Source organism: Pecten maximus, chromosome 16 (assembly GCF_902652985.1).
Source record: "Pecten maximus chromosome 16, xPecMax1.1, whole genome shotgun sequence".
In the NCBI taxonomy this organism is placed as follows: Eukaryota; Metazoa; Mollusca; class Bivalvia; order Pectinida; family Pectinidae; genus Pecten; species Pecten maximus.
The window spans coordinates 22,790,745-22,850,396 of NC_047030.1; the positions used below are offsets into that span (position 1 = coordinate 22,790,745).

The 59,652-nt window shown below is 34.9% G+C and overlaps 4 protein-coding genes across 4 annotated transcripts; 3 read left to right on the top strand and 1 right to left on the bottom strand.

Annotated features, from left to right (window-relative positions):
- Positions 1 to 7,824: 7,824 nt before the first annotated feature.
- Positions 7,825 to 25,446, top strand: LOC117345198 (large subunit GTPase 1 homolog). The gene is made up of 15 exons (XM_033908207.1): positions 7,825 to 8,014; positions 10,879 to 11,005; positions 11,916 to 12,036; positions 12,840 to 12,926; positions 13,527 to 13,613; positions 14,955 to 15,098; positions 15,660 to 15,744; positions 16,825 to 17,316; positions 18,154 to 18,255; positions 19,173 to 19,316; positions 20,125 to 20,248; positions 20,924 to 21,003; positions 21,646 to 21,744; positions 22,986 to 23,033; positions 24,317 to 25,446. Exons 1-15 carry the CDS (start codon positions 7,922 to 7,924, stop codon positions 24,548 to 24,550), a joined length of 2,067 nt encoding a protein of 688 aa, XP_033764098.1. The 5' UTR covers positions 7,825 to 7,921; the 3' UTR covers positions 24,551 to 25,446.
- Positions 25,447 to 25,452: 6 nt separating this feature from the next.
- Positions 25,453 to 42,713, bottom strand: LOC117345199 (cell wall protein SED1-like). The gene is made up of 5 exons (XM_033908208.1): positions 42,553 to 42,713; positions 39,340 to 39,551; positions 37,960 to 38,583; positions 32,860 to 33,144; positions 25,453 to 27,130 (listed from the first exon to the last, which is right to left on the bottom strand). The coding sequence occupies exons 2-5, from the start codon at positions 39,350 to 39,352 to the stop codon at positions 26,790 to 26,792; spliced, it is 1,263 nt and encodes a 420-aa protein (XP_033764099.1). The 5' UTR covers positions 39,353 to 39,551; positions 42,553 to 42,713; the 3' UTR covers positions 25,453 to 26,789.
- A 4,942-nt stretch (positions 42,714 to 47,655) lies between these two features.
- LOC117314848 (sodium-dependent glucose transporter 1A-like) lies at positions 47,656 to 53,207 on the top strand. Its single transcript, XM_033868967.1, has 3 exons — positions 47,656 to 47,858; positions 49,584 to 49,875; positions 51,584 to 53,207. Exons 1-3 carry the CDS (start codon positions 47,763 to 47,765, stop codon positions 52,708 to 52,710), a joined length of 1,515 nt encoding a protein of 504 aa, XP_033724858.1. The 5' UTR covers positions 47,656 to 47,762; the 3' UTR covers positions 52,711 to 53,207.
- Positions 53,208 to 56,843: 3,636 nt separating this feature from the next.
- LOC117314860 lies at positions 56,844 to 58,162 on the top strand. Its single transcript, XM_033868982.1, has one exon. The coding sequence runs from the start codon at positions 57,146 to 57,148 to the stop codon at positions 58,058 to 58,060; it is 915 nt and encodes a 304-aa protein (XP_033724873.1). The 5' UTR covers positions 56,844 to 57,145; the 3' UTR covers positions 58,061 to 58,162.
- The last annotated feature ends 1,490 nt before the right edge of the window (positions 58,163 to 59,652 follow it).

The following is a 59,652-nucleotide window of genomic DNA, read 5'->3' on the forward strand; positions in this document are numbered from 1 at the left end:
GTTCTGTTTGAGTAGAAAGTGATGAAAAAAGGAGGCGTGTATGATTGATATTTTTATATAAAATGTTTTGATATGACATCAAACTGGTACATATGAACTAAAAATGATGCTGTAATTTACCACAATGTAATACAGGACGTCTGGTTTCCATTGCCAGAACGATTATCATCATCATACAGACAAGGCGATGTGTCAATAAGAAGTGTCGCTAAACACTTATATTTTTGACTGTTTCATCATTATTGATATTTTCCAACACTGTTTTAAATAAATATTCAACGGTTTTGGCGTGTCATCATTTTTCAGCTCTATACCTTCGGAGACGGAATGCCCCTCTAACTATACTCAGCCAATATTTTACATTTAGCATGAAAACATATTTCTTCTTATGATATTCGCAAAATATAACAATCTTATCATAGTATGCCTTTCCAATGTTTCTATTTCATCAAACCCTGCTGGCTTTCCGTGTACCGTTAACATAACAATGCTGTGGACAGCGGTTTGTTATAAGATTCTCCTATAGTCTGCGGGATGTCATTTGTTTCCCTGCTTCTAAGGCCGGAACCTCTATATATATATTCACAACATCGACGGTAATGCAATAGTAATAAAAACTTGTTGACGGATTTATTTTATGTTTGTCCTTTCCGCAAATAGAACTAGCAAATGACAATCCAATCGATATATGTATAACATTTTTGTTGGTGTGCTGTAGATTGTGATCTCGAACCCGGAAATTGTTAAAAAGGAAATCACAATAGTTTCACAATATACATGTAAATATATATAAATATACAAAAAAAAAAAAAAACAACCAACAACAACAAAAAAAACAACAAAAAACAAAAAACAAAAAACAAACAAACAACAAAAACAAAACAAAAAACAACAACAACCATGGTAAGAGGCACGGTAGCTTTAAAGGATCAGAATATATCCTTTTTTCATCTTACTTTGTGTTAGTGCTTTTTGGTTTATTTTTAGATACATTTCTTTAACTGATACGCTGGGTCTTACCATAAGTGATTTATCATGCAACATCTCCCAGTTGCCATAGGTATGGTTATATTACACACGGCGTGCAAAACTATATATAAGTCTAAGGAACAGAAACTAAATAAATAAAAAAAATATGATATACGAGATGATTTCTCAGATCCTGTCGCGGCTTCACAGATTTTAAGGGTAAAAGAATATCTTACTTTGAAAGTTTACAACATATTTGCAGTTGGCTTTCAGCAGAGAAAAATCAATGCTAATCTGCTATATCCTTTAAGGTTTCCGTGACAAACAGTGTTAAAATGGTCCGTTTTTTATTCATCAGCCTTTACTAATTCTGAGAAACCTGAGTTTTAGCAATGTATTGGTGGTGTGTAATTTTAAAATACGTCACAAAATTAGAACAGACAGAGACTTAAATATAAGTGTCTAGTATACAGAGAAACAATTAACTGCTGTTGGAACACTCTCGGCATGTATCTTATTGTTTAATTCCGCGAATCTCTGTTTTAAATTAGATACGTCACAGTGTATCTTCACAATATGATGTCCTTGACCTTCCAAATGAGCAGGAGCGAAGTAAACAATTAGATCTAGCTGTTGTAAAGATGCTGTGAAGATGACTAGCGGAAGGTACCAAGCTCTTACATATTTAAAATTAACTTTCCTTTGACATACGCTGGTATACAAATCAAAGTACTTACGTGTCGTTGAACAGTTTTCGAACGAAAAATACTTCAATATTGAGACCCATTTCCCTATGGGATGTTAGGGTTGATATTAACATGTTTGGTTCCGTTGCTATTTCCCGATATTATAGACAATATGGGTATCTGTTTGCCTTCAACTTGCTTAATGGCGTGTATACACTAAACATACCGATATTTTTAAATGCCAATCAACTACTTTTACAAAAGTACTCGCTGACCTACTAACGAGCATTATTGCGGTGAATAAACGTGTTCTTTCTCCTCGGTATGTCGAATGTAATCTCGAGCTAATTCCACAGTGCCTTAATGCGTTCCTTTAGTATTTAATGGAAGAGTTAAATTGCAAGCGTTAATTTAATGAAAGCGTTGTGCAAAATTAATCGGATAGATAAACCAGCTCCCTAAAAATACACAGTATGGCCACCCTAGATTTCAACCATACGGTCTTTTTCAACGAATTAAGATATCTAAATAGAGTTTGGTGATCTTGTTTTTGAACATTATGACCCCCGAGCTTGAATTTGAAATTAATACTGTAAAAGTGAATATTTTCGCGCGTTGAAATTTTCGCTTAGTCAGCCTCCAAACTGTTGGCGGTGTGGAAATTTTCGCACTGTCAGTCATACTACAAATATATTCTCGCGTTGCGATGTCATAGAGAATGTATATTTGAGTCCGAGTTATCTCGGACGACATAACGTTTGAATGCCGACCTGGTTTACCACCAGGAACTTGCGTCTTGGATTTTGTTGCATCTAATTTATTTGGTGGAATTATTTGCTTTTCAATATCTTCACGTGTTAATATGTTCGCATGTGGATATTTCTGGGGAGATTTATATATATATATGATCGTGAAATAAGCGAAAATGTCCACGCCACGAACACTTTTACAGTATTGTTGATGGTTATTTCGAAAGCTTCAAAGTGTCAATTCGTTTGATGTTTCATCTATTCCAGGCGATTTGTGTTTCGTTCAGAGATTGTTCACGTGTGTTGTAACCAGCTAGATTTTCTTTTTCATTAGCGACTTTTCATATTGTTCATGAATCGTTGGTGAAAGCATTCGAGACAAGTTAGGAAGTTTAGTTGCGAGATTGGATTAGGCGGATATATTTTTGTAAGTGAGAGACTCCGTCGGCTGTTGGTTTTCTCTTGATTGTATTCTTTTTTGTTGTTTTTGTTGTTGTTTTTTTTGTTTTTATGGATCACATAGTCAAATTAACAATAATTTCTTTTTCGTCCGTGTTTTATGTGACAATACGTCACTTATATAATATGGCGGCGGAACGACAAGGTTAGTGTATCATAAGACAATGAAGATATAAATCTTTTAAATTCCCGTATGTGAATTCAAATCCCCACGAATGAGTCGCTGGAATATCAATTTATTATGTGAACTAAGCGAGTGCAATGGGCGTCCAAAGACTGAGTATTTCCTTTAAGTCGTGTAGGGGCAGGAAAACCCTAGTACATGGGCAAAATCCAACAAAAGAAATCTCGCAAGCATAAAAATGTGAAAAATTAACACCTTCAAAACATCTGTGGCAAAATGAAACTTGAAAAGGTACTACACATTCGGCAGTATGTGGTTTCCTTTTCACACTCGCCATTTTATTCAGTCTACATATCATGTAGGAGAAGTACATATAGCCACAGGCACAAGCCTTGTCAATCCGACTTTTGATATAAGACACGTTGGCAAAGGAAACTCGTGTCTGTATCATTGTTTTGTAAAGAAAAAGTAGTGTCGTCAATGACACCTGGTTATATATATGTAAGATATTGGCGACTTCAGTGACTGAAGGCGTTATTAGTGTAAGTTCGACTGTGATTGATATTTTTTCTGGGTTTCACGGGAAACAACACAGCAGGGGACAGCTATAGGATAAATTTACATCCCCTACAAGTATAGGAGGAGATAAATGGCATCAACAAAAAAAATCGATTCATAAAAATGTCATTATATTTTACAAATATAGAAATGTCTGGTGTTCTTCCAGTCTAAATCTGTATCACTACATTGTCCTACTTTACTTGTCCCTGTGGAAGCTGAAAAAAAATATAATGATAATAAAAAACCCCAACAAAAAGCAAACAAATAAACCTTAATTGCATAATGATTTTTTGTATCAACCTTCTATCTTAAGGATGAATTTTATTGAATGTATTTGTTTAGTTGCATAAAGTTATATTAACGTTATGTCCAGTATAGAGGTCAAGTCTAAAACTGTGACGTCAGTATATATATGAGATCTGACTGGCTAGTTGGGTTGGCGCGCGAGACCTTTGTGTGGCAATAGGTAGACAGGCACTAGTGTTAAGAGTAGAGTGGCGATGAGTTACTCTTCATATGATCGATTACGTCTAAAGCTATGCTGGATGTCAGTAACAATATGTTGTAATTATCTAAATACATCATCCTGCTGCTATGGATATGTTGCGTAGTGAGGAAACGTTCGAACTGTCTGTTATTTTGAGTCTAATACAACACCACAATCGTTCTGGAGTATTAATAAGATCCGGGCTAATCATATTTGCTGTTTTTGCTTTGTCTTTTGAATGACTTTGTACTTTTTCCGGCACAGCCGTATAATTTTCTTTTGTTCCCGGATATGACGCGACAGGTGACGTTACTGGTCAAGATGAAGTATGTGATTGGTCAATGTAGCGGTAAATGCAAAATGCAGAAATGCAGTTAAAGACGAAACAAAATTAAGATTGAATGCAAGCTGAATAAGTGGATGTATCTATTCAAATGACACATTAATCAAATCATATTCCTGATTCAAATGCTTAATTATTATCACCAAAAATGATTCAAACTGATATAATTTTGTTATCCGTGCTGAAACTCTGCATTTATTAATTAGCTCGTTAATTTATTTCACCAGCAGTTTTACATTATAACCACCAGCATTAAAACTATACGGTTTATCTTTTTTAACGATATTTCTTGTTTAAATTTCGTATTGAAGATCTTTTTATAAATTTTTGGAATGCTATTACTATATATATTAGTTCTCTTGTAGAATCACTAGTTCTGTATATTCCATTTCTGATTTTTATCAACTAGCACTTCCAGAGGCTATATAGAGTTGTAGAACCTCCTGACTGAGGCCATATTGTTCATCACGGAGTAGATTGTTTTATAATGGAATTGAAATCCCCAACATCTCTTTGAAATTCGAGTTAGTCAAATCTTATATATAATATTTATATCATATATAAATATGTTTTGATGTAAGTTTTAAATCAAGTTAATAATTTCTTAAATTTAACGAGAGTTAGTTAGTTAGTAAGTGTTTGTCACTTGGAAAGTCGTTTCATACGGCTTTTTGCTGTATCTTTTTAGATTCGGACTGTTGTATGAGTGGACACATGGCAGGACACAAAACAAAGAGTTTGAATCAGTTTGTAATGATTTCTTATATTATTTGTTTCAAATCACAATATCAACCGTTTCACAAATTATAACAGGATAATTAAGTCCACATGTATTGGTATTCCAATTGATACAATGTATATAGCTGGCGATCCAACTTTGTAAATTAAGCAAGTCCAATATAAGTTCTGATCACACTTGGTAATCCGTAGTGTACGTGTTGTCCATTTGCTGGTTGGGAATCCAACTAGCCGCCCGGGTCTCCGGTGTAACCATATAAAATAGAATTGACCATTGTCTAAATTGACACGTATACGAGTATATAATTAAGATGACTGACACGAAGAGGCGTTATCACAGGTAAATAAAACTGGACATGCAAGTGAACTTTTACTGAGATAACAATAGATGGTGTAATATAGCCTCGGGAAGGTATTTAGATAACAAAACATTGATCAGTGGAGAGTTCGAGTGTCAATCCTAATTGTTGGTCATCACAAAGAATTAAACATAAGCTTGGGGACAAGATTAATTATGTTCCATACAATGCATTGAAACAGATATAGGTACAGGTAAACACAGATTGAATAGAATAAAGGAACAAAGACAAAATATCGGAAAATTCTCTATGATAGTCGTCTGGGTTGTTCTGATAAAAAAATGTTTTAATCAATTTAATTAATCATTCTCTTTTGATTTTAAAAGTTGTATTTATTTATCTATTTCGTTTTCAATTATAGTGTACATATAGTTATTGATTTTCATTTTTTGTTTTGTTTTTCCTGTTGACAATAAAATGAAAATAATCAGATACTGCATGATTTGAAAACTGTCGATTAAGTATATTCATGAAACACTACAAACACGAGTGTTATCTCAATTGAATCATTTATTTATGTCATTGCCAAATCCAGACAATCACTTTTTGAATAATCTTAACCAGATACTTTTTAATTTTTTGTGGAATAGTAAAACAGACAAAATAAAAAGGGATGTATTAATACAGGATTACTGTGATGGAGGACTCAAAATGGTAGATATTAGACTTTTTATTGATTCTTTGAAGCTAGGATGGGTAAGAAGGCTATTTCAGAAGTCAGGTAAATGGCAAGTCATTTTAAAAACTATTATTGATCTACATATGCTATCCACCTGTGGTAATGAATATATTCGGGAGTGTCTAAAGAAATGTAAAAATAGTTTTTGGAAGGATGTCTTTCGAGCTTGGATAAGATTTGATGAATGTGATAGGGTAAAACAAATTAAGAAGAAAAATATCTGGAAAACCCCATTATGGTATAATAAAGACTTAACCATTGGAAAAAGAAGTATTTTTTTCAAGACCTGGTATAATAAAGGGGTAACAATAGTAGATGATCTTGTTAAAGATAATAATACCTATACTTTCTACACACTCCAAGAATTTATTCAAATTTATCGAATAAATACACACTTTCTCCAATATCAAGGTATAATATCTGCTATTAAAACATACTTAGCAAGGGTTGATTTTGAAAATTATAAATTGCTTTATCCGATAATTCCAAGTAATATTGATTGTTTCATAAAGAAGACAAAAGGAACAAAAGATATATATAATCTTATGGTGAAAAATAATATTGCTTTAACTGGTAGGAACAAATGGGAAGCCATAATGGAATTAAATGATTTAAACTGGGGAGTGATTTATAAAAATATTTTCAGGGCGACAAAGAATACAAAACTGCAATGGTTTCAGTACAGATTAGTCCACCATATTTTAACTACAAATTCCTTAATGTTTAAAGTAGGGCTAGTGAACAACCCATTTTGTACACTCTGCAATCAAGAACGAGAAACAATACTACATATCATGTGGGAATGTCGAGAGGTGCAGAGTTTTTTTTACAAAGTATCGAAACTCTGTTAGATGCATTTCTTATTCCGTTCTCATTTAATAAAAAAACTTTCATTTTTGGCTTATTTATAAATAATGAGTCCGCCATAGGTAACGCACTTGATAATGAAGTATTAATTATCATTAATTTTTTTATATATATAGGACAAGATGTTTACATAAAACTTTAAGTCCAGATGCTCTGATTAATTATTTGAAAGATTATTACATATTACAGAAATATATAGCTAATAGTAAAGCAGAGCAGGCAAAAGCAATATTGGACAATGAATGGAGAAAATGGAAACCACTTTTAGAAATTGCAGCCAGTTAATTATTTCACTTGTAAAGCGACATACAATTGTACTTTTTTTTTTTTAAAGTTACAGTACTGGCTTATATGCAATACAAACAATACTTTTGCACACGCCATTTACTTTGGATTTAGCCAAAAATACCCACGTGGAGGTATAACTACACTCTGGCTCTATATACTAGTTATGCTCAATATAAACAGTTTCCTTAAGCCGCTGCAGATTTATTTTTTTATCCAAAATTAGATAAAGTTATACATTAAGAAAGCTTGATTTCTCCTCTTCTCAATGATGTTTTATCGATATAAATACATTTTTCTAATAAAGACGTTATAATAGTTTACTTTCACTCTATTTTTCACTATATATTTAAATTGGGTTATCATATTACAGCACTGACTATGCTCCAAAATACCAGATTTCTGCAGTGTCAGAAATTGATCCGTCCGGAAAATAATCCGATTCGACGTTTGTTATAAGCAAGAAAATTCATGGTCGGTTGAGCGTTTTAATTTTACGTGTCAGGGAGTCAAGCGTGTGCTTAACGTTTACTACACAAAATATTGTGAAATTCACGTGTTGACTTTTTTGTTGAAGATGTAAATCGTGATACAGACACACAGAACATCAACGAAATGGGGAAGAAGAAACAAGCAGGGAATCTGGGAAAGAAACTGATCAGTGATAGATTTGGAAAACGAAAAGCTGCACCAAGGGGAGAAAACTTTGTAAGATTACGTGTGTCCCTATACATGAATAAGTGCATGCTACTTCGTACTTACTTTTCACTGATATATACATGTAGCACTAATATGTAAACCATGTTATAAATAACATCTTGATTAATTGCAAACTATACCAGTTATCACTACGTGTGCCAAAGTGAAACACAGCGGCTCGATTTCGTGATTTTGAGTAACATATGACATCAGTTAAGTAGTTAACTATATTAACAGCTTGACTTTTTACTCAAATACACAAAAATATACTCAGTTACAAATCTGAAACCTTATAAAAATTGGTGTTATCGATGTATAAAAAACTTTTTTTTTTTTTAAATGTCGATAACCCCAAAATAACACATTTAAACATATTTGGAATAGGTCTATAGGGATACTGTCCTATTGCTGTCTTGATCAAATGACAGAGAGGCCCATATTTATCTGTTTGTATATCTATGAGTCGGAGCATTTATATTTGTATATATATACATGCTCATGATTAATTAAAGCATGCTGTGAAACTAGACTTGGCTGATCATGACTGGTGACCAGGTAGAACAAATTAATCTATATCTACACTGCTTCAGTTTCTGGGACAGTAGTTGGTGGCCAAATATATCGCAAGTCGTTAGAGCATCCATTTGGAGTTCAGAAGTCAAGGGACCAAGTCCCGTCGAGTCATTGTATTTTTCCTTTCCTATTACAGTCATAAACAGGCATATTGATGTCCTTTCAAGTACCTAGAGACTTCTATACTGGGGTCTGTAGACTTTATTAAGTAGAGTAAAAATTAGGTCATGAAATTCTATTTTTAGAACAATTAACTGAGACACAAAGGTTATAATCAATTAACAAATTAAAGAACTGTGTTGCAATCTGGTACCTGATCATGACCAGTATATACTAAGTATATATTCACATTATATTGTGACAAAAATGTAGCTATTGCTGTTTGATCACACTGTGACCAGAGACATATACAGAGAGATAAGTAACATCGCTATTTCCCCGTACACGTAGTGGCTCCCTTTATTCATGACCACTCAAGCATATCCCTTATCGAGAGCGTCCTGTCTCCTATCAAACCAAGCAAGCGCAGGTAAATTGGGCTTTCCGCATGTGTGTATCGATGTATTGGAACTTGTTCGACATGTTCTGGTTAATCCGCCATTACGTCAGGTCAAAACATCGTCATTTTAAATACACACAGAAAACACATCGTTTTATTTTGGCCACTACAAAAGTTACCACATTAACCAAAAACTATCAAACTTATGGGATATAGTCTTATTGATCATGCACATTGTTGTCATTTATCCGTATTTTCGAAAATCCATTGGGTCCTGTTCGACATGTCCAAGTTTGTAATAAGCCGCCATTACGTCAGACCAAAACATCGTCAATTTTAAACGCACACAAAAAGCACATCGTTTTATTTTGGCCACTACAAAAGTTACCACATTAACCAAAAACTATCATACTTATGGGATATAGTCTTATTGATCATGCACATTGTTGTCATTTATCCGTATTTTCGAAAATCCATTGGGTCCTATTCGACATGTCCAAGTTTGTAATAAGCCGCCATTACGTCAGACCAAAACATCGTCAATTTCAAACGCACACAAAAAGCACATCGTTTTATTTTGGCCACTACAAAAGTTACCACATTAACCAAAAACTATCATACTTATGGGATATAGTCTTATTGATCATGCACATTGTTGTCATTTATCCGTATTTTCGAAAATCCATTGGGTCCTATTCGACATGTCCAAGTTTGTAATTAGCCGCCATTACGTCAGACCAAAATATCGTCAATTTTAAACGCACACAAAAAGCACATTGTTTTATTTTGGCCACTACAAAAGTTACCACATTAACCAAAAACTATCATACTTATGGGATATAGTCTTATTGATCATGCACATTGTTGCCATTTATCCGTATTTTCTAAAATCCATTGGGTCTTATCAACATGTCCAAGTTTTGTAATTAAGCAGCCATTACGTCCGACCAAAACATCGTCAATTTCAAACGCACACAAAAAGCACATTGTTTTATCTAGGCCACTACAAAAGTTACCACATTAACCAAAAACAATCATACTTATGGAATGTGGTCTTGATTATCATGCACATTGTTGTCATTTATCCGTATTCTCGAAAACCCCATATAGGGACTTTTCGAAAATTGGAGATTCCCGCCGATCTTTCCTGCGTTGTGCTTGACTTTCATACTCAAAATACAAACACTTGGACAGCAAATTGTGATATATTTCATATTGATGACACTTCTGCACTTATTAATAAAATTAACGCACATAATTGGATCTTGGTGATGATTTCAAATAGAAATTATCGATAATTATGTGTCTGGTTTTCAAGTTTTCTCCAATATGGCGCCTAGTGAGGACTGAACCGAGCGACCGCAAAGGATTGTGGGAAGGTCAGGGGCCACTATGTAAACACAAGGGCAAATAGAGAGCTTCCAATCTCTCTGTATATATGTCTCTGCTGTGACGTATCAAAAAAATTATTAAAGAAAACAAAAGAGGAATACAAACACTGGGTGGGATCGGTTTCCAAATGCAAAGTTCCATATATACAGCCTTCAGATTTGCCATCAATATAGGTGGATGTAAGAATCAAAGGAAACTGTGACAAACCAAACTCGTTTAGAGTTCATAGTCTGAGGTTCAGACTACAGATGTGTTGGTATTTTATGTTAACATTCCTAGCTGTTAAAAAGTGACAGTGTCTGTAGGCAGAGTTCAGTATACAAAAAATGTAAATAAACATTCTGAATCACATTACAATTTATTACTTGTTGCATTTCCTAACATTTGCATAATCGTTTTACTTTTCTAGCTCCATACCAGTGAACTGCAAGATGGTTATGACTGGGGACGTCTTAACCTCCAGTCTGTCACAGAACAGAGTAACCTTGATGATTTCCTTAGTACAGCAGAACTAGCAGGAACAGAGTTCACTGCAGGTCATTATTTATTTTTCAATTTATAAATCTTAACAAAACCATTTTCTATGTATAATATGTGCTACAGCTGATATTACCCTTATTTAGCCTCCATAGCTTCAGTGAGTTTACACTTTAAAGTTGGTATCAGTTCCACAAGGAGACAAGCACAAACAGATATCACAGTTTCCAAAAACACACACACATACATGTACACTACACACATGTATCTTGCATAGGCCTAGGGGAGGCCATCCTTAAATGACCACAGGTGTTGGTAGGATGTTAAAGAATACAATACCAAAGATTTATATATATATAGAGTCAGTAAACCAGAGTATTTTTCCTATTGGTACTCCTCATAATTGATTTCATTCTGTGTGGCTTAAATTGCATGGCGGACATGGATATATCTACGATATAATGTTTTTAATTGTGTTTTAGAAGTCTCCTTACTACACATATATGTGAAATGACTAGTCATTGAAATGTTTTGCATACATTTCAGACAGCTTTGTATGTAACAATATGGTTAATTTCCAATGTTGGTCTAATTTTTTTTTCAAAAATATTTTCTTTTTTTGTAATAATTCTAAAATTATCTTTAATTATACCTAAAAATGTCATGTGTTAAATAATGCACTTATTTGCATATGTTTTTTTTTTCTTTTATGTGAAAATATGCAAGTAGGTAGTATTAAACATGGCTGACTTCTGGTCTTCCTAGACATGCATGCAGTGTCCAGTAGACATGGAAATGTGTATTGATACATGTGTTGGTCAACTTGATACAAAAAAATAAAATAAAAATAAATTAAAAGCATTGTTCGTGAAGCCAAATAGATGATGCTATGTACTGTTATTCAAACCTTAGCATGTCGTGTAGATATACACAGTATTCATGTGACATTGATTATTTTTTTTATTTCAGAGAAGCTGAACATAACATTTGTAGATAAAAACAAACATTCAGGACTGTTGACGACTGAGCAGAAAATAGAGGTTGAAGAATTGCAGAATAAGCATAGAAATGTACTCAAAATTCCAAGAAGGTAAACAGTTAATATATGACATTGTCAGGAAATGAAAATTCAATTAGAATTTTCATATAGTTTGCACTGTGATAACATCTATCTCATTTCAACCAAAACATGTCTGGCTTGTGGTGAAAATCATATTAAGATTTTAAGTAGATTTGAATTTTTCTTGAAAATTTATATTTCATGTATAATAAACTTGAAATTGATGATTGTAATGATTTTGATTTTACTAAAATTTAACATTAAAACAAATTTTGAGATGAAAATGTCTAACTAACTTCTGTCCATCAATCAGCTGATTTATCTTGATCTTTTTTTTTGGCATCAGAAAATGTACTTTTTGTCAAAGGAATGATCTTATTTAAATTTATTAATGTGAGGTATTTAATAGTCAGCTGTTGATTTGCCTTGTAAAGTGTGTTGAAATAGAGTATAAAATGTGGCAGGTCAAGGAAAAGATACTTTTCCCCGCAAATTAATGATAATAATAATTACTTGAGAGTAATTTGAAGTTGCTAATATACTGGTATTCCACTATATTCTATATTACAGCAATATAGCTGATTTAAAGTGGTTCACAAATTATTTATTTATTATGCATGGTTATTTAGCATTAAGCAAACCATGATTGTTTTTAACAATTCCCAGGGAAGCATTTACACAGCTAGAGGTGCCATTGTGGTTCCAACAAGCTTACATTCAACATTTCTTGCACTGCCCTACTGCATACTCATTGAAATTTGAGTCAACTGAATTATCGATAAAAAAACTTCATTTAACATTATTTGTTCAGCATTTTGATTTTCTGTTTTCAGACCTGCCTGGACCAGTACCACAACACCAGAGGAATTAGATCGCCAAGAGAAAGACTCATTCTTGGAATGGAGGAGGACGTTAGCAAAGTAAGTAATCATTTTAGTTTGGTATTCTGACTTAACAGTTCTTACTAAATGTATACAAATTAAAAATATCAACCGAAAAAAATGCTTTTCAATTGTGTTAAGCTCATTGCCGTAAGTGATAAGTTTACATCATATTATGTATATAGTGAGTATCTGTGTCAGAATCTTTAGATATGACTTAATTGTGCATCTTGTGTGGCTTATTGTTGTGATGTTATTAAAAATACGTTGCAATTTTTCCATTTACCAAAAGTTATAAATAAATTTTTTCATTCCCTTTAAAAACTGATAGTGAAGTTCTTTGAGGTAGTTTTTAAATTCATTCCAATTCTCATATGCCAGCCATTTTGTATTTGTGTATAAAGTTTGGATATATCCAAAGACCCGATATATCACCGACACCAAATTTGATTTCAGAAAAGAAACAATTTTCTTCTTTAATTTTGAACTTGAATTGAATTATTCAATTGAAATATAAGATAGGTAAACTTATAAGTGATTTAGATTATATCTTCATCATCTTAAAATGTTGAAAAAACCCCTTTCAAATGAAAGTATACCCATACCAGTAGTTGATTGATGTTTATTTGTGATTTTCAGACTACAAGAAGTAGAGGGTATTGAATTGACACCGTATGAAAAAAATCTTGACTTCTGGCGTCAGCTTTGGCGAGTTATCGAAAGAAGGTAATAAGTGATATTTTGATACATGCCTGGTATCGCATAGAAGGAAACCTCATGCAAGTTTTCATTTGACTTTTTAACAAGTTTTTTAGTCTGTTTGAAAATAACTCCTTCAAAATTCATACAGAGAAAAGGTATTAAATAGGTATTAAGGCATTAAAAAGGTATTAAAAAGGTGTGAAATAGGTAAAAATAAGTCTATACTAGTTAATGATTTTTTTATATAAATGAATAAGTCTTTTAATTGAAAGTCTTTAATATACATTGAATATTATATATACAAGCTGTACATGTACATTAACATGTTGTGTCTGAAATGGTATAAAACTGAATTGTCTCATACAAATCACAATATCTGAGATACAGCACAGGGACTTGTTGTAAACTCAGAGTCCCTAGTATATGTGTCTATACTAATGTAAATATATATATTTTGGGTTTGGGAATTTGTGCCAAGTCCCTATGAGGTGTAGTAAGGTAAGTTGACTAAAAATCATCCATGTAGGACACAACTGTGACTGTATTTATTTAACATTGTGAATTACAGTATGGGTATTTTATTTAAGCAACAATTCCTTTATGTATTCACACTATTGGTTGGATGGCACAGTGGTAACACACTTGCCTTTCACCAAGACGGCCGGGGTTCGATTCCCTGATCGGACGTGAAAAGGTATGGGGTCACCTGCCCCGACCATGTGGGTTTTCCCCGGGTACTCCGGTTTCCTCTCACAGTAAGACCCCTCGCACGCTTCCATCCGTGCCAACAAGGATGATTAATATAAGTTTATATAACTTGTTTTGCAATTGTTGTAAAGTAAATAAAGATTACATTTTTTTTTAACATAGGATACAATATAATGTACTAACATCAAATTTTGTACTTAACAATTAGTAGTTAATTGACTGTTGCCTACAGAGGTAGCATTATGAACTGATATTTATCACGTAACCTGTAAGTTATCCAGTGAATTCGCCCGTGTAATTTTTTTGCATGTGTCACTCGCTATATATAGTGTAATATACCTTGGACAGAGTATTTTTCATAGGCTTAACCAGTCTGAAATACATGGGGATTGTGACGTCATAGTATAGACAATGACGCGGTGTCATGAATTGTGAGTCACACAACAAAAAGGGTATCTCTGCATGATTAAGTCCTCCAATTTTTTTCCGGCTCTTTAAAACCTGTCAAAATGTAAGTTTTCTGAGTAATACAATAAAAAGTATGTTAAATTTGTTTTGGCAACTTCAAGACTTGTTTCATAAAATCTCATATGAAATGGAATCTACACTTGAGATCATATATATATATATATTACATATGTTTTCTGTCCATTTCAGTGATGTAGTGGTTCAGATCGTCGATGCCAGAAACCCGTTGTTGTTTCGCTGTGAGGATCTGGACGCTTATGTCAAGGAGGTAGATCCAACAAAGATTAGTTTGATTCTGATCAACAAGGCAGACTACCTAACACCAATACAAAGGTCAGCTAAGTTACTTAAATAATTAAAATCTATATATACCTATAATAAAAACACGAACCTTCTTAAACATCCAAGTCACATGAATATATTTTTTCAGCAATATTAGGATGACTGTAATTTCATTAGGAAATTCACTTGCAGTTGTTGTCAATTTTTAAAGTTTTTCACAAAATTGTTTTTGAAACAATAAGTGGGTCTTTTGTGTATTGTTAAAATGTTTCTTGTCGTCTTTTAATTTACAAAAAATGACAACTACCAAGTCCCATTGACTGTGCAACAGTACTTAATGATGACACAGGTTTGAGATTTCAGAACCAACTAAAAATAAAATATTTTCATTTGAGTGAGACATAATGATTGTTTTTATCATTAACACTAGTACTAAACCCATGATTGTGCAATCATTTTCACCGATTTGGCTGATCATATAAATATTTTTTTTTTACTCCAGTTAATATATCTAGACATGCATGCAAATCTTGGTATCAGTACTTAAAATTTCTTGAAATGTTGATGCATTCCTAATATTATAAATCAATAAGTCAATTATTTAATTTTCAGAAATGTATGGTACACATATTTTAAAGACAGAGGAGTGCAAGTGGCATTTTGGTCGGCACTGGAGGAGACTGCACGGCAAAACGAGGTTAGTACGCATCGTATCAAACTTTGTATTCATGACTTTTTCTCTTGTTTCGTATTTATTGATCACTAGAATTAAAAACTTTATCTTGACAGGAACTGTTTAAAGATTTACGGAATTTAATGGAAATAAAAACATATTCAGTGATTGCAAGTAAATTTTCTCTTTAAAGAGGCAAAATCAAGAAAAAAATTTAAATACCTTTTAAGTACATGTACTTGAAAATAGTTTTATTATTTAGCTCCTTGCTTTTTAGGCTTTGTTTGTGCACCTTGCACATATTAGGTTGAATACATTTTATAGGATACAATATAATGTACTGACATCAAATTTTGTTCTTTACAATTAGTAGTTAATTGACTGTTGCCTACTGAGGTAGCATTATGAACTGATATTTATCACGTAACCTGTAAGTTATCCAGTGAATTCGCTCGTGTAATATTTTTGCATATGTCACTAGTGTAATATACTTTGGACAGAGCATTTTTCATAGGCTGAACCAGTCTGAAATACATGGGGATTGTGACGTCATAGTCAAGAAAATTCAAATTGTAACCTGTACATTAAAAATACATTTAGTAATCAATTAAAAATAATATAATCACTGTCAAAGTTTTACAGACTTTGCTTGTTGCTGTTGTAATTGTGTGCAGGATATTGGACATTGTTTGACAATGCACCAAGGGGAAGTAATTCAGGATATGTTTTTGGAAATTCTGTGTCAATTAACTTTTCTGGTTTGGCAATTAGAATTATGTTAAAAAAAGTGAAAAATATCATTTTGTAATAATGTTTATAATTTCAGGACAAATTCTTTGTACAGCTGCAACTTGATAATTAATTTGATTATTTTTCTGCTGGTCAACACTTGAAGAAACTTATACAAAAATGTGTGTACATTTTTGAATCACTTTTCAGTATACATACCTGTGACAGTTATAGAAAAAAACTCAAAGTTAAAATTGGAAATGAAAAACTAGAAATGTTAATACTATCCAAGAAATCCTAATGTTTTGCTGTCATTTCAGTTGTAGAAAACACATTGTTAAAGTTTATTATAACCAGACGTGTTTGTATTTTTAGGAGAAAGAAAATGAAGAACAGAAGGACATGGATCAGTTGGAAGAGGAGGAGGAGGAGGAGGAGGATAGTGAAGATGATGATGAGATGGACGATAACAGCGAAAGTTTTCAAAGTGAAACGAACCAAGTGTCAAACGAAGTTACAGAAAGACTGCAGACTGATCATGTTGTTAGTGGTACAGAAAAGGAAGGTACATTTATTGAGACAGAAAAGGACATGGATACAGTTACTACGGACAGTGAGATCACCCAATCACAAGGAAATTCCGAGGACAGTACGACAGTTCTCATGGACAGTGATGCCAGTTTAACTGACGGTACACAAGCGGGTGCCGTAGGTGGTGAATGTGATGACTGTGGTGGGGAAAATGATGAATCCTCAGATTTCTCAGAAGGTGGAGGGAAAATTCTGAACGGATTAGAGCTACTTGAAGTTTTTAGATCTCTCCATACAGGAAAAAAGTGCCAGGAAGGTCAGACAACTATTGGAATGGTAAATATTTTCACAATTAATTTTGTTCTCTCTGTTTCTTTAAGTGGTAACATTTATACAGAATTACATTAACTTGAGTTATTGTTCATAGAATATCATCCGTATGATCTGAACAAAAACTTTGATATATCTTCTAAAATTGACCCAGTCTTGTAAATATAATGTTAAAATTGAAAACATGATTTACTAAATTTGAAAACTTGTATTAAAACAATATGGTTTTTTTCAACATAGTCATTTTTTATTACTTTTTTTTCTGAACATTATCTTCAGGTTGAAAATATGGTTTGTCTCATGAAGTTGACAGTATACATACCGTACTAGTTATCAAAACGTCACTCATAAACATTCTTTGGTTGTGTAACGAAAATCCTTTCATAAAATAATAGTCATTCTTGTTGTCCTAAAAGGAACCATGACAGGTCTCCTAAGCTAGTTTCAGAGAAAACTAGAATACCTGCAGAAAACCCAGTCTGTCTAACACATGCTCTATATCCCAAGACTGTCAATCATCTCGATCTGACACCTAACCTATATGTTTCCCATCCAATCAGGGAATCTAATTCAAACTGTCTTGGTGAAAGTAGAGATCGAAGCTCTCTGTATCTTAATACAACTCGAAAATATTGTTCAGAAAGTTATTACAAATTTGTCTTATTTCATATCTTTAATATTAAAGAGATCAGTGTGTTGAATCAGAACAATACTAGTAAGTGATCATTGTAACAAATCTATATTAAATTTTGTCACACTTGATAATACATATTTGATTGGGGTTTTAATGTCCAGGAATATTTTGATTTGAAATTCATTTTTAATAATTATCTCCATTTCTAGGTTGGTTATCCAAATGTTGGCAAAAGTTCTAGTATCAATGCTATCCTGAGGACGAAGAAGGTTCCTGTGTCAGCTACTCCAGGACGGACTAAACATTTTCAGGTGAGGGTTTGAGAGTATATTCCTACTTCATTATATATACACCAGTATCAAGTCAGGGTTTGAGAGTATATTCCTACGTCATTATATACACCAGTATCAGGTCAGGGTTTGAGAGTATATCCCTACGTCATTATATATACACCAGTATCAGGTCAGGGTTTGAGAGTATATCCCTACGTCATTATATATACACCAGTATCAAGTCAGGGTTTGAGAGTATATTCCTACGTCATTATATATACACCAGTATCAGGTCAGGGTTTGTGAGTATATTCCTACTTCATTATATAAACACCATTATCAGGTCAGGGTTTGAGAGTATATTCCTACTTCATTATATAAACACCAGTATCAGGTCAGGGTTTGAGAGTATATTCCTGCTTCATTATATATACACCAGTATCAGGTCAGGGTTTGAGAGTATATTCCTACTTCATTATATATACACCAGTATCAGGTCAGGGTTTGAGAGTATATTCCTACTTCATTATATACACCAGTATCAGGTCAGGGTTTGAGAGTATTCCTTCTTATACATATACACCAGTGGGACATTTACTTGTCTCCCAACAAAGTCTTCTGTTTAAGATATAATTCATCAGATGTAAAACAGGTGTGAACAATACAGGTCGAATGTGCCTCTTGTGTATGATTTATATAGTTGGTGAAAGGCATGTGTTATTATATATATATATATATATATATAATAAAAAACTTAATTCCGTAACCTATATATCAGCATAATGATATCTGTATACAGAAATATCTAATTCAGTTTTATAAAAAATAGTTTCTTCCTTGACTCTATAAGATCTGATATTTCACCGCACCTTAAGGAACTTATTAGATTGTTTATGTCAGTAATCTTGGGATGATGTGGATATTTTATCGTGTTAGTACGGTTGCCATGATTACAGACCCTGTATGTGGAATCAGACCTAATGCTGTGTGACTGCCCAGGACTTGTCTTCCCCTCCTTTGTCTCCACTAAGGCTGAGCTGGTGATCAACGGGATCCTTCCGATTGATCAGATGCGGGACCATGTGCCTCCAACATCTCTTGTATCCTTTTATATGTGGGCTTGTGTGTCATTATTGGTTTTAAAATTTCATAACGCCAAGATTATCAATGTTTAGCTATAATTATTTGAATTGTTAATTAGTGATTTTTATAGTTAAAAAGATTCTATTGTTGGTTATGTTAAACTTTTGAAAAAAAAAGTTTCTTTTCAATGAAATATCACTGGTAACCCCAAAAGATTGAATTTCCTCGTGCCAGTTTGACTTTTTCAATGTAAGTTAGCGTTTTAAATGTCGCAGGAGTATATTCACTGTAATTGAGGAAATTCAATGTGAAGTGAGGTATTCAATGAAACATGAGGAAAGTCAAGGTGCCATGAAGCGTTACGCATCAGCGCACACGACAAATGGTAGAATTTACCTGTACTACTGGAACATCTAACACCGCGCATGGCCTCGGATAATGTTTTATATTGAATTATTTTTCTGCAAATCAATGCACTTTCATTCAAACATTCAGTGATTATTTATGTCATATTAACAGCTTATCCCCTGTTTGACCTCTATTGATTTATAACTCCTGCCGCAAGAAAAACAAAGAAATTATTATTTTCGTTAATTCAGCTAATAATTATGTAAGTTATTATAATTAAATGTGATTTGAGAAAGATGTCCTTAATCTCTGATGCTTCTGCTAGTCTTAAGAGCCCTTTGGACCTAGGCCTCTAGCTTACAGTTAGTTAGACACCCTGTCACATAGAGAACCAGAACAAGTAGAATCAGTAGGATGTTGGAACAGTTTGACCAAGGGTACGTCATGTACATATAAAACAACCTTAACTAAAATTAGATTTGTCAACTGATCCCAAAATCCATCCTTGAGGAGACCTACTCCATCAACCTGCCTGAACCAGCTGAAGGAGAGGATCCAAATCGTTGTCCGACGGCTGGTGAACTCCTCAATGTGTACGGATGTAAGTGACCCTGCTGGTAAAATACTGAAGACATACTTAATTTAATGCACTCAATTTTTTGTGCAAAACCAAGTCAGATTAGATTTTCGGAGTTCCAACAATGATTGCCATAGATACCAATGTAGATGAACTACAATTAGCACAGTCATAATGTAGCAGAGTGTGTCCAGTGCAAAAAAATGCTAAAATAAGATTACCGCTAAAATATATAGGTTTACAGTATATCTGAACTACAAATAATTCAATTGTCCAGTTACTTCGAATTGTGATCTTATGAAAATTTTCCACTGATTTCAGCAAACTTATTTGGATAGCCATAAAGTTCTTCATATATGATAACTTGCCATACCTAGCTGTCATTATCTACAATTGTTCAAATCAGTCATTAATGCAATAAAATACTACTGCCATAGGGACTCACCACCCATGCAAATTATATGATACTAAATATATGGGCAGTGGAAGTGCCAAGTTCCTGTGTGATATCTAGTACATGTATAAGGATCAGCTGTGCAGGTTTCTAATTTCATTGAAGAATAGAATGAATAAGAATTCTATCTTCAAATTAAAATATTTTTACATCGTTCATATATAGTACGGAATAAAATATTTTAAACCAATATTTATTAAGAGATTTCTGAATTTCTAATTCTTATATGATTGTGTCTCACTTAGACATGCGAGGCTACATGACAGCGAATGGACTTCCAGATTGCCCAAGAACATCACGATATATCCTCAAGGATTTCGTCCATGTAAGCATTTAGTTTAGTACATCTTAATTATTGTAATCTGCTCCGATTATCCAGGTGACAGGGAAATCTTGTACAGGTTAAAATGGGAGACAAATCTGTGAATGAAGGGAGGGAGAAAGAGATGCTTCCATTTTATCCAAAAATGTTTAGACACCGAATTTAGTTTGATTATTAAATCATAATAAGAAAACTGTTCAACATCAGGACCAAACAAATAATTCTTTACTGAATCATCTGATTAATCAGCAGAAAGTGTTGTTTTTTTCCACAGTGTAATAAATATTTTATTTTCACTGTAAGACTTTGTAGATTGACTGGGAGAATGTAGGGATACTGTATGCATTTTCTGTCCAATCTGATGTATTACACAGGCAAAATGTCTTCATGTCAATTCAGGTCAATTTAAAGTCAATATTTTCAGGTCAAATTGACTTGAAAAGAGCAGATTAGTCAATTCATGTCAAGAAATTGACCTGAATTTGACATGATATTGACCTGAATGTGACATGAAAAAACTTTCAGGTCAGTATTTTTTCAGGTAAGATTTACCTCCAGACATTTTGCCTATGTACTCTCCTATTTCTGTTCATATACTGTAATGTTTGTCTTGATATTTAATAAAATCTGTTTTGATGTAAACAGGGAAAGCTGCTATACTGTTATCCACCACCAGACGTAGATGTGGAGACTTTCCACCCGACACGTACCACGGTTACCTCGAAGAAAAGAGCCCCTGATAATGTAAGTCATTCCTGTCAATTCCGTTATATCAGACTTATTTTGTCATCTGTCCTATGCCTGGTGTCACAGCTCAACACGCCTCCTGGCTACATTTAATATGTATCACCGCTCACAGGGGGGATAACTCTTACAAGCTGTACTCATACAAGGGTTTTGAAATTTGAAATCTTTTTCTCTGGAGATAGCAACTTATGAGTGTTACATATACCATTAACTATTGTAATTTATTGAGGGTAAAATTACAAAGCCAGTATAGACAGGGATCTTAAATGGACAGGTTCCAGTTTAGCCAGGTTATTCTTTCATCATTTTACTGATGAGGGAGAGGGGCCATAATCAAATGTTAGGCCAGAGGCAAACTGGTTGAAGAGCTGTCAAATTTATTTTTAAACAATATATACATATGAATAACCTTTATCTGTTACTGTACCTACTTTAAAGTCACAGCAATTGAGATTGTGAGCATTGGAAATGATATTGTATATGTCTTGTAAATAAATGCATTGTTGAAAAAAAAGGAAATCTCGAAAAAGTTACAAAAAAATAGTACCTGTTGAGTATCTTTGATATAAATTTTGATATAGATAATTAATCGGTAAAGTGAAATTATAGGTGAAAGTTGGGTGAGAGATATAGGCTTAAATTAGGGGATCTGATGTTCAAAACACAAATTCCTACTGAATGATTGTAAATGCTTTCATTTTATTTAAAGCATAAATTCTCGCTGAAAAAAATACAAATGGATGGATTCACAAAAACTTAATTGAGCACTTCTAATCAATATATCTATTATAATACATATTGTCATCAGTATTTTAATGAAGATATTTGACGGAAACGTAATGGATAATCACCAAGTTCAGAAAAAAATCTGCAATGATTACAGCTTTTGTTATTTTGTATCATAACCTGATGATTTTCTAAAATGTGCTCATAGTTTTAAAAGTACAAACAACATTCTGATAATATTTCTTAATTAAGATATAAGTTAATAAAATAATTTCTATCCTATGTGCTTAATTAGTTGACCGGAGAAGTACAATTTCAGCTATCACAGGACAATTAAAAATTCTTATTGTACGGTTGGTTGGTTTTTAAAACCGTGCTTCTACTTCATAACTTTCTCCAATGCTCTTATCAATGATATATTATGAATAGGACATTCAAGAACTTTTTGATCATCAGTGATGAAATTCTCTCTAACTCGGATTTTAATACCTTGTTTCTATTTTGTCTTTCAGACCCCAATGTCAGTTCCAAATAGACTTGACAGGGAGTTTTTTGCCAAGGTAAGTAAAATGTCATTTACAAGCATCAGCAATCCTATATCAGATAACTTATAAATGGACTTGTTATAATTCTAAAGATACAAAATTTGTCATCCTTATTATTTTTTTTTTCTATAGATAAAAAAAATTGTCATCCTCATCTGTATAACCAGAGGCGTCTGCTTCCGGTTAATATTAATAGAAAAAAAATCATCCCCTACTCCTACTATATCAACAAGTTTTAACACTTGATGATCTACGGTGCATCACGGTGCATCGACTGTGGAACGGAAGTAGACCTGATTGGTCGCCAGCTCTATAAACAATACTAACTATATTTGTAGATCTTCAAGTGTTACACCTTGTTGATATAGTAGGAGTAGTGGCTAATATTTTTTTCTCTTAATACCAACCACAAGCCTGTAGTATTACCTTGGTCGTTCGACATGCAGTATTCACAGTCAGCTAGAGACTAGAGGTTGTCAGCATTCACACCATTGAAGTTTGATTTAGAAAGCTGCTTTTCACTTCACAATTATAATTTAATTTGGCATCTTACTTCTGTTTTATTGTTTAACTGTAATTGAAAAATTTTTCATTTTAGACGTAACTTTAACAATTAATGGAAGTGTCCACCGAGATAAGATTCTGAATATCAATGCGGGATGACTTCTGAGGGGCCAGATTAAAGAATGTCCCATGACTAATGTGATATGATTCGAGTACCAAACCATCAATCATTTCTGTATTATTTCTTGTATGATTTCGAAGACAAAACCCTAACAGTTTCTGTTTTATCTTCTGGCTATCTTTGTTCTGTTAAAAGTGAATCTAATTAAAATATAGATGGTCAATCTCACTAGGCTACATGAACATCTAACGACATCGCACAAGGGGTCAAGTCAGGATGACCTTTGTTATCTCAATATTTCACTTTGAGGTTGAATTGTCAATTTTTCGATGTCATCGATCTCACCCATTCGTCACATCATTCATCTCAAGCTAACCATTTCGGTACAGCATGTATATAGCTATATGCTTCGTTGGACGAAATGACAGTTTGACAGAATATGCAAGCTATCCACTCTAGTCATGCTATTTCACACATACAAAATTCACTTCCAAGATTTTGTAAGTAGTAATTTGATTGGTTAATCCAAAAGGTCATCCTGACGTGACCCCTTATATGATGTCGTTAGATGTTCATGTAACATAGTGGGAATGACCGCTATATTTTAATTAGATTGGTTAAAAGTATGATTATGATACTTTCAAAAGTTTAATTGCCTTTTATAAAATTTCAGGCCGATCCCAAAATTCATTCCAAAGGCAGTAGGAATGTACCAAACTATGTGAGGATTGAAGGTCTGACCCAGGTGGGAGCTGGGTCGAGTGTTGAGTCCAGTCAAACATCTTCTCCATATGGCAGTATGCAAACTCTCAACATGGAAAAACCTTGGAAAAAACACAACAACAGAGGGAAAAAGGAAAAGCTAAGGAAAACTTTTCACCATCTCGATGATGTTGGAAAATACTGAAATGTGATTTTGTGTGACTCGAGTCAGACCAGTAAGATTGGTGTAACTGCTGCTCATGCAGATAGGTATTTCCTGGTCCCTTATGCAGAGTGATGGGATTGGTATCTTTTCGGTCAGCATGTTGAATTCAAGAGGTATCTTGGGGTTTATTGGTCACCATGGCAACGAAAACTTGAATTATTGTTATAAACACAAGCTTCAAACTTGTATAGTAGTCTTACTCTATTAATATGATATATTTTTATATAGAGGTTAATATGTGTACTGATTTATCATCAAAATTGTGTCCATATCCTCTTCAATTTTAATGGTTTTACAGCCGGGTAATTCTATGTATAACATAACGTGGACAAATGAATTGATTATTTAAGATTTGATGATGCCCTGCTATTTTGAGGTAAAACTTGATTCAGATTTTTAACCATACTTTATGTAGGCCTTCACAAGTTTTGGAGGCTATGATTTTTTTACCCAGACTCACAATAAAAAACTTGTGTGTCATGTCAGGAAATTTCTGTCAAAATTTGCCTATGAAATGAGATAGCATATAATTTTGAAATAATCTTGCCTTTGTCAAAAACCAAACTTTATCACCATGGTTTTTCTACAATTATTAGGTAAATTAGACTAATGATTTGAGCAGTGTACCAAAACACCTACTTAATGCATTCTAAATCCTGTAAAAGTGAAAGCAATGTAATTCGAAGTTCAGATGAAAGGTAACTTCGAAAAATGAAATGTTCGATTTGAAGTATAACATTTTTATTGGTAAACATAGCATTCACTTAAACAATGTCAGATGTCATTGTTTTCACAATGTGGCATGCAATTGTTTGCTATATATTACCATAATTTTTTGTTGATCATGCAGGGAATGAGAAATAAAAAGTTTAAAAAAATTCAGAGTCAAATGATGGTTTTATCTTAAGTATAAACCTACTCCCAACCAACTGAAGATCAAATCAGTTATGATATAAAGTGATTCATTTCCTGCAGTTTCTGCTCTCCGAATAGGTAGCCATAACAACAATATAATATGATATAATATAATATACAATATACCTGACTGAGAATTATCAGAGCAAAATCTGCTCAAGGACCTGATTGCATTTTGATCCTACAAATATTTACAAAAAAATTACTCTCAATTTAGTTAGTTACGCAATATAAAAACATGATTGATATCATTTGTGTCAATTCACATCAGTTATCATGGCATCAAATGTTTATTCAAAACTCCTTTATGATGACATCAATTGTCGTGGCATCAAATATTTTTTTCAAAACTCCTTTATGATGACATCAATTGCCATGGCATCAAATGTTTTTTCAAAACTTATGTAGACTAACAGCAGTCGCCATGGCGTCAAAAACATATTGAAAACTTTTAACAAGATATGAATATTATCTATGACTTTCACTGTACATCTTACATGTACATGTACCCATTATGGTAGTTTATTGAAGAAAAAAAGATCAATAAGAATTGAAGTGTGAGATTTCATGATCTGAAATCATTGCAAAATGAAAACGTGCTCCCCGTGCCATTTGACGTATTCAAAATGTAACAAGAACCGATTGACAACAAACCAATTCATATGGTAAAACAGACCAAAGGAAAACATAGAGGAAGCACAAATGAAACTTTTAGATATGTATTTACACACTGGATTGAAAAACATATTTAAAGGCGATAAAACTGATTTTTAATGTGCACTTAAATATTTAGCATGAAAATATTCTCTTGTTTTGTGTAAAGTGATGTCACAGAAACAGGTAACGGTTTGATCGCCAGAGATCTATTTCATATGTAACGTTTCTACCTCGTAATGCCCTAATATAAATCAGTGACGTTTTGGGGATATATTTGGGGCCGAATTTAAGCCCCTTCCCCAAGTGAAATTTCGTTGCATTTTCCCAATTTCATATTTTCACATAAATTGTCATGAAGAAATGTAAGTCGGATTTTGTATTTTACGTAATGTTTCACAAGCAGATGTACTTATGCTACTAGTTTCTATTTATCAAAGCTAAATAACACATAGAAAAAACGTCTGTTGATGATAAATCCTTAATTAGCAAAACAATACCACTGTATTTGCCGAAATGAAAATATGCAGGCCCCTGTCATATAAGGGCAAGAAAAACACTGATAAAGGCTTACCCAGAAAATAACGGACAGCGTCGTCAGGACTAGCAGATGAGGCCATGTCTAGATCGCTAACCATATATGACAAATCTACGATTGAGCTGTGTCGCTTTTCCTTTGACAAGACCTCTTCAGAAAATTAAACAGTGACACAAAGTGGTCAATGTCTGCTACAAGAACGAACGCAGCGATCATCACCAACAGGGCCACGCCCATTGATCCTATCCCTACAGCGCTCGTTCTTTTGTCTTCAGCGCTTATCAGGGTTCTTTGGTACTTTTGGGTTTCGTTTTTCTTAATCGAAAGCTTGGCTTTTAATTGAAGTAGCGCTTCAAGCAGTTCCAGCATATACTCCGTTGATGCATTCGCCGGTGGATCCCAATTGATGTCGAGTTTACACGAACACGGGGTTCCCAAGGTCGGGGCTGAATCTGCAACGACAATGTGTCCCACATGTATAAATTCAAACAAAGATACGCATTTTTTGACCCCGGTGTTTCTTAGGGAATTGGAAAACTCTCGTCAATTATGATAAGATAGATTAATGCCCCCTTTAAATATATTGGGACAAACTGTCACTCTATCTCTCTCATCAACTTAATGAGCTCGAGGTAAACCGCAACCCTTATCAATATGATTGTATTAACCTTCACCTTGGCCAATAAAGTATGATGAAACATCTCACTCCTCGTCATTATAATAGTATAGACCGATGCATGGTCAATATGATGCAATTTCTACGAAAACATGAGCATTGGTAATTAAGATTTTTAGACGTAGAATTTATTTTGTCCCGGACCAAAATTGACGTCATTTTGAGCACTTGGTAGAAAAAGGTACCCGTCAATATAATGCAACTTCTACTAAAAACGTGTGCATTAGTAATTAAGAATTTTAGATATAGAATTTCAATTGATCTTGTTGCAAAATGGACGGCACTTGATAGAAAAATGTACCTTTTATTAACCAATAGATAAATGTTTAATACCTATACCTGGTCAGATAGATTTGAGAATACAATTTAGAGAATGTGCTTTCATGTGGTACATATAGTAATATATCATTTTTCTGTGATTAAAATGAAATGAGTTATTGAGATTAAGAAATTATCACATATTTTAATACACCATGTATGATTAACCATCCTCCCTCGTCAAAATGATAATGAAAGGATAATCCATTGCCCTTCGTCAATATTATAGGATGAACCGTCATATCCTCGTTATATGATAGAATACTACTATACCATCACCCCTCGACAATACAATACATGTAGGATTAGTCATCACCTCCTCGGCAAGATAACAGGATTAACTAGTTAGTCATCACCTCCTCGACAAGATAATAGGATTAATTAGTTAGCCATCACCTCCTCGACAAGATAACATGATTAACTAGTTAGCCATCACCTCCTCGACAAGATGACAGGATTAACTAGTTTGCCATCACCTCCTCGACAAGATAATAGGATTAACTAGTTAGCCATCACCTCCTCGACAAGATAACATGATTAACTAGTTTGCCATCACCACCTCGACAAGATAACAGGATTAACTAGTTAGTCATCACCTCCTCGACAAGATAACATGATTAACTAGTTAGCCATCACCTCCTCGACAAGATAACAGGATTAACTAGTTAGTCATCACCTCCTCGACAAGATAACAGGATTAACTAGTTTGCCATCACCTCCTCGACAAGATAACAGGATTAACTAGTTAGCCATCACCTCCTCGACAAGATAACAGGATTAACTAGTTAGCCATCACCTCCTCGACAAGATAACAGGATTAACTAGTTTGCCATCACCTCCTCGACAAGATAACAGGATTAACTAATTAGCCATCACCTCCTCGACAAGATAACAGGATTAACTAGTTTGCCATCACCTCCTCGACAAGATAACAGGATTAACTAGTTAGCCATCACCTCCTCGACAAGATAACAGGATTAACTAGCTAGCCATCACCTCCTCGACAAGATAACAGGATTAACTAGTTTGCCATCACCACCTCGACAAGATAACAGGATTAACTAGTTTGCCATCACCTCCTCGACAAGATAACAGGATTAACTAGTTAGTCATTACCTCCTCGACAAGATAACAGGATTAACTAGTTTGCCATCACCTCCTCGACAAGATAACAGGATTAACTAGTTTGCCATCACCTCCTCGACAAGATAACAGGATTAACTAGTTAGCCATCACCTCCTCGACAAGATAACAGGATTAACTAGTTTGCCATCACCTCCTCGACAAGATAACAGGATTAACTAGTTAGCCATCACCTCCTCGACAAGATAACAGGATTAACTAGTTTGCCATCACCTCCTCGACAATATAACAGGATTAACTAGTTTGCCATCACCTCCTCGACAAGATAACAGGATTAACTAGTTTGCCATCACCTCCTCGACAAGATAACAGGATTAACTAGTTAGCCATCACCTCCTCGACAATATAACAGGATTAACTAGTTTGCCATCACCTCCTCGACAAGATAACAGGATTAACTAGTTAGTCATCACCTAAACGACATTACGATAGGATTAACTAGTTAGTCATCATCTCCTCGACACTATGATAGGATTAACTAGTTAGTCATCATCTCCTCGACACTATGATAGGATTAACTAGTTAGCCATCACCTCCTCGACACTATGATAGGATTAACTAGTTAGTCATCATCTCCTCGACACTATGATAGGATTAACTAGTTAGTCATCATCTCCTCGACACTATGATAGGATTAACTAGTTAGTCATCATCTCCTCGACACTATGATAGGATTAACTAGTTAGTCATCATCTCCTCGACACTATGATAGGATTAACTAGTTAGCCATCATCTCCTCGACACTATGATAGGATTAACTAGTTAGTCATCATCTCCTCGACACTATGATAGGATTAACTAGTCAGCCATCACCTCCTCGACACTATGATAGGATTAACTGGTTAGCAATCATCTCCTCGACAATATAATTAACTAGTCAGCCATCACCTAAACGACATTACGATAGGATTAACTAGTTAGTCATCATCTCCTCGACACTATGATAGTATTAACTAGTCAGCCATCACCTAAACGACATTATGATAGGATTAACTAGTTAGCCATCACCTCCTCGACAATATAATATAATTAAATAGTCAGCCATCACCTAAACGACATTACGATAGGATTAACTAGTTAGTCATCATCTCCTCGACACTATGATAGGATTAACTAGTCAGCCATCACCTCCTCGACACTATGATAGGATTAACTAGTTAGTCATCATCTCCTCGACACTATGATAGGATTAACTAGTTAGTCATCATCTCCTCGACACTATGATAGGATTAACTAGTTAGCCATCACCTCCTCGACAAGATAATAGGATTAACTTGTCAGCCATCACCTAAACGACATTATGATAGGATTAACTAGTTAGTCATCATCTCCTCGACACTATGATAGGATTAACTAGTTAGCCATCACCTCCTCGACAAGATAATAGGATTAACTAGTTAGTCATCACCTCCTCGACAAGATAACAGGATTAACTAGTTAGCCATCACCTCCTCGACAAGATAATATAATTAACTAGTCAGCCATCACCTAAACGACATTACGATAGGATTAACTAGTTAGTCATCATCTCCTCGACACTATGATAGGATTAACTAGTCAGCCATCACCTCCTCGACACTATGATAGGATTAACTGGTTAGCAATCATCTCCTCGACAATATAATTAACTAGTCAGCCATCACCTAAACGACATTACGATAGGATTAACTAGTTAGTCATCATCTCCTCGACACTATGATAGTATTAACTAGTCAGCCATCACCTAAACGACATTATGATAGGATTAACTAGTTAGCCATCACCTCCTCGACAATATAATATAATTAACTAGTCAGCCATCACCTAAACGACATTACGATAGGATTAACTAGTTAGTCATCATCTCCTCGACACTATGATAGGATTAACTAGTCAGCCATCACCTCCTCGACACTATGATAGGATTAACTAGTTAGTCATCATCTCCTCGACACTGATAGGATTAACTAGTTAGTCATCATCTCATCGACAAAATAACAGGATTAACTAGTTTGCCATCATCTCCTCGACAAAATAACAGGATTAACTAGTTAGTCATCACCTAAACGACATTACGATAGGATTAACTAGTTAGTCATCATCTCCTCGACACTATGATAGGATTAACTAGTTAGTCATCACCTCCAATATGATAGGTTTAACCAGTTAGTCATCATCTCCTCGACACTATGATAGGATTAACTAGTTAGTCATCACCTCCTCGACACTATGATAGGATTAACTAGTTAGTCATCACCTCCTCGACACTATGATAGGATTAACTAGTTAGCCATCACCTCCTCGACACTATGATAGGATTAACTAGTTAGTCATCATCTCCTCGACAAGATAACAGGATTAACTAGCTAGTCATCATCTCCTCGACAACATAATAGGATTAACTAGTTAGCCATCATCTCCTCGACACTATGATATGATTAACTAGTTAGCCATCACCTCCTCGACAAGATAATAGGATTAACTAGTTAGCCATCACCTCCTCGACAAGATAACAGGATTAACTAGTTAGCCATTACCTCCTCGACAAGATAATAGGATTAACTAGTTAGCCATCACCTCCTTGACAAGATAGCAGGATTAACTAGCTAGTCATCATCTCCTCGACAACATAATAGGATTAACTAGTTTGCCATCACCACCTCGACAAGATAACAGGATTAACTAGTTTGCCATCACCTCCTCGACAAGATAACAGGATTAACTAGTTAGTCATTACCTCCTCGACAAGATAACAGGATTAACTAGTTTGCCATCACCTCCTCGACAAGATAACAGGATTAACTAGTTTGCCATCACCTCCTCGACAAGATAACAGGATTAACTAGTTAGCCATCACCTCCTCGACAAGATAACAGGATTAACTAGTTTGCCATCACCTCCTCGACAAGATAACAGGATTAACTAGTTAGCCATCACCTCCTCGACAAGATAACAGGATTAACTAGTTTGCCATCACCTCCTCGACAATATAACAGGATTAACTAGTTTGCCATCACCTCCTCGACAAGATAACAGGATTAACTAGTTTGCCATCACCTCCTCGACAAGATAACAGGATTAACTAGTTAGCCATCACCTCCTCGACAATATAACAGGATTAACTAGTTTGCCATCACCTCCTCGACAAGATAACAGGATTAACTAGTTAGTCATCACCTAAACGACATTACGATAGGATTAACTAGTTAGTCATCATCTCCTCGACACTATGATAGGATTAACTAGTTAGTCATCATCTCCTCGACACTATGATAGGATTAACTAGTTAGCCATCACCTCCTCGACACTATGATAGGATTAACTAGTTAGTCATCACCTCCTCGACAAGATAACAGGATTAACTAGTTTGCCATCACCTCCTCGACAAAATAACAGGATTAACTAGTTAGTCATCACCTAAACGACATTACGATAGGATTAACTAGTTAGTCATCATCTCCTCGACACTATGATAGGATTAACTAGTTAGTCATCACCTCCAATATGATAGGTTTAACCAGTTAGTCATCATCTCCTCGACACTATGATAGGATTAACTAGTTAGTCATCACCTCCTCGACACTATGATAGGATTAACTAGTTAGTCATCACCTCCTCGACACTATGATATGATTAACTAGTTAGTCATCATCTCCTCGACACTATGATAGGATTAACTAGTTCGCCATCACCTCCAATATAATAGGTTTAACCATCACCTCGCCATTACAACAAGCTTAATCCTCATCCCCTTGTTAATATATATAATAGGATTAACCAGTATCCCCTCATTAACATGACAATATATACCTCCCTAATCAAAGTAACAGGAGAATTAGCCTTCATTAAACATATATCTCAACAGTGTTGTATGATATATTCTTAAATATACCACTACATTTATATACTTATATATAAATATAAAACAAGGGTTTTATTGATTTACAAAACATAATATTCGCCACACATAAGTAGTAATAAGACATTTTTTGTATAACGGTGCATACAGAAATTACGGGTATGTTAGGTGCATATAAGGCGGTTATCTACCAACTATTACTTTACCTTGTAACTTAAGGAATATCACTGACCCAGTTAGTGATACCATAACAGACGGAGCACGTAGCTTTGACGGGGCATCGATGTAGTATAGTACACATTGTTCAGAGGAAGGATCCGGGATCGTCACCGCCCAACACTGGAACGAATTCATCTCCGTATCTAAACAAGTCTGCTGACAGCTTTCTAAGTTTCCAGTCGTTCTTAGTGCAACGGGGCGAGCTACACTAGATACCAGGTATGTTTCTACAATAGTTTTTCCGTAGTGCTCCTCGAACCAAACAGACCCTCCTGAAAAATTTGAAGCGACTATAAATATATATTATAAATATAAATATTAATTAAGGTTTGTTATACAAATAAAAAGGATCACATTCAGTATAATTCCACCGTGTAACCTTGTGTTTGTACGTTTGAAAGATGCTAATATCTTGAAGCTGTGTGAAATTGGCTAAACAAGCGTCATACGACATTCAGAATTTGAGTTTCGAGCCAGCTCGATATACGACATTCAACTTTCAGGTTTGAATGTCGAGTGTTGAGCCAAGTTCACACAGCTATACTTTGGAGCTCGCAGACGTAGTCACTGCTGGCGGGTCTAAGTCCCCGAGGTTTCTTTAACCTGTAAGGCACAGCTTACTTTTGAATAGAGACACGGTTATGTATTTACATTTACGTTCTTCTGAAATGCAATATCGAAAATTATGAAATTCATTGAATTATGGGTCGTTTGGACCTCCTCATCCAGATTTTGACCTTTTCTTTCGATCTCTTGGAAATTTTTTCGTTCCCCTCCAAGGCATTGATATTCTAGTCTGTTATGATCACTGACGAGACCTAGAAGCAGGAAACAGCTGTATGACTCTCGGATTGTAATGGTTAGGTATTGGGCCATTCTCGGGCCCCTATTGGTTGTGATATGTAAGGAAAGGAAGTAACTCTGTTAGATGAGAATGGTTTCGGGCATTATGTTGTAACGGTATAGTGCCATTCTAAGTCAATAATTTACCGCAGTCTACCACTAATTATGAGTCTGTCACGGATTGTACTAAAGAAAATAAATAATTTATATCCATCTTCATTAAGTACATTGAAATGCAATTAGACTCCTTAACAAGGACAAGGAGAATACGAGTACGACAGATACTCCGAAAGAGTAAGCGTCTTTTGCTTCATCGACGATACATGTCGTACAAATCTGGGTCAATTCCGGGAAACAATCTCAAATGAAAGTTAGGTTGGCGACAACGGAATAGCTAGGTATTAACACAAACGGAATAGCTAGGCATTAACAAGCACCAAACAACGGAATAGCTAGGCATTAACAAGCACCAAACAACGGAATAGCTAGGCATAAACACAAACAACGGAATAGTTAGGAATTAACATCCACCAAACAACGGAATAGCTAGGCATTAACAAGCACCAAACAACGGAATAGCTAGGCATTAACAAGCACCAAACAACGGAATAGCTAGGCATTAAGAAGCAACAAACAACGGAATAGTTAGGAATTAACATCCAGCAAACAACGGAATAGCTAGGTATTAATAAGCACCAAACAACGGAATAGCTAGGCATTAACAAGCACCAAACAACGGAATAGCTAGGCATTAACAAGCACCAAACAACGGAATAGTTAGGAATTAACATCCAGCAAACAACGGAATAGCTAGGTATTAATAAGCACCAAACAACGGAATAGCTAGGCATTAAGAAGCACCAAACAACGGAATAGCTAGGCATTAACACAAACGGAATAACTAGGCATTAACAAGCACCAAACAACGGAATAGCTAGGCATTAACAAGCACCAAACAACGGAATAGCTAGGCATTAACAAGCACCAAACAACGGAATAACTAGGCATTAACAAGCACCAAACAACGGAATAGCTAGGCATTAACACAAACGGAATAGCTAGGCATAAACAAGCACCAAACAACGGAATAGCTAGGCATTAACACGCACCAAACAACGGAATAGCTAGGCATTAACAAGCACCAAACAACGGAATAGCTAGGCATTAACAAGCAACAAACAACGGAATAGTTAGGAATTAACATCCACCAAACAACGGAATAGCTAGGTATTAATAAGCACCAAATAACGGAATAGCTAGGCATTAACAAGCACCAAACAACGGAATAGCTAGGCATTAACAAGCACCAAACACGTCTGACGTCATATCGTATCAGGAAATAGAATATTCCCGAATGAGATCACTGTGTCGACCATGGAACCTTCCATGGTCTTCATCATCCGCCGCCAGTAGTCGACATCAATGACGGAAATCGTGATAACACACCCTTGGGTATCAAATCAACTTAAACTACAAACAGCGTAGGTAGGGGATGCTGCTATCTAAAATTGAAAATTATCAATAGGTAAGTTTAAATTATATGCCGCACTGTTAGTTACGTTGCAAGTAAAGATCGAGGAAAGCGGCTGATGTTAAAGATGCTACACCTCCGACAGAGTGTAATAAATTGTTATTATTTTGACAATAAATGACATTTAGTCAATATATATATGCCTATTTAAGACATACAAATCAAAAAATTAATTTTATAAGGTCAAAAATCAGTATTTCATTCAATATGGAGGAGGAGCGAAATGGAATTTCTTCGGGACGCAATTAATTATTTGATTTTTTTTAATTCCAAAGATAAATAAGAAGATGAAACTTTCCGAGGGTGGTAATAATGTCAAGCATGTAACTTTTATTCCTGAAGAAAAATACATACGAGTCTATTCGTATTTTTAATTGATAAAAAACTTCAATCAAAAAGAATCATTAGTGCCCTTGTTCTGCTGTTCTTATCCGATCGACATGGTCAATAAAGTTTTTGAAACATTTTGTATTTTAATATTACACACTGTCAATACAACGACCAATTATATGGTAGATTGTCAATGTCTTTTCACGACATGAAGGGCGGTAGTGTAAGTAAAGTATGTAGAGTTTGGTATTAACTCAAAAGATATAACAGCCAGCTCTTGTTTTCAACCGATCATAATTAGTTTATTTTAACTATCATAATAAGTTTATTTTAACTATCATAATTAGTTTATTTTAACTATCATAATTAGTTTATTTTGATTACTCTTTGTCGGCGGTATTGTACATTTGAACGTGTAAATTAAATGCAGTTTATTTAAATGCGGATGTCTCTCGTGAATACTTTCATTAGACAAATGATTACCATTTCACCATCTCTGCTTGGTGATTAAAAAAGAGATAACACCAGGCTTTTATTATTCAAAAGCTAATTATGCCTCTAACGTCACACCGGTCTCTCAGGAAAACCTGTTTTTCATTGTAAATATCTAACGAAGGATACACATGTGATTTTGGAACAGGCCGATGGTACCTGTTAACTGTTGATGCTATTTCGCGACATTTTACTTTTGCACAGTTGGTCTGTGCACATGGTTGGCAGACGTTTTTGTCGTTTACCTATACGTTTTTGTCCTTTACCTATACGTTTTGAGCTTTACCTATACGTTTTGTCATTTGCCTATACATTTTGTCCATTGTCTATACGTTTTTGTCTTTTACTTATACGATTTTGACCATTGCCTATACATTTTGTGCTTTACCTATACATTTTGTCCTTTGCCTATACATTTTTGTCCTTTGCCTACACATTTTGTCCTCTGTTTATACGGTTTTGACCTTTGCGTATACTTTTTTGTCCTTTTCCTCTACGATTTTGACCTTTACTTATACGTTTTTGACCTTAACCTATACATTTTTGACATTAACCTATACGTTTTTGTCCTTTAACTATACGTTTTTGTCCTTTTCCCCTATACATTTTTTACCTTTGTCTATACGTTTTTGTTCTTTCCCAATACGTTTTGACCTTTGTCTACCCGTTTTTGTCCTTTACCTATACGTTTTTGACCCTTGTTTATACGTTTTTGTCCTTTTCCTATACGTTTTTGACCTTTGTCTATCCGTTTTTGTCCTTTACCTATACGTTTTTGTCCTTTACCTATACGATTTTGACCTTTACATGTACGTTTTTGTCCTTTAACTATACGTTTTTGTCCTTTTTCCCTATACATTTGTTTACCTTTGTCTATGGGTTTTTGTTTTTCCCCCAATACGTTTTGACCTTTGTCTATATGCTTTTGTCCTTTACCTATACGGTTTTTACCCTTGTCTATACGTTTTTGTCTTTTACCTTTACGTTTTTTTTACCTTTGTCTTTACGTTTTGTCAAGACCATAATCTCATCAGGATATATTCTATTCCCTGTGATATGATTTTCTCATCTTAAGGTCCTGGTATAACCTTATATCAGATAGAATTACATGGCAGGTTTTATTGCTGCCCTGCAGGTAGGGCGTAGAATTGTGCCTGTTGACCCCATTCCATGATCATAAGATGCGACTAAATTTGGGATCTTTTTCAATTTTGGCCTTTAACTGAGCGTTCACCCCCTTGAGGAAGGCTTTAGATTCTATCCCCTGGCCGAGGCATACCAGAGTTTATATAATGATATTTCCTATTCCTGCGTAACACTCAGCATTTTTGGATTGAGACGACTAGTTTTCAGTATAATTTGAACGGGTGAGGTGTCCTACTGGATGTCTTCGACAGCATGCTTCAGTTGGGAAGCACAATATAGTCGACATCAGTTCCCCGCTATTACAAGGAGACAAAACACGAACATATCGCATCCTCGCAAAACACATGATACAACTGTACCCTATTATAAGTATGCATCTCCTTCACTCAGGGGAGGCTCTCCTGAAATGAACATAACTATTGATAGAACCTTAAACAAACAAAACAAAACCAAACGGATGTCGTCGATAAAGCAGTGGACGCGGGTCCCTTGCTGAGCAAGATTGCAGCATCTTATTCTCGATGTACAAGTACCTATGCAGGTATCTTTCTGTGAACCTCTATATTGTATTTACACTTTGCACTCGTTTCGTTTATGTTTTTAAGTAAGAATAACAGTTTAAATGGCGGTATTAGTTTTCGTTTATCTTTGTTACCTCAATATCTAGAAACTAAATCAATATCGTATATTAAACATGAATATGTAGCAAACTACAACTCTATAAAACGGAATTACATGTACTTACCTTGTGGTGTGGCATTTTGTGATTGCGTAGGACTATTGGTTAGTTCGGTTGTGTGAGACTGGGAAGCAGTTGCTGCAGTCCCTCCCGCAGACAAAGAAACAGTTGTAGTCTTAGTATTACCAGGACCTCTGGTAGTGTCTATACCGCCACCAACACCATTGCCACCCGATACAGATACAAAAACATTCCCACCGCCTGAAGACAGTGACGTAGTCGGTAACGTAGAGTTGGCCCAAGTACCGATAGGTTCAGTTGTTCTATCTGTGACTGTAGGTGTTTCAGTCGTGGTTTCGGTTGCCTCTTCTGTAGCTGTAGGTTTTCCCGTCGTGGTGTCGGTTGCCTCTTCTGTGACTGTAGGTGTTCCCGTCGTAGTTGTCACATTAGTGGTAGTATCTGTCGCTTCTGTAATTGTAGGTATTTGCGCTGTGGTTGCCACTTCAACGATTGCAGCTATTGCCTCTGTGGTTGTTGAAATCTCTTCTGTAGCTGTTGGTATTTCCGTTGTGGTTGTTACTGCAGTGGTTTGGGGTATTTCCACAGTCGTTGTTGTTGTCTCTTCGCCTCCCCCCGTTCCCGTTCCCGTTCCCGTTCCCGATCCCGATCCGGTACACATTCCAATTTTAACTTCATAATAAAAAATAGAAAAAATAAAATAACATAAAACGATTTTACAGTTCGCTTCTAAATGCAGGTAGCTTGTATTTTGTCTGTGATCCTAAGGATGACTCATCCATCTATACAATCACTATTCCTAACCTTTCAACCAATTGGAGACCTTTATTTTTTCAACTTGAACTGCTATATTGGAATACACACAATTCCCAAAATTCAAAGCTGCATATTCAGATACATCTACAGGCTTTTGTTAGGTTTTCACCAACCACAGGCCCCTAATCTAGTTACCATGGCAACAAAAACGTCTTCTCATGTGATTTAAAGTGAACATATATAATATGACAATCTGAAAATGAACATGATTAAAAGTTGTTGGTAAAGAGGCAAAACAGTGTTTTAGTTAAAGGGGGTTAAAGGGGGTTATTGCTGCTCTAAACTAGAAGTAGATGCAAACACTAGTATTTTTGTAGGCTACTTAAAAGTATAATTTTACTGCCACAATATTCAATCGTAAGCTAGTAAATTTATATATATTTTTTTAAGTCTGAATCTGACAAATACGTAATCTATCGCCTTGGCCAAAGAAATTTGCCTTGTAGTTTATATATATACAAAAATGCAATATTTATTATATTCTACGGAAATCTCTGATTCGATATGAAAATATACCTACATTTCAGGTGTTGTTTAATAACAGCAGTATATTAAGAGAGCATACGTATTTTAGCTCAACTGTTATAACTTATATCTATCATTCGTACTTACTTGTTTCACACATAAACGTAATCCTTTCTCCACCACATTATGCAGTAGCCCATTTTCCACCTTTTACTTTGACACATTGATTTGTAAAACAGTCACTGGGCTGTCCGTGGACCCAGTTCGTCCAGGGACAAATCGGATCGAAACCATCCCAAGCATATGCAGTACAGTCAATGCTGTATGTCTTGAGGCCAGTCCAGTATGTCTCTGTAGTGCTGTAATGGGACAAAGAATATGTAGCAAATAATTTTACATTATATCTACTATGAGTCTGTCTATTTTCAATTCCATACAAGTTCACCAATAATCAATTAAGTCATTTACTATACAAAGAATACTAGCTTGATTATTACTATTATCATTATTACAAACTGCTGTAAACGTGGTTATTTTCGCGGGGGATTAATTTCGTGATTTCGATACGTAAACTGTACGCGTGGGGATAATTTTTGCGGTTGATCCACCTTCGTTTGTAGCTCGAGATTACTCAAATTGATATGAAAATAATCCGTGTAAGGGAAATTTTCGCTATCAAAAGGACATGTAGATGGCACGCGGTTCTATTAAAAAAATGGTTTTTTTTAATTTATTTATTTTTTTATTTTTTTTGTTTTTTGGTTTTTTAAAGTGAACCTGATACAATGTTACGTTACACTAAACTCTGTTTACTGAGTACGGATTAGTATGTTAAATCCCCAACCACTCGGTAAAAGAATTTTTTTTTAACATCATATATGCCAACAAATAACCCCACTTATTCAAAGATACCAAAATCATATATATATATATTAAAACAACATTCTTATAATTCTTATATCAGTCAGATTTGTCTTATAAATAAGAGATTTTGTAGCTTAAATACGCTACTTTCTTTTGTAATCATCTTGGCTCGCCATCTTAAAAAGACCATTCCCTAACGGGTACACGATATCGATAGTGATGTCAATATAGTAAAATCTATGTTGTACATACAGGGTATCACTGTTGTAAAATACAGTGTATATACAGTGAGTTTTATAATGGTTTATAAGGTTCGACTGAGAGAAAATCTAAATTGTACACAGGGTAAGTTTGGTAGGGTTTATTAAAGGAAAATCTAAATTGTACATAGGGTAAGTTTGGTAAGGTTTGACTGAGAGAAAATCTAAATTGTACATAGGGTAAGTTTGCTAAGGTTTGACTGAGAGAAAATCTAAATTGTACATAGGGTAAGTTTGCTAAGGTTTGACTGAGAGAAAATCTAAATTGTACATAGGAAAATTTGGTAAAGTTTGACTGAGAGAAAATCTAAATGGTACATAGGGTAAGTTTGCTAAGGTTTGACTGAGAGAAAATCTAAATTGTATATAGGTATGATTTTACTAAAAGAAAATCTAAATTGTATATAGGTATGATTTTACTAAAAGAAAATCTAAATTGTACATAGAGTAAGTTTGATAAGGTTATACTGAGAAAATCTAAATTGTACAAAGGGTAAGTTTGGTAAGGTTTTACTGAGGGAACAATCTATATTATACAATGTACATAGGGTAAGTTGGATAGGGTTTTACTGAGAGAAAATCTAAATTGTACATAGGGTAAGTTTGGTAAGGTTTTACTGAGAGAAAATCTATGTTGTACATAGGGTAAGTTTGCTAAGGTTTGACTGAGAGAAAATCTAAATTTTACATAGAGTAAGTTTGGTAAGGTTTTACTGAGAGAAAATCTAAATTTTACATAGAGTAAGTTTGGTAAGGTTTTACTGAGGGAAAAATCTATATTATACAATGTACATAGGGTAAGTTTGCTAAGGTTTGACTGAGAGAAAATCTAAATTTTACATAGAGTAAGTTTGGTAAGGTTTTACTGAGAGAAAATCTAAATTTTACATGGAGTAAGTTTGGTAAGGTTTTACTGAGAGAAAATCTAAATTGTACATAGGGTAAGTTTGCTAAGGTTTGACTGAGAGAAAATCTAAATTTTACATAGAGTAAGTTTGGTAAGGTTTTACTGAGAGAAAATCTAAATTTTACATAGAGTAAGTTTGGTAAGGTTTTACTGAGGGAAAAATCTATATTATACAATGTACATAGGGTAAGTTTGCTAAGGTTTGACTGAGAGAAAATCTAAATTTTACATAGAGTAAGTTTGGTAAGGTTTTACTGAGAGAAAATCTAAATTTTACATGGAGTAAGTTTGGTAAGGTTTTACTGAGAGAAAATCTAAATTGTACAAAGGGTAAGTTTGGTAAGGTTTTACTGAGAGAAAATCTAAATTGTACAAAGGGTAAGTTTGGTAAGGTTTTACTGAGAGAAAATCTAAATTGTACATAGGGTAAGTTTGGTAAGGTTTTACTGAGAGAAAATCTAAATTGTACATAGGGTAAGTTTGGTAAGGTTTTACTGAGGGAAAATCTAAATTGTACACAGAGTATGTTTGGTAAGGTTATACTGAGGGAAAATCTAAATTGTACATAGGGTAAGTTTAGTGGGGTTTTATTGAGAGAAAATCTAAATTGTACACAGGGTAAGTTTGATAAGGTTTGACTGAGAGAAAATCTAAATTGTACATAGAGTATGTTTGGTAAGGTTTTACTGAGGGAAAATCTATATTATACAATGTACATAGGGTAAGTTGGATTGGGTTGGACTGAGAGAAAATCTAAGTTGTACATAGGGTAAGTGTAGTAGGGTTGGACTGAGAGAAAATCTAAATTGTACATAGGGTAATTTTGGTAAGGTTTGACTGTGAGAAAATCTAAATTGTATATAGGTATGATTTTACTAAAAGAAAATTAGAATTGTATATAGGTATGATTTTACTAAAAGAAAATTAGAATTGTATATAGGTATGATTTTACTAAAAGAAAATCTAAATTGTATATATGTATGATTTTACTAAAAGAAAATCTAAATTGTATATAGGTATGATTTTACTTAAAGAAAATTAGAATTGTATATAGGTATGATTTTACTAAAAGAAAATCTAAATTGTATATAGGTATGATTTTACTAAAAGAAAATCTAAATTGTATATAGGTATGATTTTACTAAAAGAAAATTAGAATTGTATATAGGTATGATTTTACTAAAAGAAAATCTAAATTGTATATAGGGTAAAGGTTCTACTAAAAGAAAATTAGAATTGTATATAACGGACGGCTACTAACAAGGGAGCTCAAAGTCTGCTTATAAGTACATGTAGGTTTTACCTTTAAGGAATACAACTGGTACTTACAGGAAGGTCTTGAACCGAGATAAAGCATTAAGATCTGTCCATTTTGCAAGGTTCTCTATACGTAAGAGCTTCTTCGCTTCTCTTTCACACGTGATCTTTGCCTGTTCCCATGTCAGGAACGATCCGCTGTGTATAGTGAAATCACCTTCTTGAAGCGCATTTACGTAACCTACAAATCAATTGTGGTATTTTTGTAATTAACACATCTTGGTGGGACAAAAAAAGTACTTATATATATATATATATATATATACATATATTCAACCCAGTACAACTACGACAGGAAATTCAAATCTTTGCCTTAGGATCAACAACACATAGTACATATGATACATTATGTTAATACATGCAGTTAGATATATAACATAGTAATACACAGATGAACGAAGGAAGGCAGTTTTTTGATGAGTGTCCTGACCAGGCCTGTAGTGCAGTGGTATAAGATGCAGGTATTTCTGGCTTGGCGATTAGGTGCAGTAGATTGCGATTTCAAGGCCCGGTCAGGGCTCGAGCGATGGAATTGCGTCATTCGCCATTTGTGCTACTTAGGTATATATGTATATCATAGCATAATAACATTTTTGAAGAGATACCCACATATTATGTTTTCTGGTTCATTTAGGTCCAATATCTATCGAGCAACTTGAAATGATATTATTCAACTCACTAGCTATTACAAATGTCTACTTATACTGCAAACGGTGCTGGAATGCTTGGTTCATTTGCTATAAAAGAAGTATTTTATTGTCAATAACAATACATATTTTTTAGGAAAAAACAATTGATACTCACCGACAAGATGCCATATGATTAGAAAGAGAGACAGAATATCCATTTCAATTGTTCAATACGTCTCAATTCTTCCGTATATGTCTGTCCTTATGATTACATTGTGACAGTATGTGAATACATAGGCGTATTGAAGACGGATGAGGGTCTAGTGGAGTACCACCGTTGACAAGGTTATTAAAAAAGATACATTGAATTTCAGGTTTTAAAATAAATCATTATAATTATATCAAAATATAATACCGGGTAGTTTAGCAGATCTGATAGAATAGGTTTCATTTAATAGATAGATATTAAACGTAATTATGTGAACAGCCCCTCACTAACCCCATTGTAGGGATTTTTTGTATTGTTATGATGTTGATTTGTATTTCTGTTTTCAAGAGGATGGTCGCTAACCATAAATAATATAGTGTAGTTCCGATACGCTTGTCGTAATGCTCCAGTCCCTAAATGAGTTAAAAGGCACTAAAATATGAAACGATACCGAAGGGATTCACAGGCTGTCGATTGTGAAGTTTCTATGAATATAACCAACTTAGCCAATAAATTATAGATGTTCTATCACAGCACCTACCTGTATCTGCTGAAGGGCGTAGAAGACGTCTCCAACTCATATAAATTTGGTTCTGTACCACATCAATGTGTCCAGCTTTAACAAATGTACAAAATAAACATGAATAGCACAATTTCATACTTTAAGTTAGATACATTAACAGCATATCATAGCTAAAAAAAACCGAAATGCATCATACAGCTGTTTCGTCCTTCGCTGAAGTCAAAACGTGTTTATACTGTGAGTAAGTTCAAAACAGCAGACAGAAAGAGAAATGTCATAATCTGGATGAGCAGGTGCCAGATAGCCTTCTCATAATTCAACGAATTTTGTAATTTTTGATATTGGATTTCACTGTCGAATCTTTTCTAGATTGACATTACGGCAATAATAGTCTCTATTATTAAATCATTATTTCGATATGCTCCTCACTTTGTGTCTTTTGTACAATCTGTTATATTTACATTTACATTGCAGCCCCACTATATAACTTTACCAAGCTCACTTGGAAGTTATGAGTCCATAACTTCCAAATCTTTATTATGACGTCATTAATATAGTGACGTCATAATTGTAATTTCGGCGATAACGAAATATGGCTGTTGAAAAGGCTGTTCCGGCTTTGACGATAATAATTATCGTAGAACAAAAACTCCTGGATATAGTCTTTAAAAATCGTTGTCAAATGTAAATATAAGCTTTGAACTGCTTTCATTTGGAAGTTATGGGCTGATGAATGCCAACTGGACAAAGGCAAATTCAACATGAAGCGCGCGCGCTAGCGCTTCATGTTGAATTTGCCTTTGTCCAGTTGGCATTCATCAGCCCATAACTTCCAAATGAAAGCAGTTCAATGCTTAAATGACACACATTTGTCAATTTACATAGTCCATGTTATAATCATTGTGACGTCACAATGCCGCAATGTAAAATTCCTGTTATCAATATAGCTATAGTGTATATCTGCCGTTTTTGCAAATAAATTTCGTATCTAATACAAAAATCAAGAACCTTCGATTTGGTCAATGTAGTGTAAAACCGAACTGGTAGAATCTAAAATATTGACTCCCGGTCAATATTGCATTCTTCCAGACCGGAATAACACCATCCTGACCTCACCAAAGGTCAATAACTTATAATTATATCCTAATACTAATTGTAGTATTGTTTTGGGACCTTATCGACCAAATCATGCATAGCGTATGTATTGTTGTCTAGTGTATACATAATAAACCCAGGTAAAAATGGTAAACAATGTGAATTCCTTCCTTGCGTAAACAGCTAATTATCTAATTGAATCTGTAAACCAATAAGTGGCAAAGGAATTGCATTGTAATGTAATTATCTTTTTCCTAAACTTTTTATCGTCGAGTTAATTAATAATCAATAGAGTGTTTAAATTTAGATTATCAGAAGTTAATTCAGACATACCTTGTAAATTAGGAACAAGATGTTGTTTTTTGTAAAGAGATCCAACGGCAAATTAATATGCAGAAATTACTGATTCACCTTTCTCTTCTTTATAGATTAGGAATCATACACTAGATATTGGTAGATATAAATCATTTCCGAAAATGTTTTTTTTTTTTTTTTTTTTTTTAACTTTTTAATCTTAAACTTTTAAAAATCAAAATTTAAAAAATAGTAAACATTTAACGTAAATATGGAGTGGATACATTTAGAAATGTTCTTAAAGCTTATTCGAGAACAGTTAACAATATATGATAATATGCCAATGCTCCATTTTCAGAATAAGACACAAGTGTTATATAAGTCGAAGACGAAAATGTGCAATATATACGTGTGCAAATGGCAAGTGATCTGGAAACTATCCGCATATGGCTAATGAGGCCAGTCGGGGTAGGGAATCCTTGTCTCTGTTGTTACCTTTGGACATTGAGGGTATTACGTATTATATCTGTAACATAGTCTCTCTTAGCAATTATTGTATATTAACTTTGGTTCCCACTTGATTTCCCTTTGCTTTGCATGATTTGTCATCGTGTCGGTACCTGGTGTGGATATTATGGCGGCTGCTTTTGTCCATGTCACTTCGTCGCATCGGCGCCTTCGCCAGTGACAGTACGACTGTGAAACATGCGAAGAGCGACATGCGACAAAAGTACTCTGCCAATGCGACACGGCGACAGAATTTTTATGTCGCACTATCTCGAGATTTTGTCGCTTCATTTTGTCGCTTCACCATTTTGATCTTCGCTTGGCGGGGCGAAAATGCGACATTTCGACAGGGCCATAATCAGCCAACATAGGATACTGAAGATATTGCATTGTTGAGGGGCCGCGGTGACCGAATGGTGCCCAAACACTTTATCACTAGCTCTTCACCTCTGGGTTGTGAGTTCGAAACCAACATGGGACATTTGCCATGCACTGACCGTAGGCCAGTGTTTTTTTCCGGGTACTCCGGCGTTCCTCCACCTCCAAAACATGGCACGTCCTTAAATAACTCTGGCTGTTAATAGGACATTAAACAAAATAAACCTAAACAAACCTTGCATTGCTGAAAACATTGCCCTGTTCTGTTCATTGTTACGAATGGTTTCTATCAATCACTATCGCTAAGGATACAAGGGAGCTACCCTCCAAGTAAAGATGTACCTGACGAAAGCATTATATGATTATTAGCCTCTCGTACCTGCTTCCCTTCATCGATAGCAAAGCATGACCGATATGAATTGATGGTAGACAAGAAACGTAATGGACGTTACTTAATCAAACGTCATGTCCTGGAGCACGCTCCAACTTTTTTTACAGCATTGAACCTAGACCATAGAGTTTCAGCTCTTAAAGGAAATCGCATGGTGCAACATGCAGACAGCTCGGGTGTTAGGTAGAATCAGCTGTCATACAAAAATATGACCGGCCCTCTTCCAAACTGATAGCCACTGTCTGAGACCTCTATATCAATACATGACACTGTCCTAGACGTTGATGAGAGCTTCTGATATTCTAGTTTTTTTTGTCACCGTCTCAGTGAAAACTTAAAGCGGTGAAGACTCCGAAGAGTACCCTACGATTAATACCCGGAGGATTTGGTAAAGAGTATAATATAATGATAGCACTTAAGTTATAGACGTGCGATGATTCCTCTTGTGATTGTGTCGCCGTACTATTAAAACAAGATGTTTGTATCAATCAGTAATTAAATAATGAATATTATGGCCATTTGTTGTACCAAATCAATGTCATTTTCACATTCTTTCACCAAACCTCTTATGTAGTAAGGTAGTGTAACGAACACAGATAGCAAAGGATTCGACGCTCCCTACCCGGTTCGAGTTTCCTAGGATGCTGAGAAACGGACCGATCAGCGCTGTCGTGTCTTTGGGCAAAACACTTTAACTTAATTTATCCGGATAGCGTACATCATGAATTTAAGTGGATCCTGCACGGCCTGGGCATGTAAATGATATATTGGTGAACTTATTGTAATCATTTCACACAAACATATAATTTTTTTTTAGCAAAGGTAAGACTTTAAAGTGACATATTAAATGTCATACCTGGGTATCTAGGTGATTATTACCTATATATACCTATTACACATCTGATAAGACGACAGGTTTCCGTAAGATAAATACCATCATATCTACGACAGTTCGTCTGTTTACCTAAATAGTTACCGAACTCAGAAACCACTGTATTCTGCCATATACAATACTCCCAGGTAAATAAATAGAGCCGAGTAGATAATCTCATTTTATTTATCATTGCTACAATAGAGAGGTCATAAATTACATATTGAGGATTTACTGTTCTATGTGGAATTGACAGTGTCTCTTCTCTTTATCAGTTGAGCGTAGAGTGTGTTCAGAGACGCTGCTGGCATCAGTTCGGACGACAAATGGAGAAAGGTTCGGAAACCGATGTCCCAAAGGCTGTGCCAAAGTGGAAGAAAGTCGTGAAAACATCTTTCCTCATTACCACTTGGATTTGTTTGGTAATACTAACATTTACGTGTATTGTAAGATTGCACTATTGCGGGATTACACATATTTCTATATATTGTCCAATTTGATCATTGTTTCCTTAAATAGCTACATATACATTTATTCACTTAACAAGTTTTCAGACGGTTTTCGCTGTAAAGTGGTTTGTGCTGTCCGTAAAAAATGGTTTGATATATATTGTGTTTTGTGTGATTGGTGTATTGGTGTTTTGTGTGATTGGTGTATTGGTGTTTTGTGTGATTGGTGTATTGTGTGATTGTGTGATTGGTGTATTGTGTGATTTGTGTGATTGGTGTATTGTGTTTTGTGTGATTGGTGTATTGTGGTTTGTGTGATTGGTGTATTGGCGTTTGTGTTGTCCGTCAGTATTTTATCAATATCCAGCATTAATCGTCTTTTGAACGTTTTATGATATGACTTCATTAATGCTTGTACGAAATTACATTTATATTGGATTTTCTACGTGTATAAAACTCTATTAAGTACCTATCGTTCTAAATCAATTATATTTGGAAACGGTATTAGATCTAAAATAGGAAGCTGTGAGTTAGTAATGACGGAGTTAAACCCCACAGGTTGCATTGCTAGCCCCTGATGACCTGATGACCTATGACCTGTCTTGGTCTTGTCTTCTCAACAGCTGTCCTAGATAAGTGTTGTTTTGATACGTAAGGAAACAACTTTATCTGCTGCTAGGAGTCGAAAAAACGTATACATGTATCTGTTGACACAATTTTAACGTCTGACATCTGAAGACAAAATTGAGTGCATGTCTAGTAGTGGTTTACTATCTTATTAACAATAACATTCCGGAAATGAGTTCAAATTCCATTTATCCATGTGTTGTACGCTAAATACTCATCGATGGATATTTTTTTCAAAAAGATTTACAGAGCGATATTAAGCAATTTCCTATACAATATACGATTTCAAATAATATTATATTTATCTATGGCGAGGACACTCGCATGTACATAAAGTATGACTGTGCATAGTCTAGCGTTGAAGCATTATTGAAGGATTATCCATTTCACTGAGCACAGAAAAGATAATTAAATTTAAACCAGTTTAATGCAGATCACTAAAAATGTATGTTAACATTTCTTAGCCATGTAAGATGAATTCCATTCAAGTACTCATGTTTTCATGAATTTGTCACAAAATCCCGCATACCTTTGCTAAATCGATATAATAATGCATTTTGCGTAGATGCTGATCACATATTGTAAAATATGTTCTTTGCCATGGTTTAAAATGTATCGCTGCATTGCTGAATATTGCCTATATTTTATCAGTTTTTATCCGCAATCTCATTCAAAATTAGTATCTACTTAAGAATGTCAAAGTGACTATTAACATAGATCTGTTTATCCTTTACCTGCTGCCAATTGGAGAATAATTTAACATAAATGACCCATGTGACCTTCATCACAGCATGTTTTATACTTATATCATGACCCTGGGCCTTTCGGGTATTATGAAATTATGCAAAGATTACATACATAAGATGTAAACACATTGAAGACATATCTTTATTGTTGATTTAAGGAAGGCTTTGGACATGGTTGAACTGCGTTTACGACGGTATGAATGCAATGCCTCGAGAACAGCCATAAGTCATTGCTGTACAGTAATATAAGCGATATAAGGGATACATTGGTTCAATGGAAAAATATTTTTGCAAACACATTATCAATTCAATTGCGTTTCCTCAGGGTTTGACTCTAGAGATCACGGGACCTACTCTTAAGGACTTGAGGCTGAAGACAGATGGAAGTTATGAGGATGTGAGTCGAGCCATATCCGGACGGAGTGTGGGGTTCTTCATCGGGGCAGCTATCGGTGGGGTTCTAGTGGACAAGCTTCATCCCTTCTGTAACCTCATGATCGCCGTCTGTCTGGACGGTATCGCTATAGTGACGACCATCGCCCCGTACATGACTAGTGTTAACGTAGTATGGGCCCTTTTTGTTTTGGCTGGCACATTTGAAGGCGTCATCAATATTTGTGAGTATGCAATCGGTACAACAAAAATGTCCATTTTTATGCTTCCGCTATGAAGTAGCTTAAGTAACTTCATTCTTCTACGAATTTCGGTCAAAGGTCAAATATGGCTATACCTTTGACATCTTTGTACTTCAGGGTTGAAAGGTCAAGTCTAAAGTCACATTTGCTATATATAGAAAATCATCAACTGATTCGATGTCATCCCTCTAGCAATTTCATTTTTATTCATTTTACAAATCTTCTTTGGATTTTCTACCTACTTGATTCCATGCATCAAAATCAATCTTACGTCGTTCCACGGTAGTTTCAAAGGATCTTCAGGAAATTATCGGTTTAATGGTCTTCTATATAGCAGAATAATGTTGAATTTGAAACATGAATAAATATCTAAAATACAATTTAATAAAACTAGTCATGTAATATACCAAAATGTTTGTCTGAACATGTGGTTTCTTAAAATTACCAATAATTTCCTGAAGAGCCTAACGATTTCTTCTGTGAGTTACTTTGTGGTAAGATGTAGCATGGGATAAGTCACACAGATAATCATATATGAACATTAACCAAGCTGTTATGCTCACAAATATCTATAGCACAGGGTACGAGCATCGGTTTGACTGGATTTTAATATATGTACGTACAAACATTTATTTTGTTTTGACCTTGAATTGCAAAAGGCGACTGTGAATACCGTTTCACAAATATGGCATGAAGGGAGGCATTTCAAAAAAAAAAAAAAAATGTCCCTCTATCATATTTTTAGACATCTGATTACAGTATGAAGGAACTTTTTAAATATTGTTAAACAGGTGAGTTTGGGTCCTTTTTCAGAAATATGCATATTTTACCCCAAACTCAACGGTTGAACATTTCCCCCTTAAAGCAGCCATTTCTAGAGTTCTTTATAGTATCTAATAAGAGCATTTTTGATGTTTAAAATACCTCCTTATATGCCATATTTGTGTGATATCATTCATAACCGCCATTTGCATTTCAATGTCAAAATAAAGACATTTTTTATACATATTATAAAGACAAATCAATGCTCCTATTGTGTGCTTCAGACACTTGTGAGGAAGACGGCATGGCTGTTTTGTGAAATATATGCGATACAAATGAGCTAATTATGTCCCCCTGAAAAAATGCATTTTTCTAATGTTTTGTTGAAATTGTGTTTGTAATGATACATTTAAGCATTGAACTGCTTTCAGTTGGAAGATACTAAGTTCATCAGTTATTTCTGTTAAACTGCAACATAGCAGAAATGTATACGCTTGTAAAATAGCACTGTTTTGACTGGATTTGCTGTTTAGATGCTACTTAATATATGTCTTACAATACTTTGTTACCCAGGATGCGTAAAGAAATGAATGTACCCGTAGTTAGGTGGATATCAAGCTAATACCGGCTTTCACTGATTGGGAATGATAATTCTGTTTCTGTAACTAATTGTTTTCGCTTTGGACGTAATTTACTGCAAATATGGGACAAAATAGAATGTAATGATATTGTTTTCATCCTTTATCGTCATATGATAAGATACAAAGAAAACTTTACATTTGACGTGTTCATTCAAAAATGCATAAATTCACAGATCAGTTTACCAATAATGTATTCATGGAGATAAAAAGGCCTTGCGCAAATCCTATGACTCCCTATAGAAGTACCATGGCGCTAAGTATGTCTCTTGTTTTATCATATATTACAGCTGGACAGAAACTGATATTGGATATGTGGCTCGATAAAGCTTCCTCGCCGATGCACGCGCTTCATTTAGGGTTTGGTATTGGGTCGTTCATCGTACCAGAAATAGCGAACCCTTTCCTGGCTGTGCCAGCGCCGACACTCAGCACATCCGGAGTTAACGTAACGACAAACATCACGTATACTATCTACAACTCATCTACTCCATCAACAGCTTCTACTTCGTCTACTTCCAAACCTCCATCGACAACAGTAGAATATGTGAAGGGATCTCGGATAGAATGGGCTTATCTTATTGTCTCTATCATAACGGCAGCCTTATCATTCGTCTTTTACTTTTACCAGTATAGCACTCGCAGAGCGAAAACAAATTATAGTAATGAGGTTGATAAGAATACATCTCACAAACGTATTGAAAACCAAGAAAGTAACAAAGAACCTAAATCATGTGTCAGTACTTTCAACTCATTTGTAAAGATCGCCAGCCCTGGTAGTTGTACTGGTGGGCGAAAGTTGTACGGAGTCGTGATATTTACGTTTCTTTTCCTGTATTTCTTTACAGCGGTAGGAGGCGAGCGTATATATGGTAAATTTTTACGGACCTATGCCATTGATGAACTGAACTTTGATAGCGATGACGCAACCCTTCTAAACACAGCTTTCTGGATAAGTTTTTCCTGTGGGAGATTTTCAGGCTTTGTGACAGCGAGGTGGATACCCATCCGGGCTTTGATGATCATTGAAGCATGTGGTTGTCTCGTTTCTGCAGTTCTTCTGAATATATTTGCTTACAACGATTCAACTCTGCTCTGGGTGTTTTCAATGCCGATGGGATTTTTCATCGCCCCATTGTTTCCAACTGGTATCGCTTGGGGAGACTTCCACGTGGAAATGACTGGCATGGCCATCACGTTTTGTCTGCTAGGGGGCGCTCTTGGAGGGATGTCGTATATGTGGATCATAGGGTATCTCTACGATAACTATGGTTACCGTACCTTTCTCTACCTGACGGGTGGATTTGGAGCGTGCATCGTCATCTTTGCTTTCATTCTACTATTCATTGGTTGTGGTCAAGCAAACAGGTTCGAAAAAAATGATTCAGAAGATGACACAGCTACCACTAAAATTTAGAAAGCAGATGGAAATCAGACAATCATCTTGTAAATAGAATTTGATCAATTTAATTGAAAACAATAGAAAAACACAGTAAGACACGGATAAGTCGAAATCGATGAGACGAAGTGAAATATTCGACTTATCCGGTGGTCCGATTTCTATGTGCGGAAATAAGCAATTACATTAATGACCCATATTCATCGAGAATTCGGAACTAAGCAATATATGGAAACAAAAGTTTTACATCAATGAAATTTTAATGATTATGTTACATGCGTGTTGCGTTAACATTTTGTATAAAATGTATTCGTATCGTTCCATCCTATATGTAATATAAGGGTGGACATTACCTTGACTACGAATATTCTATTCAAACAATTCATTAGACATTGACACGCAAAATATCCAACAAAAACAAAAGTGTAAGTCAATTACGATCGTGGTCACATTAAATGTGACATATGTAATTTGAGGTGATCAGAATTTCAGATATGATTTCATTCAACTGACAATGGTGTAGGTTTCTCTTACGTCACGGTATGGGAGTTTTTTATGGTACAAATATTGTATTCCCCCGGCTTGAAAAATTATAAATGTGTGTATACAATTATGGCTAAGCAATATTTATCTTAATATTTTGACATTTTCCTACATGCACGGAGAATAAAATATAAAGACAACAAGTAAATTACATTACAAAACGCAAGGACTCAGGAGATCTTACCAGTTCGATATACATTTGATCAGACATATAACAATCTAAACTACACAAATAAATTTAATTAAATAAATAAATAAATACAAATGAAATAAAAACATATTTGTAAAAATAAAAGTCTCTACAAAAAGTGCAGCCATTTGCATACTAGTTAGAGTCCTATACATGTTTTATTTGCGAATCAATGACAAATAAAAGCTGATACGAGGTGAAAACACGTCCAAGCATGGTCAGCTTGATTGGAAATAGTATAAATACAGTTTTATATTCGAATTAGAAAAAAAATAAAATAGCAATAACATTTTCTATGACTAAACATTTTCAACTTTCTGTGAAAAAGAATTTATCTTAAGTTTGGATTCAATGTTGACCATTAAACGGATTGAAAAATCTAACAAAAATGACGAATATTTGTATTGCGTTAGCCTGGATGTCTACACGAGATAGTCTAGAGGAACAAAAAAATGAAAATATATATATTTTTTAAAAACCTAAACACACAAGTTATCTAGAGGCACAACTAGAGTAAAAATAGATAATTGGATATTTATAAAATCTAAAATTCCATACCCCTGACGAGTTCTGGAATTATGATGTATAGGTATATTCATGTTAACTTATGATGGGTACTTACAGTACAGTGTATCGAACACTACAACCACTCATGTGCACAAACCTCACAGTCCTAGTTGTTTTTGGGTGAATGATATTCAAATCTATGATGAGCAAATTAAATCACCCTATATATAATCTCTGAAGGGTAGCTCAAATTACATTCTATGTCGTGTAGGCCACAATAGCATGTCCCGGACAAATAAATAAAACAGTAGAAAATACCGACAACAACAAAATCGTACTTCGAACTAACAATAGATAAAATGGGGGTGTCATATGAATAATAATAAAGAATTGCATAGACACCCTTGACGAAAGGGTGCCAAAGGGAATTAGGAAGTAATGCCCCGGAAAAAGAATAAGTTTTTGAGGTGAAAATCTAGGTAAAATCCTGGTTATGTAACATTATCAAAAAAAAAAAAAAAAAAAACCCAAAAAACCAACAATAACAACAAAAAAACAAAAACAAAAAACCAAGTAGGGTGGTCACAACGAAATCATTAGGCATATCAACAAGCATCGGCCACGTCTGACGTCATATGAGTTAGAAAATAGAGTGTTTCCAAATGATATAATGATGTTGACCATGAAACTTTCCCTTGTCTTCATCAACCTGCAGTTCCCGAAACCTTGGAAGCTGGAAGCTTGCCAAGATATCATTAGACATGTGATTTCCAAAGAAATAATTACTGTATATTTTGCAATTGATGATATCCCTTTAAAGATAAAATATACGTGATTATTATTAATATGTACAGTGTAGGAACATTATTGTTTCAAGAAGATATCCTTTCAGGGATCTATATCGATTGGATAGTCATTGAGTCATTTCATTGAAATCCTGAAATATTAACATGAAAAAAGATAATGATCTGTGCATAGGATATCACATCAAAATATAAAAGGTCTGGTTCATTGATTGGTATAAAGTATTGGATGTAAACAAGCACGGGGGCTAAATTTAGCAGCAAATTGGAGATTAGGGCTTCGAATAATGAATCTGGTGCCAGATTCGTGATTGGAGATTCGAGATTACGCATTAGAAGACGAACCGCTGTCGGTATCCTCTACGGTGTTAATGTATTCATTAAGATTTAAACCAAATAGCATCTTGACGGTGATCAATTCTTGAAAATATAGAGTTTATTTCAGAACAAGATATCTAATGTCTGTTACTGGTAACAAAACAGACTTGAGAAACTAGGTTGGTTTGAAGGTTATTTGTTTTCCTGTTAAGATGGAATGTCATTCGTATGGCGTCTGCATGTATGTGTGTATATATGCAATTATCCCTGTTGAGGTCAGATTTATACGGCTAAACTTGCCCAAGTCACTGTGATAATATGTAACATAATGGATTTATTTCCTTATCCGTATGATTACGCTTTGATTGGGTTGACGTCCTGGTCACGCTTGACCTACCCTATATTCCCTTTTCCTCGAGCTATCTATAAAGTCACAAGTTTCGATATTTGAATCCCCAATCTCCGAAATGCTATTTGAATATTCGATACGTTATATGAATCTCAAATTCACTGCTGACAGCGGATTTAATATTCGAACCTCCAACCATTGATTGCATTAATTTTAAATGTGAAATGACCTAAGTTAACATATTGTTAATGGGAGATAAATGTTCTTAAAGGGATACAAATTCAACATAAAATATTGAATCTCCAATCCCTTGATTGCAATAGGTTCATTAGTCGAATCCCCATTGCATTGCATTAATTATATTAATGAAATGACGGGAGTTACGATGTTGATAATTAGAGATGAGTTTAAAATAATAAAAACCTTAAGTCGCCAAGGGAATTGGTTGTTCGAATCCCAGACCCGTCGGTTGCTTAATCTCTACGTATGGGAATGACCACATTCTTCATTATTTTTCTAAAACGATGCAATTTAAACATAAAAAAAATCTTACGGGTACAAGAATTAAGTATCAGTAGACGGAACGATTGATCATTGCGCAGCAACTTATTCTGGTTTTAAATTCAGCAGTGGACGTATAAATATCGGTATATCGACATTCCTTGTGGCTATTTACGATGTCATAAGACATTCGAAAATGTGCGAACCACGACATTGATGTCACTTTCCTCTGTCACCATTGTTAACTATAGCCCGGGAGTTGGCGAACAACAGTCAGGCGTTGAAATAACTGCCGATTCTTTTCCCTTTACCAGTGTGGTATATATGATAGAAGTAGCCACCTAATAATTTCAAAACTGAAAAAAATTGTTTTCTTAAGACGTCCTATATAATATCTATATATATAACTGATATTAAATAGTTTATATACCTGTGTAATTGTGATTCTGTAAACGTATTAATTTTGGCGCGCTCATATTTTCGCGCATTTCCAACTTAACGCAAGGAAGAATTAGCACATTCTCATATTTTCTGTAGGGATATCACATAGGTAATGTAATAAGTGTAATCATAATATAATGCAATGCTTCAAGAGCGAAAAGCGCTAAAATAAAATTACCGCTAAAATATAAACGTTTACAGTATATGACAATGAGACACCCTATATTTCTTTCGTTATAGTACAACTTCGATTACAAAGTTTGAAGACGCCAGCCTGGTTCCATCCAGATCAATCTAATGTAAGTCATCGGGTGCTCATCAATTGTTTTTGTAAATTATGTAGTCATATCGGGAACTCAAGACAATAAATACACATTCCGTTCGGCGATACCGGGGTTGTTAGCCGATAACTCACCTCGTGATCGTCATAAAGTGGATTAACCTCAAAACTCCAAGCCGATTATAAGTACAGTAATCTACATACCATGTAGTACTGTAGGGATACTGTGTTGGTCAATTAGAGCAAGCTTCACTATCGTAGTAGGAAAGTATTAAGGAACTTGGTAAAAATATTCTTCATTAAGCTTTTCTCTGCTCGGTTCACCTACTTAACATAGGGAAAGGACTGAAGATGGTCTAATTATGATGAAAGAGTGTTCCAGTAGGCTTATTGTGACGTGAGGGGTCCGTGGACATAAAATGGCGGAAGAACCAGCGCCATACGAAGAATATCCGGACCGCTGTTATATTTACATCTGACAATGGCGATAATACGATACAAATTCTAACTATGTAACAACAATGTCGGTGACTGTGTACGCTTTACTGTTGACTCTCTGTACGGTGAGTGGAGACCCGACTGGGTGTACATATTATCCATCTGACCTTAAGTACGAGTGTTCCGCCAGGAGCTGGGCACTACCTCTAACTCTTTCAGATTTCGATCACGTGCCCCAGAGTCTGTCTCTGATCGACGTCAATGGGAATCTGCCGTCATCAACACCTACGGCAACATTTTCCGGTTTTGCAGCAATCAATACGTCATCATTTGACGCCAATTTCGTACCAACGTTTACCATCCGGTGTTACAGAGGAGGAATGTTGATATATTATGCTGGTAGCTTCACCGGACTTGGCTACTTCAAGAATGTTCATATACAGAATTGTGAGGTGTTAGCAATGCCTGATGACGGATTACACGACTTCGGTGACGTAAACTACTTTGGTGTAGAGGGCGGCATAATCGGCGATATTGGTTATGATGCCTTCAGAGGACTCAATGTGTGTCTTATGAATATCCCTCGCCCACTTGGTACGTTTCTGCTTACGTCAAAGTTAGACTCCAGAGTACTTCCGAACGGAGTGCTGTATGCACTTACCAATGTAACAAACATTGTGATCGACAATGCCAATCTCGACACGTTACAGGTGGACATGTTTCAAGCCTCCACAAAACTTAAATCCTTATCATTAAGATATAACATGTTTACAACTATTCCAAATAATACGCTTTCAAGCCTACCGGGACTCCAAACCCTTGACATCGAGGGAATTGAACTGGAGTGTACATGCGATAATGTGTGGTTTCTAGATTATTGTAAGGCCAACAACATTTCGATACGAGGATCTGTAATATGTAGCACCCCTAGTTCCTACAGAAGTAAGTATACGGAATCATCGAGCTGTTTCGTGATAAAAGAACAAGATTTTCAGTAAAACATCATTTGCAAATCTCGTCTGTTTCAACCGTTACCCTTACTACGGCTTTCGTTGGGTTTTTATTGGCTTCTTGGTCCAACATGTTTTACTAACATCTGGAACAGATTTTTGTAAGCCACCTTGGCTTAACCTGATCAATTCACAATTATTCCTTACGGTCAAAACGTTGATATAAGATAATCAACGTGACCAAATATTTCTATTTGTGCTAGATGAGTAATTTGAAAACATTCTAAATGATTGAAGCAGTTCTGAAAAGATTCGCAACATACAAAGTGGAAAAAAAGATTGTATACAAAACATTTGAACGTCAAGATTGCATTGTTCTAATCATATCTATCCATCCTGCAGCACCAGGGTCAGTTGTTAAAATGTGACTAGGCTAATTACAGTTTAACAACTTCGCGAAGGTTGTAACAGGTCTAAAACGTATCGGAGATGTTTTATGAATGATAAATGGACCATTGTAGATGTTGTTTGTAATTTAGATATTTTGTCTTACTGTTTTACATCCGTATCATTTATTGTATGTAATGTGTACCCATGGGCCGTAATTCCTACAGTCAATAATTTGAATAGTGTTGAATTTAGTTTAATTGAATTGAATTTGATTGAATTGAATTTGATTGAATAAAATTGATTGAATTGAATTGAATTGAATTGAATTTGATTGAATTTGATTGAATTGAATTGAATTTGATTGAATTGAATTGAATTTGATTGAATTGAATTTGATTGAATTGAATTGAATGTCATTGAATTTAATTAGCAGTACTGTATACTAATTGCAGATAAGAAAGCATATCTGTACAGGAAGGATCACTGTCCTGTCCAGATAGCCGACCCTTGTATGGACAGTTTACCAGGTATGTAGAATGACTGAGATCAGTAATGGTCAATAAAGGGTAAGTTTGTGACATCATTGACGTTACGTCACATTCAGGTTACGTCATTACATCTGACGTCATTTTATGAATATTTTTTCGGTTGTCATAGTTTATAATATAAAACTCATGTACTTAATTGGAATTAAAAAGATAAAAATGTTCCCTTTATATATTTGAATACATCTAGACCAATTAACCACGTGAAGAACAGTTCAGACTGGAAAATTACATTTCTATGTCGATTGTCCAATTCTTTCCTGTGTGGTAAACTCTGTGTCGTTATCGTCCGTGGAGGGGCCTGTGAATTTGTTACAGTTAATGTGTATTTGGACCTTACCCTTACCCTTAGTCTGAAAATGTGCTACACACACTTGACCGTAACAAATTCTTTAGTCCCTTTTATCTTGCGTGCCAAGTTTATTTTTCATGCGTGGTGGCACCGGTTTATTTTAAAATGAATCGAAAATCTAAAAATTACAGAATTGGTTGTTTAATAACATTCATTGGGTTAATGCACATCCACTTCAATACTCTAACATTCTGTGAGCTTTAAACCAAGTAGTTCATATTTCAATATACTATTCACCTGTATAATGCCATATCATGTGTGACTAATGATTTGTTTCAGGTATTCGCGTTGGCGCCACATGTCTAGCCTTCCTAGACATATCGTTCTACATTGTATTGTTGGTGTCTCTGTCA

What these genes read in the sequence shown, in the direction of transcription:
- LOC117314860 (XM_033868982.1), top strand. Translation starts at nt 57,146, where the DNA reads ATGTCGGTGACTGTGTACGCTTTACTGTTGACTCTCTGTACGGTGAGT.
- LOC117314848 (XM_033868967.1), top strand. Translation starts at nt 47,763, where the DNA reads ATGGAGAAAGGTTCGGAAACCGATGTCCCAAAGGCTGTGCCAAAGTGG. An exon ending in TTACCACTTGGATTTGTTTG is followed by an intron (nt 47,859 to 49,583) that starts GTAATACTAACA and finishes GCGTTTCCTCAG; the next exon opens with GGTTTGACTCTAGAGATCAC. An exon ending in TGAAGGCGTCATCAATATTT is followed by an intron (nt 49,876 to 51,583) that starts GTGAGTATGCAA and finishes CATATATTACAG; the next exon opens with CTGGACAGAAACTGATATTG.
- LOC117345199 (XM_033908208.1), bottom strand. An exon ending in ACAAAATGCCACACCACAAG is followed by an intron (nt 33,145 to 37,959) that starts GTAAGTACATGT and finishes CAAATTTTTCAG; the next exon opens with GAGGGTCTGTTTGGTTCGAG. An exon ending in GATATTCCTTAAGTTACAAG is followed by an intron (nt 27,131 to 32,859) that starts GTAAAGTAATAG and finishes TTGTCGTTGCAG; the next exon opens with ATTCAGCCCCGACCTTGGGA.
- LOC117345198 (XM_033908207.1), top strand. Translation starts at nt 7,922, where the DNA reads ATGGGGAAGAAGAAACAAGCAGGGAATCTGGGAAAGAAACTGATCAGT. An exon ending in TGGAGGAGGACGTTAGCAAA is followed by an intron (nt 12,927 to 13,526) that starts GTAAGTAATCAT and finishes TGTGATTTTCAG; the next exon opens with ACTACAAGAAGTAGAGGGTA. An exon ending in ATGTGCCTCCAACATCTCTT is followed by an intron (nt 19,317 to 20,124) that starts GTATCCTTTTAT and finishes AACTAAAATTAG; the next exon opens with ATTTGTCAACTGATCCCAAA.